The following is a 69,502-nucleotide window of genomic DNA, read 5'->3' as shown; positions in this document are numbered from 1 at the left end:
AGTGAAGATGCTTCAGGCAGCAAGTGAACTAAACGAAGGTCAAACTAAATAGAAGGGGAAAGGAATTTACTGGCTCTTGTAACTAAAAACTCCCTCAAAATATTACAACTTCAGGCATGGCTGGATCCAGGTGCTGTGGGAACCTGTTTCTCTTGGCAGTTCTGATATCCACTGTGAAAGTCAGTATGGGCCTGGGTTTCCCCAGTGCTGGCACAATGGACTTCACTTCTCACACTTCCATCCTACCTGCTCTCCCACCCCAGGGGGAGTGTGTCTTTTCAATGTTTCCCATAAAATTCCTGGAATTGACTCTTTTTTTTATTCAAGTTTTTTTTAACTGAAGTACAGTCAGTTACAATGTATCGATTTCTGATGTACAGCGTAATGTCCCAGTCATGCATATACATACATATATTTATTTTCATATTCTTTTTCAATAAAGGTTATTACAAGATATTGAATATAGTTCCCTGTGCTCTACAGAAGAAATTTGCTTTTTCTCTATTTTCATATATAGTAGTTAACATTTGCAAATCTCAAACTCCCAAATGTATCCCTTCCCACCCTCTTTCCCCTGGTAACTATAAGATTCTATACTATGTCTGCGAGTCTGTTTCTGATTTGTACGTGAGTTCATTAGTGTCCTCTTTTTCCTTTGTCTTTCCTTTCTTTCTTTTTTAGATTTCATTGCATAAATTGGATTCCAGTCTTTTGTGTGCCTTTTCCCAAACTAATCACGTAGCCAGGGGGATGGAATCTGCTCACTGTCCGAATCTGAAGGGTATCACACTCGTGTGGAGCCAGATGTGAGACTGGAATTCCCCACTGGAAAACGTGGGGCTCGTCTTAGCAAGATTCAAGCAGGCTGACCGGCGGCCAACTCCCTTCAAAGCATGGTTGCCCCACGGAGCATGCGTGTTCCATCAGCTCCGTGGTTCCAGTCAACGCCAAGTCACCGTCCTTCCAACGACACCACAGGCTGTGATCCCCTCCACCCCCCCCCAGCCCTCGGCTTCCTGGAGCCCCCTCTCCCACCTGCCATGTGACATTCGGGGGTGGGGCACAGCAGGGGAACAGAGCCCAACCTTCCCGAGGAATTGCGAAGGACATGGCAAACCGTATGGCCCATTAATAGATGCCGGCCCGGCAGCCGCAGGAGTGTTGAAAACCGGGACGTCACGGAAGCTCCCTAGGACCACAGACACCAGCGGAGCTGCCATCTGCTCACTCAGCGGGATGCCGTGCCGCAGGTGTGAGTCTCGCTCTGCACACACAGAGCTGGAATCCACCCTAGCTTTGCCGCCGTGGGGGGCCACCTCCCCGCAGTCTGGGTTGTGTGGTGGTGGTGGTGGCGGCTGCTGAACGAGAGGCACGAATCCTGCCTCTATGAATTGTGAGTTCCTCTGGGACTTGGTTTCTCTCCCCACCGGGGCGCACCTGGCCATCGTCCCCAGGTCACAGCTGAGAAGACAGATGGCTCTTACGGTCGGGTAACGTCCAGCTTCTCAGGCGGCGGGAAGCACACACCAGGCCTGGGCGGGGTGGGCGCTTTCCCAGGTCAGCTGGCAGGAACCCCGCCTTTGCTGGAACTTGGGCCTGAAGCAGGGGACTCACCGCTCCCGCCGGGCTCTGGTCACGTGACTCTTCGCCCCCTCGATGCCACTCCGTGGCGGAAAGGACCTCCCTCTGCACAGCTGTGTGGTCCTATTTTCAGACAGTTTCAGGTAGTTCAGCTTCCAGGACGCTGGTCTTGCTCTTGTCAGACCTCATCACTCAAGACTCCCAGAAGCCTCAGAAACCCTAACCTTCTCCCCATTCTTCCAAGGCTCTGTGATGGGCTCAGCGGTGTCCCCGCGAATTCGTATGTTGCAGTCCTGACCCACAGCAAGTCAGGATGTGACCGTGTTTGGACTTAGAGTCTCCTAAGAGGAAACCAAGATAAAATGAGGTCACTGGGTGTCGGAGCCAGCCGACAATCGATCAGGTCCAGAAACCTGTGCTGCAGGACTGAGAAAAGAAAGACAAGACTAAAAGATGGGGTTGAGAGGGTCTCACTCTAAGCCCGCAAGACGCTAAGCCAAGAATGGACATTGAGTTTATTTTCAGCAGTTAATTTATACAATTTCAACTAGCTATCTTGTGCATTCCTGCACATAGGCATAGGTATTGTTTTAGGGCTCATTATCTCGTATATTGTTCTATAGATTAACATTGTTTATAGTACTCATACACTAAAGTCAATGTTCCCGCATATCAAGATCACTAACTAAGATAATTATTCAAGTAAACTGAGATAACTAACTTGTATGCTGATTGTATCTCTCTGTTCTAAGGTCATCAGTGACTTAATAGCTCTGGATGTTCCTAGAGCTTTAGAACACCTGGTGCATTCTTCTTCAAAGGGGTGGCAGGACAGAGATTGTCTTTGCTAGATCAATCTCAGAGCCTGACGCCAGCACTTTGGGATTTTCCGTCCCGTTCTGTGCTCGGCAGTCCTCAGGTCATGAGTGGCTTCCCACAACTGGGTGGGTCCTTCGTCCCACAGGCCTGGTGTCCTTACAAGAGGAGATCAGGACACAGACACGCAGAGGGACGACCAGGTGAGGACACGGGGAGAAGACGGCCGTCTGCACACCGAGGAGAGAGGCCCTGGGGGAGCCGGCCCCTCCCACGCCCAGACCTCGGACTCCTGGTCTCCAGACGGGGACAGCACATTCCTGCCCAGCCCCCGGTGTTGGTTACAGCCGCCCCGGTAAACTCACATGGGCACCTCCCTCAGTGAATGTACAGCAGGAGCGAAACACACAAATAGGGTTGGCACAAAATGGAGTTTTCACAACGACTTGCCGCCTTCTAACAAGGATCACCGATGTCCGGCCGGGCACTGGGGGACGCTCCCGGCCCACAGCCCACCCAGACCCCACCAGGCACCATCCTACCCAAGGTTTTCTGCATCAGATAGGAATCTTTCAGTTCCACGGGGCAGAACCCACGTCAACGAATGAAGCACACTCCTTCCTCGGGCTTGTTGGCTCCACACTCGAAACGTGCAGGGCAAGGCTGGCTCCAGGCACGGCTGGATCTCGGCGTGGTCAGGAATCTCTCTCTCCTCATCTCTCACCTTTGACTTCCTTTGTGGGCCACTTGTTAGGCCAACTCTAGGTGTGAGGGGAAGCATGGCGGCACTCCCCTAATCCTCTGTTCTCCTGCTAGAACCCAGTTTCCCAAAATCCCAGAGAAATGTGGGCCGGGATTGACCGCAAGACTGACCTCAGCCATCTGCCCGTCCTTGAAACTATGACCTTGAGCCGGAGGTGCAACAGGCTGTGGCTGGCCTGGGACAAATATCAACCCAGGAACCCACCTGAAACACAGAGATAAGGGGAAACCCAGGTGGTCTTCTGAGAAGAAGAGGGGATTCGTGCTGAGCAGGAAAAATAAACTGATTTCCTTATGGTGCCTGGGGTTAACGGGAGCACCATGTTACTGGTACCACATCATCTGAGGTCTCACCTCTTCCATCTCTTCAATCCTCACCCCCTAGCCTTGACCACCACCTGGTGTCGGCATGCTTCCCCCTTCCCGTGCCTGCTGCATCTCCGCAGTGGACCACGACCAGGAGAATTCACACCCACGTAAATGAATGAAGCCTTTAAGATTCTCAGTCATCGGTCAGTGACATCAGGGGACTGAACACTGTTAGTCTCCTGCAGCTGCTATAACTAATAACCACACACTTAGTGGCTTAAAACAACACAAACGTACTATCTTACAGTCGTGGAAGTCGGATGTCTGAAGTGGGTCTTCAGGGCTGAAGTCAAAGGCTGGGCTCCTTCTGGGGGTTCTGGGGGGAAAGCCATTTCCTCACATTTTCTAGCTTCTAGAAGGTGCCACCCACCCTCCTTGGCTCATGGCCCTGCATCACTCTAGCCTCGGCGTCTGTCATCACATCTCCTCTGCCCCCGATCTTCCTGCCTCCTTTTTCTTAGGGCCCTTGTGATTACATTTAGGGCCCAGCCAGACAGCCTCCACCTCACAGCCCTTAATGTGATCACTTCTGCAAAGTCCTTTTCGCCCTGGAGGATGACAGTCACATCTATGGGGACTGGGACTTTGTATTAGTTCCCTAGGGCTGCGATAAGGAAGTTCAACAGACTAGGGGTGATTGAAAACCAGAAATGCACGTCTCACAGCCCTGGAGGCTGGAGGTCTGGGGTCAGAGGTCGGCAAGGCCCAGCTCCCTCTGGAGATGCAGGGAAGCACCTGCTCCAGGCATCTCTCCCAGTTTGCGGTGTTCTGTGGCCTGCAGCTGTATCCTTTCAGTCCTCTACCTTCACACTGTCTGTCTTTCACGTGAATGCATCCAAATCTCCCCCTTTTATAAGGACACTGGTCATGTTGGATCAGGGCCCACCCTAATGACCTCATCCTCACTTGGTTAAATCTGCAAAGACTAGCTCCATATAAGATCACATTCTGAGGTCCTGGGGGTTTGGACTCCAACGTAACTTCTTTCAGAGGACATATGTCAGCCCAGAACAGACATGGACTCTTTGGGGCCATGATTCTGCCTCCTCCATCTGCACCCCACCAAGGACTGGCCATCGTTTAAGGTGGGAGAAGGGCCAGGACCCTGGAGCAGACCACCGGATCGCATCCCAGTGCCCTTCATGGCACTAGCTTCACCACCGATTCTCACAGGAGGTGATGGAACCAAGCAGGTGATGGTCAGACCCAGGGGAAGGCAAGCAAAGGTCGCTCAGCCAAGTTAGACCACTGGCAGAATGGGCACGTGGTCCTGGGGCTCTGGCTCCCAGGTCCTGGTCTCTGCACTCTGGGCCCCTGCCGAGAGGGGACTTCAGAGACCCGGAAATGCCCACCAGCTGGAGCCCCTCACCCCCGCCAGCCCCGGCACGCACCCCAGGCTGCAGCCTGTGATGCTTTCTTTTTTAATTGAAGCATAATCAGTACAATGTGTCAATTTCTGGTGTACAGCACAATGTCCCAGGGTTCGGGGTTCAGCTGTCCCAGACACAGAGACCCCTGCTCTCTTCCTCCAAGTCCCCGAAAATCCCACCCTCCCCCGGACAGGAGACACTGAGGCTGTCACCAGGGCCGCCCATCCCCCTCTGCCTCTGGACTCCACGCACATTTGTACTTTGCCACCTGCTTCTCGAAGATGCAGATTCTGATCCCAGTGACCAGACTTCCAGGAGCACCAAGAGACCGCCCTCAGGCTGGCCCTGCCCGGGGGTCCTGGGCCAAGGGCAGCAGCTGAGACCCCAGGTTCCAGCGTGTGGGTGGGCTGGGTCCCCTCCCCCATAGGACAGGACACTGCAGTCAAAAGCAGGCGAGGGGACTTGGAGTGGGAGCCACAGTCCCAAGTCTGAGGCTGGACTCGGCCACTTACTCTTCCCCGGGTGACTCTGGGCCGCTCCCCTGACTTCTGTCAGCATCCTGCTTCTCTTCTGCCCGTGGGGACAGCCAGCCGCTCACTGCATCCCCGAGGACCAGTTGCCCCATCCAGATCGCCTGCATGTGGGACGTGAGGAACTAAATGCATCCCCCGCCCGGTTATTTCCATCCTGAGGGCACAATAAGCTGCTATTTATTCAAAGGAAAAAATGCAAAGTGGAAAGAACACAACGTTTTTCCTTCATCTCCTTTAATGGAAAAAAAGTAGGTGGAAAAAAAACTGATTAATGAGAAAGAGTGGGGGGGGGAGCTGATTTGGGGCAACATCCCTTTAGTGATTAACTTGTGGGGAAAAAAAAAGGCAACAGAATGCAAAGGGTAAAGTCGAAGAAGCAGGGCCAGCGTGGGGTCGGGTCTGCTCTTCCCTGGTCCAGCTCCGGGGAAATGGCCGTGGACTATACCAACGGGAGCCCCAGCCCCGGGGGCCGCACCCTTGAAGACGATTTGCTCAGTGAACGAGGCCAGATGCAAAGGGCCACATGTACGATTTCATGTGCAGGAAATGTCCAGAGCAGGCAACTCCATGCAGACAGGAAGCAGAGGGACGGGGACTGTTACTGGGTAGGGCTTTCCTTTTGGGGTGATGAAAATGTCCTGGAATCAGACAGTGATGGTTGAATAGCTCTGTGAATTGGCTAAAAACTACGGAACTGTGTGCTTTTAAGGGTGACTTTTATGGTATGTGAATTACAGATCAATTTTTTTGTAAAAACAAGCCTGGGCCCTTCTGAACACAGCGCCCTCTGTGAATGGGTGATTGTACCACCACAGAAGGCCCACCCTGGTGCTGGGGCAGGTGGGGGACACCCACAGCCCTGTCCCCTTACCCAGAATACACCCCAGCTCCTACCATGCTGAGAGCTGGCAGGATCCATTGAGGTGACTTTACCGTCTCAGCCTGTTCTCTCTTCCCCTCCTACCATCCACCATCCGCTGCTCAAACACATCCAGTGCATTTCCCACCGAGAGCTTTTCACTTGCTGTTTTCTCAGCCCAGAACTCAATTCTCCTTGATCTTGGGATAATTGGTTCCACCACATCATTTAGATCTCAGCTTGGACTCCACCGTGGCGAGGGCTTCCCCGCCATGCACTCAGCAGCACTGCCCTGCACACTCCTGTACCGGGCAGCACTCAGCACCTTCTTGTTTCTTTGCTCACTTATTGCCTGGAGCTTTTCCATGGCTGTTTTCCCAGCCCCCAGCTGGCCTCTGTGCCCCCAGGTGAGAGGCAGGGCCCTCTGCCAGGGCTAGGTCACTGCCCAGAGTCCCGGAGCACCGTGAGTGCTTCATAAACATACTGATGAATGAGTGAGTAAATGAATAGCAAACACATGGATATTCCGTATATGATGTAATGAGTATTGAATATCGACTCACATCTAAGCAATGCATTTTAACCCTGGAGCAAACTTGGTTGCATTCGGACTCCCACTTGCTGACCCAGGAAAGACTTAGCTCCGTCAGGAAGATTTTGCAACCACCTTGTTCCAGGTCAGATGGGGTCAAATCCTTTTTGCCTCCCATCTGACAGCCTCAGTCCTCAAGGTTAAGAGGTCCCCAGGGGGATCTTGGCCCCATTTGATTTGTGACCAGCGGGATCCCCGGGGCGTGATCAGAAAAACCTTCTGTTCTACTGTGTTTTTAAAAGTTTGCTTTGAGAAGTCAGTTCTTCCCTAGCTTTGATGAAAGCTGGTCAGGCCCCATGATGTCTCCAGTCAAATGACAAAGTCCTGATTCAGAAACGCGATGGCAAATCCTGTTACAGACCTGGTGGGCAGTCAGGGACTCAGGCACGGACCCCTCTTCGGGTGTAAGCCTCCTCCCTCAGGCCCCCCCTATTCCTGCCTCCTCCTCCATAGCAATTCTGGTTTCAGAGCACTGGGAGGGAGGGGGTTCTGCAAAGTTCTGGCTGGATGGGCACTGTCACCGGTGAGTTCGCCCTCTCTGGGACCGACAAGTGTTCACAACCAACTCCTTCTCTCAGGGACACTCACTGCAGTCCTTGAGAGGCGACCTCTGGGAACTGTGGCCTGTAGCCCATCCACTTAGCAGACCCTGCGTGTCAGGCTCTGTCTTCGGCAGCATGCAGAGGGCAGCCCCTTTGAGCTCACGAAAGCCCTGGGAGGCGAGCACCTGCCACCAGTGAGGAAACTGCAGCAGAGAGTGAGCTGCCCAGGTCCCTCTGGGATGTGTGTTGAGCCGAGTGGGCTGCCCCCACCCTCAAGGGGCCCACGCCTGCTCTTTAGGAAGCACTCCCCATGCTGTGCTGAAAGGCACCCCAATCCCAGCGCTGCCAGCACCCCCATCTGGAGCCCAGCTGGCCTCTGTGCCCCCAGGTGAGAGGCAGGTACCCCGGCCGGGGCCCAGGTCACTGCCCATCAGCCGTCCACCTCCAAGAAATCTTCTTCACCCTTCCTGGGTTTCCAGCCCTAGCCTCCCCAGCAAATCTGCCGACTTCCCCGGCCCCGCAGCTCAGCTCTGCTGCCCCATCTCTTGTCCCTTACAGTCTCTGTCGAAACTTCCTATTACACATAAGGGAACAAACCGAGGTGATAAAAGTTGCCCACAGTCACACAACCCTGGCTGACCTGGCGCTTAATTCGTCTTGAGGTTTCCGGTCTAGAGGCTGCCTTTCCAGTGCCTACTGTGAGTGAGGTGGGAAGCCCCATAAAAAGACCGGCAGGACCCCCAGGCAGGGCCACCACTCTCCTGCCAGCACCATCCGGTTCCCTGGCCCAGAGGCTCTATCTCACTTTTGCCTCTGAAAGGGCTTACTTCTAAGAAAGTGGAACTTACCCCTAAAATTCTATTGGTTCCCTGAGCTAACTCCTGATTGGTCCATTTGCAGTACTTTATTTGCATGGAGCTCACTCCCGATTGATTACTTCTCTCCCTCCTGATTGGTCCATTTCCCTCACTCCCGATTGATTATTTCTCTCCCTCCTGATTGGTCCATTTCTACAAAGCTTGTTCCTAATTAGTCAACTTTTGTTATATCTTATTTGCATATGATGTTCAAAGTGTAAACTGGCAGCGTATAAAAGCCTGTGTAACCCTGCAGGCGGAGTCCAGAGCTTGGAGTGTTAACTCTTCTGAGCCCACTGTAATAAACCTGAGTTTTCCAACTCTCTGAGTGCTGCTTGGTCTCTCGCCCAGATCCAAGTTGCTGTCACAACTGATCTATAACACATTTTTTTTGCAACAGGAGGAGCAACGGAGAACCAGAAGTTTCCATGCACCAGACATTCTGCTGATGCTGGCTTCCCAGCCCCTGGAGGCATCAGTCCCTCTAGGGGCCCCGGAGCTCCCAACAGGAGACCACCGAAAGCCCGGTGGCCCCTGAGCCCTGGGCAAGCTTCCTCTGGGGAGGCCGGGAGAGGGGAAGTGTTACCATCAGTTCTTCTTCTGTCCCCCTTACCCAGCCCTCCCTGCTCACAGCCCCCTGCCCTCCCTTGAGGCCTGGGAGCCAGGGCAGGCCCATTAGGCCGGTGATCCTGCAGGAAGAGGCCTAATGCAGCCGGTCTCATTTTGAGGCCTCCCCACTCCCTCGAGAGCTGAACGCCTCTCTTCTCAGAGGAGGCAGCCTCCGGGGGCGGATCCCAGAGGCAGAGGCAGGCCCCTTCCGGAGCTCAGAGAGCCTCAGGCGCTGGTGCGAGCAGGGCCTGCAGTGGAAGTAGCACAGGGGTCGGGCCAGGGAGCCAAGGCCTCCAGGACGCCAGATCCTCCTCCTGAGCAGACAGTGCAGGTGGGCCAGGTGAGAGGGCCGCTGCTTCAGTCCACGGTCAGAGGCCACCCACACACACACACACACACACACACACAAGCACAACCTTAGCAAGGCCACTTCTGCTTCGCATGCCCACCTTTCGTGGATGGCCCGGGGTCAGCCCAGACCCAAGGCCTGGACAGTTCTAACTCTCCACTTTTGTGGGAAAGACGGGAGACAGCACTGGCAGGTCCAGGTGAGTTTATCCTCCCGCAGGGTGGGTGGTGACGGAAGAGCCTGGTTTCGGGGCTCTTGCTCTGCACAGTCATCTTTTGGGCACCAAGCAGGGCTCCCCCAGGTCAGGAGGTGAACACAGATGGCCCCCTCGGTGCCCCGAGCGTGCTGGGGACAGGAGGGACTCTGGTGGCCTGAGCTGCTCCCCTCGTGGGACAGGTGGCCATTGGAGACCCTCGCCTGCCAGATGCCTAGCTCTGCCGTCCCAGGGAGGGCATCCAGGCCAGGAAGCACTCCAGGGAGCTGAGGCTGGCTGGCCTCCCATCCCCTGACGTCTCTGCCCTACTCGATGACCATGGTGCAAAAGACCCGCATGGCCCTTTCAGCAAATGTGGAGGGGCCTTCAAGGCCAGAGGCAGGGTCACATGACTCCAGGGTGGGCACTGGGACGGGCGGGGACACACACAGGGTGTGTGAGCCAAATGGGAGGCTTGGTGGACGGTGGACAGACCTTGAGACAGCAAAGGGGCGGAAGGAGAGCAGGACTTTTCCAGTGGAAGGCTGTGTGCCCCGGGGGCTGCCCTCTAAGGTCCCTTAACCCCTTCTCAGTCTTTGGAGGTCAGATCCCCCCACACTGTCCCCCACGCACATTTATACAAGGAAAGCAATCTAGTGGAGGGTTCAGAGCCTAAAGCAGAAGATCTCCAACTCTGCGGAGGAGGTGGGAGCCCCTTGGGGTAGGTCCCACCCCCCACCCCCCACCCCCCGCACCCTGGCCCTAGGTGACCAGTTCAATAATAAGCAATGTGATCAGTAATAGGAATACCAGTAATAAACAATACAATCCATTACATCACTAGTAGAGAAAGAAGTGATCATTATAAAATAAAGAAGCAGCGCCTGCCATCAGAGGTGGGGCGCCCCCCACAGGCCGGAGCCACACCCACAGACTTTCCAAGTGAGCATGGACCTCAGGAGACCGCGGCAGTCTGGGCTCCGAGGACGGAGCTGAAACCTGTAAAATGGGTGTGACGACATTGACCTCGGTGGGCGCTGCAGGCTGCTAGAGCAAGTGTACGCAGTGCCCCCAGCCCCAGGCTGCCGAGTGCACCCCAGGTCCCAGCCAGGCCTGACAGACCCTGAGCTTTTCCACCCCCGGGTCTCTGAGCCGTCCGGGCAGGGCATGTTGGGGGCCAGGGGGTTAGATCCAGAAGGCAATTTGCAAAAGGAGTGAAGGAAGCCACGGGGGAGGAGCACTCTGGCCCATCAGAGTGCAGGCCAACGCCAGGCACAGGGGTGTCAGTGGCCGTCAGTCGGGCAGCACAGGTTTGTGGAGATCCCTCCCCAGGCCCAGGACTGCGATCCCGGTGAGCTCTGTGGCAGGGTAGATGGGTGGGCATGAGGGCCTTCCAGGCAGGCTGGGGACCCGGCGGGTAGGGGGCCGCGCTGACCGCAGGACGCCCTCGGGCTCCTGGGAGGAGTCAGGGAGCTTACTGGCTCATTGCCGAAGGTGCGCTATGAGTCCGCTGTGTGCCAAGCATGTCACATGGTACCCTCAGCACGATGGGGTGCAAGGCGCCAGGCCCAGGAATCCCAGCTGGGGAGGGGCAGTGCTCCCCGCCTCCCCCTACCCCCAGGGGCACAGTGTAGTGACCCTGTGCATCCACTCTGCTCATTCATGCTGACTGCTGCAGGGCCCAGAGGTGGGCACCTGGGGGCCCCAAGGGACCAGCGCCCAGCATGGCAGAGGCCAGGCCTGCGCCGAGCCTGGGTGCTGTGCTGGGGGCAGCTGCTCAGGGAGCCTTGCCCCGAGCTTGGCCACCCTCATGGCCAGCAACAGAAATGGGCCTTGGCCTGCCCCAGAGCTGGGAGCAGGTAACCTGAATTAGGCATGAGAGAGTGACCTGGCATGGCCGGCAACAGGTCCAAGGAGTGGCACGTGGTAAATCCAGAGGACATAGATGAGGGTGGAGGCTGTGGAGAATGGTCTGGACCAGGGGCGAAGAGGACCATCAGGGCCAGGAGGGCGGTGGTAAGAAACCCCAACAACATTCCAGAAGGATCCTCAAGCAAGGGGCTGCTCAGAGCACAGAACGTCATTTTTCATCACCTTGTGATCAGAAGAACGAGGTGCAGATGCCAGTCCGCCCCCATCAGTGACTCAGACTCCCCAGCAGGTTCACCGCATGGGAGATCCCCCACCGCTGAGTGGCTGGGCTCAGACACAGGTGATGGAGGAGGCAGCGATGCCCCAGCTCCCTGGGCAGAGGGCTCCAGCGGGCCCTCCATCTCTCTCTGCCTCATTTGCAGGGACGGCGGACGCCCTGCTTAATGGCAGCAGCTCCAGGAGCCGCGGCCTGGGCATTGCCGTCTGGCGGAGGTGCCCACCCACACGGTGCGGGAGGTCCTGAGCGCGCTGGTCTTGTTCGCCTGCGTGGGCGGCATCACGAGCAACAGCCTGGTGGTCTGGCTGCTGGGTGTCTGCGGGCCGAGGGGCACTATGGGCACCTACATCCTCCACCTGGCGGCCGCCGACCTCCTCTTCCTCTTCTGCTTGGCCGTCCTGACCATTCTGAACGCCACCTCCTGGGCAGCCCACATGCACCGTCTGGGCCTCCTGGCCGTGAGTTGCGCCAAGTACCTGGCTTACACGGCGGGCCTGAGCCTGCTGACGGCCGCCAGTGCCCAGCCCTGCCTCTGGCTTCTTCCCTGCCTGAACCAGGTCCACTGGCACCTGCACCTGTCGACCCTGGTGTGCAGTGTGCTCTGGCTTCTGGCCCTCCTGCTGACCGCACTGGCCTTGTATTTCCTTGATGAGTCCCCACCTGCAGTCGGGCTCCACGGTGGACACCATCTTCCACATCCTCACGCTGGTCAGCTTCACGCCCCTCATGGCCCTGTCCAGCACGACGAGCCTCTTCATCCAGGTTCAGAAAAGCCCCCGGCCGCGGCAGTGGCGGCCCACGGGACTCTGACTCTACGTGGTCACCTTGGTCTGCGTCTTTGTACTCCTCGTCTGCACCCTGCCCCTCGGCATCTCCGCGTTCCTCCTCTACTGGCTGGACCCGCCCTAGAAGACAAAGACTGTTCGGCCACTTCGCACACCTCTCCCTGTCTGTAAGCTGCAGTGCCAAGCCTGTCATCTGCTTCCTGGTGGGCAGTCAGTGCAGCCCGAGCCCGTGGGAGGCCCTGGGACCACGCTCCGCCGGGCACTGCAGGAGGAGCCCGAGCTGGATCCAGGGAGGTGCCCTCCATCGGCACCAACCAGGCGGGGATCTGAGAGCCTCCCGCACCCCTGCCCTGTGCTGCCTGTGCCTCCCAGCCATGCACAGCCCTGCCTCCCAGCTCCCAGTCCTGCTCCCACCCTCTCCTGACCCCAGCGTCCAGCAGTCACTTTGTAGGCAAACAGCTAGTGTGGGCCAGGTCCTGGGGATGGAGCGGAATGCAGTGAGGAGGGGGCCAAGCTCCCAGGCCTGGACACGTGAAACCTCTTGACAGCAGTCGGGCTTGAGCACTGAGCTGTTAGATACCCCCAGCCTTGGCGGGTGCCAGCCTGTCAGCTGCTGGATCATCAAGGGAGAGGTTGAGGGGGTTCTGGAGGAGGCTGAGCACCTGGGCCAATGAGGGTGCTCAGGGGGCTTGGCGTAAGGGCAAGTCATCAACCGTACCAGGATGGTTCCAGACTTTATTGGCCTCGGAGGCTGAGCGCCAGCCTGGGTGACAGGACGGGAGGGGCAGCCCATGCACAGCCACGTGGGTGGCACAGACGGCCCTGACAGGGGCCTGGGGTGGGCCGGGGGCAGCGGGCAAGAGGTGTGAATGGAGAGAGGGCCCAGGCGGGCGGTGCGGGCGGGCAGAGGCGTGCAGCCTGGGAAACAGGGCTGGATCTGAGCTTCTAGACCTGGCCAGGGGCGGGGGTGGCCGTGAGGGGAGGGGCACTGGGGGCCACGTGAGACATCAGGGCCACGGGTCTCTGTGCCAGCCCTGTTCACATGGAGGCCTGCAGGCCAGGAACAGACCTGGGTTGGCTCCCCCCCAAGGGATGGCCACCCCCCAGTGGTCAGTGGTCCCCAGGAGACAGAGAGTGGGGCGGTTTCTGCTCAGCCACACCCTATGCCAGTGGGCATGCTGCACAGACCATGCATACAGCAGGCACTTAATACCTGTTTGGTCGAGTGCGAGCCACGCTGCCCTGCTCAGGGCCTGATGTACACAGGGTGCCCACATGTGTGTCCTGGCTTCACTCACCCTCTCCTCTGGGGCCCTTTCCTGCCTCCTTCTGCACAGACCCCTGGCAGCAAGGACTCCCCACCCCACCCCACCCCCCTCTGCCCTCATCTCCTACAACATGGAACACTCACTCCAGCCCACCTCAGGGCCTTTGCACTTGCCAGTCCCTCTGCCTGGAATGCTCCTCCCCACGCTGTGTGAGGCCCTCTCTCCCTCACCTCCTTCAGGTTACTGCTGTAATGTCTCCTCTACCGAAAGGCCTTTCCTGACCACCCCATATAAAATAAAGCAACACCCCCAGCACTGATCATCCCACCTGCTTCACTTCCCCGTGTGCTCACCACTGTCTGATCCGTGTTCACCACCAGGGCAGGGGCTGGGTCCATTTCAGTCACTGCTGTGCTCCAGGCCTAAGATGAGGCCTGGCCCAGGGAGGGGCCCAGGGCATGTCTATGGAGTGCCCCACTTGGCAGGGAGGCCTGGGGGTGGTAACTCAGGTGGCTCAAGTCCACACTCATCTCCAAGAGAGTCCCCTCAAATGACACACCCATGAGGGTCCTCCATACACGGGTGGGAGTGTTGGTGTTTATCTGTTGGATGTATCACTTATAAACAATTCAGAATTGGGTTGAGTTGCAACTTTGAAAATTAAACCCACCACTGCAGTGAGTGGGCCTGTGCGTCCTGACTCCCCCATGCCACCCAAGAGCCACTCCTGAGGGGTTGCACAGGTGAGCAGGTAAGAAGGCCCAGCCCTCACTGAGGGGCCCCAGCAATCAGGGAAAGGACTGGCCCTGGCTTTGAGCCTTGGCTCCTCCACGACCTCCCTGGGTACCTTTGTCCTCTCTGAGCTCATCTGTGATATGGGGACAACCACCTCCCTCTGCTACCAGGCTGCTGTACAGAGGGACATACGGATCCTGCATCCATCCATCAGTGGGCACTGAGATGTGTCATCCCTAAGGTGGAACCCTGGGCCCTCCGGTGAGCGGGCCTGCACTGCATTAGAGGCGTGGGGCACAGCCCAGCCCTGCCTGAGCCATCCCAGGCTCCCTCCATCCTGGGCCCACCAAGGGTTAGAGAAAAGATGTCAACCCCCAAAGTGACTCACAGGATCTCAGAGGTTGAGCTTTCATCCCAAATAAGGCCGGGACTTGCTTGGATCTTACGTAGCCTGTGCTGCATTTTCCAAGGCAGGGCTGTACCCAATTCTTGGCTCAGGAGTTCCACTTCGGACTTGGAGAGCCCAGGGCACACTCATGCCAGAGACATCCAGGGGTAATAAACAGGGCAGTGAGAACGACCAAGGGGGCTGGATGACCAGGAGAGGCCAAGGTGACGCCGTCCTGGCCAGGCAGCCTCCACTCCAGTCTGCTGCAGTCCACTCTGCTGCCAAGGCCTCCTGACCCCCGGAGACTCCTCTCAGCTCCCTTTTGCCAAGGGGAACATTTGCCTTTTCCAGATCTGACTCACTGCGGTCTGACTCAGGGACAGCCAGGAACAGGCAGAAGAGGGAAGCACAAGGAGATAAAGAGAAAATTTCAGTCACCTTCCCAAACCTTCCTCCCTCCCCAAACTCCTGCCTTTTTAAGCAGCAACAGCGGGGTGTGGGAGGAGAGGCCGGAACATCCCCAGTGGGATGTATAAGCCCAAAGCGGCATCCCCTGCTCCCCCAAAGTGGTGCATGGACCAATCCCCAGACAGCGACCGGCTCGCAGAGTGCCTGGACCTCCAAGGCTGCCTCTCCACTGGACCAGGCTGTTCTGTGCGGAAACAAAACGTGGTAACCGGAAAGGAGACAGAATCAGGACCCCGGGCAAGCCTCACCCACCGAGCCCCACCCACCAGGCTCCGCCCAGGCAAGCCCCACCCCTCCATGTCCCTCCCAGATAAGCTCCTCCCCAAGCCCGCCCTGCAGCAGACAAGCCCCGCCTCCAGGCCCCTCCCAGCCCCAAGCCCCACTCTCCACATCCCGAAAGAACTCCCCGAAAGGGCCTGTCCAGCCCACACTGGTGAGGAAGGCCTGGGCCTGGCTGGGGTGGAAGGAGGCATGTAGCAGGGGGCCCTGGAGCTCAAAGGCCAAACTAGAGCCCCACGCCAAGCCGAGGGGCCCCTCTTGCAAACTGCTGCCAGCCTCACGGCCTCACCATGGCTCCCATGGACCCTGAGCCTCTAGTCCCAGGGTACCTGAGACCAGCTTCCCCCAGCCCCAGCCAGGTCAGGGAAGACCGTGTCCTGATGAGGCCCCCCTGCATGAAGACCCACTCAAGGGTGGAGGGTACAGCTCAGTGGTAGAGTGCACGCCTAGCATGCACGAGGCCCTGGTTTAATCCCCAGCACCTCCATTAAAAGGAAAAAAAAAGACCCACTCAAAATGTGATTGTTAACTGGTCATGACTTGGACACAGGCGGCCCTCACTAGGGGCAGGGGCGGAGTCTCAGGCACCATGCAGACAAGCCAGTCAGTCCCCCATCGCGCCGGCAGGTGGTCCCGCGGGCACCCTCCTTTGGCAGCGGAGGTGGTGGGGCACCTAGGGGCTTGTCACAAAGCCGGGAGGCAGCAGGAGTGGACTTTGAGGCCAGGCGTTCCGCTCCAGAGCCTGTGAGCTCAACCCACGTGCCATCCGGCCGGTCAGAGCCAGCACTGACGTGGGAAAGCCAGTCTTCTCCACACTGCGTGCTCCAGCAAACCCGGAGCCCAGCACCGAGACACGCTGGTAAACAGGTGCGGGCGTGAACCCTTGGTGTTCTCCATCCCGAAACAATCCAACCTCAGGTTTGCATCCAGTGACCCAGACAAGACTAAGAGCAGGGACAAGGCTCATTCTGAAAACCGGAGAGAAAGGTGAAGATCCCTGCTGGTCAGGGGGAGCCCCAGCTTCCGGGGCAGAAGGTTGGAGGATTCCTGACTGGGCGTGTTTGTTCCCTGTGGCTGCTGTAAACACACATGACTGCCAACTTCACAGCTGAAAGCAATGCAGTTTCATCATGTTGCAGTTTGGGAGTCTGCAGTCTAACATGGGTCTGCAGGGCTGCATTCCTTCTGGAAGCTCTAGGTGAGTTTCCTTGCCTTTCCCAGTTTCTAGAGGCCACCTACCATCCTTGGCTAGTGGCCCCCTCCTCCACCTTCAAAGCCAGCAGCATGACATCTTCAAAGCCTCTCTATCTCAGCTGCCATCACCACGTCACCTTTTCTGTCTCTCCCAGGCCTGCCTCCCTCTTTCAAGGATGTATTCGGCCCCGCTGGACAGAATAATCTCCCCATCACAAGATCCTTAACTTAGTCACATCTGCAGAGTCCCTTTTGCCATGTAAGGTCACGTTTTCACAGGTCCTGGAGATTAGGACATGAACACTTTCGGAGGACTGTCTACTGCACTGTGGAAGATGGCCTGCCCAGGAGTCAAGACATACAGACAGTATGTAAGTTTTTCCCAAAGTAACCAATGGTCCCCTTCCCATAAAGTGACAGTGAAACCATTAATCAACTCACTCTGCCACTCCCGAACACACACAGAGCTTTCCATCAGCTTAGTGCTGCACTCTTAGATAAAAATAGAGTCCTGGATCTACAGATATTTAAGAAAAGTTTAAACATGGAAGACAAGGCACTAAAACCAGGAGGAGAAAGGAGCTCAGAGGGAACGGGCCCCCCAGGATGCCAAAGGAGCAGGCACGGCAGCAGGATACAGTGGCTTCCAGCTGTGGAGTGAAAATTATCTTCAGCCTGGGATCCACGCCATCAGTCTAAGCATGAGGCTGGATGAAAAGAAAGGGTCTCCGAAAAATCTACCTTCCGTTCACTCTTTCTCAGAAAGTCACCAACAGCAAAAACCAGAAAAAAGGGGTGCTTCAGTTTTGTGAGAGTGTTTGGGGATGAATTCATGAAAGTACATGGATAATTAAGCAAGTGAAAAAAAAAAGGCAATTAATAACTCTACGAGAAACAAAGTTGTATGGGAAAGGAAATGTAATCGGAGTTTGTGGCCCTTCTCTGTTCCGACTTGCCTCCCAGGTGGGCCCATTTAGTCCCATGGCAGGGCCGTGTTGCAACAAAACTTTACTGAGAGACACTGAAAGCTGCTTTTTATAACCAGGGTCATAGGTCACAAAATAGGATTCTTCTTTTGATTTTTCTTCAACCATCAAAAAATGTAAAACTAATTCTTAGCTTGGGGGCTGTACCAAAAAAAGGGCAGCAGGCCAGATTTGGCCTGGAGGCTACAATGCGCCAACCCTCGATTTAAATAACATTAGGGCACAAGTGAACCTACTTACAAAACAGACACAGACTCAGAGACACAGAGAGCAAACCTGTGGTCACCAGCGGGGGAGGGGCAGGGGTAGATTGGCAGTCAGGGATTTGCAGATACTACCACATATAAAATAGATAAACAACGAGGTCCCACTGTTCAGCACAGGGAACTATATTCGATATCTTGTAGTAGCCTGTAATGAAAAAGAATATAAAAAGCAATATATGTTTGTGTACGTAAGACTAAAACGTGCTGTGCAACCGGAAACTGACACAATGCTGTAAACTGACTATACTTCAGCAAAAAAAAATAAGACGAAGTAAGATGTTCATAACTGCTACCAAAATAAATGCAAACAGCAGGCTTACTGAATTTTAAAGAGCTCCATGATGCAGTGCTAGGAGGTGGTTTTATTTCTATTTTTTAACTGAAGTGCAGTCGGTTTACAATGTTGTGCTGGTTTCTGGGCGCACAGCATAGTGGCTCAGTTACACACCCAGACATTCCTTTTCTGTTCTTTTCCATTACAGGCTATTACGAGATATTGAATACAGTTCCCTGTGCTGTACAGTAGGAACTTGTTTATATGAGGTGATTTTAAATAATGGTGACAAGTACCAAAACACACAGGAAATGTTCATGACCCATGAAGCGGAAAAGAGCAGGACGCACGAGGGTCCGGACAGCCTGACGGCATCTGTCAGGAGGATGCAAACACGTGGCGGGCAATCGGCAACCTGTTAAGGCGGCTGTGCTGGGTAAGCCCAGAGGAGGAGTTTTATCATTAGCCTTCACATTTTTCTTCAAGAAGGATCACTGTGATTCTTGGCTCCTGTTGTAAAGTGAGATTCCAGAGGTTGGAAGGGGCAGCAGAGTCAGTGATTAAAATAACTTTCAGCCAGAAATGGATCTGCACCAGCTCTGGTCCTCGCGCCAAGCCTCAGCCCCTCTTCTAGGAAAGCTGCGAGCGGGGAGTGGGGGGTTGTGGGCGGAGCGTCCAGCAGGTGCTCGGCGCGTGGGAACTGTGGACAGAGAGGCCCCTGCCCCTTGCGGGCACCTCCCTCACAACTGTTTCCTGCGTCTCTGTGGTCAGCCAGCGAGCTCTCCCGGGGCCTGCCCAGCCCTCACCAGCTTTCACCCAGCTCCTCCATCAGAGGGAGGTGGCCTCCATCAGAGCAGAGGCTGGAAGCCAGACCGGCTGGTGGTGGCCGATGGGGGGTGGGGGGGCGTCCCCCAGCTCCTCTCGCTGCCCTGCCCTCTGCTTCCTCACCTCAGATGGAGACAACCATCATACCCCACCCCGCACAGAGGACAATGAAGGCCAAAGGAGATGCGAGTTATAAACAGTCTGGCTCAAGGGCAGGCTAGAAGGCTTTTCAAGAAGTCCAGGGGAGGCGGGACAGTATGGCTCAGTGGTAGAGCGTGTGCTTAGCATGCACGAGGTTCTGGGTTCAATCCCCAGCACCTCCACTAAAAAAAATGAAGAAGAAATCCAGGGGACACAGAATGACCATATGACCCGGCACTTCCACTCTAAGAGGAGTGAAAACACTTTCACATGAAAATGTGTTCACCAACGTCCCCAGCCGTGCTGTTCACAACAGCTGGAAAGTGGAAAAAGCCAAATGTGCACCAGCTGAGGGGATGATTATGGATGGAAAAAAAATGTGGTTTACCCATTCCATAAATCAGTGCTCAGCGGTAAGGGGTGAACCCTAACACGTGGATGAAGGTTGAAAACATTCTGCCCAGAGAGAAGCCAGACGCACACAAGGCTACATACTGTATGACTCCATTTATATGAAACACCCAGAACAGGCAAATCCGTAGAGATGGAGGTTCGTGGTTGCCCGGGGCTGGGAAGAGGGAGATGAGGAGGGACCGCTCGTGGGCGTGAGGCTTCCTTCTAGGATGCTGACATGTTTTGGAACCAGATGCAGATGACGGGTGTAACACATTAAGAACGCCACTGGGGGAGAGCAGCAGCTCAGTGGTAGAGCGTGTGCTTAGCCTGCGCGAGGCTCTGGGTTCTACCTCCAGTGCCTCTGAGTTTGAGGTTAACAGACACACGTTACTATATGTAACATAGATAAACAACAAGGACCTACTGTAGAGCACAGGGAACTATATGCAGTTTCTTGTAATGAGCTGTAATGGAAAAAAATCTGAAAAAAAAATAGAGGTATATGTATGTATAACTGAATCACTTTGCTGTACACCTGAAACTAACATTATAAACTGACTACACTTCCATAAAAAGTAAGAATTAAATAAAAGGAATAACCCTGAATTGCTCACTTTAAAATGGTTTAATTTTATGTCATGTGAATTTTACCTAAAAAAGAAGTCCAGGGGGAGCTGGCCAGGGGTGGACACGGCAGCTGGCCAGTGCCAGCGAACAGGAGAGCTGTCACTGCCAGCACATCACACAGACACACACCGCGGGGCTTCCGCCCAGCAGATGCACGCAGGCATCTCCAAGGTCAGCAGAGCACGCAGCCCGCAAACGCCGGTCAGCTACCCGACACGGCCGGGAGATCCAGAATGCCTCTCACTCACACGTTCCCAGGCATGCACAACTTCTGGGCTCTGTGTGTGAGTTAAAAACGAGACAAATACAATTATTATTAAGAACACTTGGACAGAACTTCCTGAGCCATTAAGTCACCCGTCACCCACGCCAGAAAGGAGGACTTCTTCCCTGTCCCTCACCCCACGGTGGGTCAGGCAACAAGTTCTGATGATTTAACCCATGAATGTTCAGTATTGTGCCCCCCCCCCAACCCGATCAGCCCTCCAGACCCCTCCCCGTGGCCCTGCCACCACGATTCCTGTCCACCCCGGACACGTCCTCCACAAGGCTGTCCCCAGAGGGATTTTCCTAGAACACAAATTGGGCCACTCTCCCCGGACGTGAGGCCCACCTCCCCCTCCTCCCACACGTGTGGGACCCAGGCGCACTCCTCCACCCAACCAGGACCGCACAGGCCCAAGACGGAGGAAGCACGTGGCAGACCCCAGACCCAACAGGGATCGTTCTGTTGTGGTTACAAGCCTAGTTCTCACCATCGTGGGAAACTAAACATCCCAAAAGGAGCACATGAAATACCAAGAATCCTACCAAATCCCAAAGGTTGGAGACAGTTACCATTTGACCTTATGATTTTCCATCCTTTTTTATGCACATTGCGGTGTTTTACATAAGCTAAAGCATACTGAATACATCATTTGGTGTCCTGCTTTTATCATTAAACATTAACAAAGTGACTCCACAATGTGATTGTAAAATGATTTTGTTTGATTTTACAAAGACATCTGCAAAAAGACGAATTCCTAATTATTATGGAAGAACTTCTGGGTAAAGAGGGCAGACCAAACTCATACCTCGTCTGGAACTCACCCACGAGTCCAACAGACCGAGTCCACAGAACCACCGAGGCTCGGGAGTCGGGGGCCTTGGATGCTCAGAGAGTGGGGTGCATGGGTGATGAAACAGGGGGCTGGATGAAAGCTTTTTGGAGAAGCAATCACTCAGAGACAGAAAGAACAGAGGTTCCCAGGGGCTGTGGGAGGGAGGCGTGGGGGGTGATTGTTGAATGGGGACAGAGTTTCCTTTTGGGAAGATGAGAAAGTTCTGGAAGTGGACAGTGGTGATAGTTGTACAATATTGTGTAAGTACTTAATGCCACTGAGTCGTACACTTCAAAGTGGTTAAGATGATCAATTCTATGTTAAGCACATTTTAAACAGAATTTGTGGGGAAAAAAAGACACAGTCAAATCTCATATCCTCCCAACCTGAGGGAAGACTCAGTGCGGGTCCCCTCTCTGCGGTGGGTGAGGCGGACACCCCTGCGCTGGGACCCAGGGCACAGTGGGGGCGGGGACTCCACGCGGAGGGACGGGCGGGCGTCCAGCGGCCGGAGCAACGGCTGGGGCTGCGCGCCTGCCCCACCGCCGCCGGGGGTCCGACAAGTCCAGGGGGAAAGGCAGAGGCCGAGCTCCGACCCCCGACCCCCAGCTCCGGGCCGGCAGCTGACTCTTCAGCAGGGCCCGGGGCCGGCGGGCCTGTGGGCGCTCCGATGGTTCAAGCCTCACCAGGTACACGCGGATGATGACCAGGTCACGCGGAGGGCAGACGAGAGCAACGTGACACAAACGCTGCGCGAAGAGGACCGCGTCGGTCAACGCAGCAGCAAACAGCGCCGGAGGGAGGGAGGGAGGGAGGGAGGAGAGCGCGAGGTGGAAAGGAAGGACGAGGGGGGTTCTTACACCGTGACTACGCGATCGCGTGGGCAAATAGAACGGTTGGGCACACAAGGCTGAGAAACAGCTCACAGAAAGAAAGCAAAGGACCGAGAGGCAGAGAATGAGGAGGTGAGAAAATGAGAAAACGGATCCAAGAGCAGCCCCAGGGACAGGGCGGGGAGAAGCCACAAAGAGGGAACTGCTCAGCAAAAGGACCTAAGAAAACCCCTGGGGACAGAGCCACCGAAGAGTGTTTGCACTGGCCGCACTGGCCGCATGGGGAAAGTTCCAGGAGGCGGCCGGGGGCAGACCCACCCCCGGGGAGCTTTATAAACATTTCAAACTGAGCCGCAGGGAAAGAACTGCGTTTCCGTCACCTCTTGGGACACACAAAGCCCTGAGCAAAAGTTTCATCAAACGAGGCGCACGTGGACGGGATTCGTCGCACTCTGATAGCTGCCAGTCTCGTTTATTCTATTCTGTTTCATTGCACTTTGGGTTAAAACCCTGGTCACAACTCACCAGACTGATTTCACAGCCCACTGTTGGGGTGTGACCCACAGTTAAGAAGGACCAGGAGGGAGGGTCGGGGGAGAGAGTCCTGGGTTCAGTCCCCAGGGCTGCCATGTAAATAAATAAATAAACCTACGTCCTCCACCCGCCCCCACCGAGATAAAACGAACTTTAAAAAAAGGAAGGAAGAAGAAAACTGAAACACTAAGCTAGAGGGGGAGGCAGATACTGTAAGGCTGTTGTGATCAAGTCTCATGGGTTCTGCTTTGCTGAGCTTTGAAACTCCCCCATCCCAGAATCCCAGAGCCCGCCCTCCCTCTGACAACAGACTCCCGGCCCCTTGTCTCCAGGCGGCGGAAGCGAGGAGCCGGATGAAGTCCCAAGGACCCCCTGCCCTTGTTGAGAACAGCTGGGGGCACAAGGCTGGAAGCTGGGAAACCAGGGCACCAGTGGGGTCCAGTCAGGAAGGACAGGCAGGAGGCTGGTTCTGGAGACGCCAGAGGGAGCCTGTGAGGGAGGCAGCTGCTGCCGCTGGAGTGACACTGACAGGGACAGGAAAGTAGGGGACCCAGGTCCCTCCTCCATCCCCCAGTCTCCCTCTGGAGCCTGCCACTGGCAGAGCAGGCGGATGAGAATGTGGTTGGCCGGGTGTGGGCCCAGCGCCACAAGGTAGAGGAGAGCGAGTGTGGAGAAGGAAGATGCAGTGTAACAGCCGGTGATCCCTGATCCCGGGTGGAGAGCCCAGCAAACGGGGAGGGGGCTGTGCCGGGATCCAGGGGACAGGGCAGCAGCAGAGGGAGCGGGAGACACCAGAGACAGTCAGAGTCTGAGCGTGTTGTGAAGGCAGAGCAAAGAGGATCTGCTGGCTGGCCGCTGTAGGTATAAGAGAAAGAGGGGCTTGGGTGACTGTGAGATTCAGGGTGCGCGACCTTAGAGCCGGAGCTACAGGTTTAGAAGGTGTGTCAGTGTCCTGGGGCGGCGACGACGAACGACCACACCCCGGGTGGCTTAAAACCACAGAAAAGTATTCGCTCATGGTTCTAGAGGCCTAAATCAAGGTGTCGGCAGGGCCGCGCTCCCTCCCAAGGCTCTGGGGGGGACCCTCCCTGCCTGGCCCGCCTCTGGGGGCTCCGGTGTTCCCGGGACTGTGGCCGCATCCCTCCAGTGTCTGCCCCCGTCTCCACGTGGCCCTCTCCTCTCCTCGAGTGTCTGTCCGCTTCTGTCTCTTCTAAGGACCCCGTCATTGGCTTCAGGGCCCACGGGCCACCAGGACGATGCCCTCTTGAGATCCTTGATTACATCAGCAAAGACCTTTCATGCAAAAACACCTTACTCATAGGTTCTGGGTATTAGGATGTGGGTGTAGCTTTTTCTTTTTGGTTTTTTAAAAGAATTACTTGGGGGGCATATCTTTGGGGGCCACCATTCAGTTCACTACCGAGGGGCAGACCAGGTGCTCAGACTGGGACGTCCTGCGATCGAGATGCCTCTTAAGTATCCAAGTGCAAGTGCGAGTCGGCCTCGGTGTGGAGCCGGGGGAAGATGGCAGAACAGTCCTGGGGAGCCACCCGCAGGTAATGGGAACTGCGAGCCCGGAGTGAGCGGCCCAGGCCCAGACGCAGGGACTCAGGTGCGTGTGGTTTTCGGGGAGAGGACGCCCAGGGGAAGAGTGTGCGGAAGCGGGTGGGCTCAGGGGGGCTAAGCGAGGAGGAGGTCTTGGCGGGAGATAGGCACCTGCCTGACCCACAAAAGCTGGGATGCAGATCTCACCAGGGCCCTCCCGCCCCAGGCCAGGGCCGGCACTTTGAATCTCTGTGTCCTGCTGTGCTTTCCCCAAAGTCCTGCGCCCCAGCCCCCATGAGCATGGTGAATGCTCGTTTTATACCAGAGTTTTGGGTAGATTTGTTATGTGGCCATGGCAACGGGAACCGCCTTTCCCCCTCTGATGAATGGGAAAGCCCTGACAGGCATTTAGCTCAGTGTGACCCTGGCCCCCGCCCCTGGCCCCCCTCAGATTTGGCCCCTTTGTCCCCACTGCCCACAGGAAAAGCACCCCCGCTTCTTGCCAGACCAGGAGCCTAGAAGGCTCGCAGCTCTCGCCCCTCTGACTGCCCTATTTCTGTCTGTTTTCTGGAACACAGGGATGTTTATCTTTGGGGGGTGTGGCTCCTTGTTTTTAAAATTCTTTTTGCATTTTATTAGGACTTCTGGGTGTTGGGTCAGAGGTGGGGGTGAGGAGCTGGGCCCCAAACCTGACAATGTCATCTTGACAGGAAGCCTCAGTTCTGTGCCTCCTGCCCTCCTCCCTCCATGATGGGGGTCAGGGGGGCCCCGTGGGGCCTGCCCCTCCCGTGGCCTCCCCTGGGAGAATAAAGAACGAGATGGTACGACCTCTGTTCGCAAGCTCACTGAGGCAGAGGGTCCTGCCATGGCCTGGAGGATGGCTGCCTGCCCCGAGGGAGCAGGAGACAGGCTCGTTCCCGGCTGAGGCCCCGGTTCAACTGCCTGCTACTTCTGTGCATTAAAGTATTTTCCCTGTACACTCAGAGAGGGGCCAGCAGTCAGGACAGGATGTGAGAGGGCTGAGCCCCCTGGATCTCAGTGCTGGAGGCCGGGAGGGGAGACTTACCAGCAAGCCGCAGTCTCCATCCTCTCACTCCAGGAGAGGGTGTAAAAGACACCAGGACACCCCTCCATTCACTGAAAGGAGCGACCAGACATTCCCTGCCCTGGCTCGGCTGTGGGATCCAGACCTGGCCGCCCCACGCCCACCCACAACCTCTGTGTGTCCAAGGCCACCAGCAGCATCTCTGGGCAAGGTGGGAACAGCAGCCGGTGCACAAGACTTGATAGGCAGGGCGCAGATGGGTTTCAGCCCCAGCTCGCCCCCAGCAAAGCCCAGTCTGCACAGCGCCACGCAGAGGCCTGCTGCCGTCCACCCTGAGGGAGGCGAGCAGGGCCAGCCCAGGGGCAGGACCACTCTGCCGGCTGCAGTTTTCCACGTGGGGCTGAGGGCAAAAGCAAGTAGCATTACAGCCTCAGAATGGTGTGGGCCCCACGTTTCACGGGGAACAGAGGGGCACGAGAAACCCTTCGCTGGGTTTCTGTTTCTCTGGGCCCTGGACTCTCTCACTGCATGAAGAGACTCCAAGCACACCTGCCCCATAGGAAGACTCAACTTCCAGTTTGCCGCAGACCCCAGAACAGGCTTCTGAATGTTTCTGATCATATATTCCCATCAACAACACGTGTAAAAATCACACACTGTGATCGGGTGGGATTTGTCCCAGGAATTCAAGATTGGTTAACATTCGAAAATCAACGAACGTGATCTCCCATATTAACAACGGACAACCCCTCTTGGGGTCATCCCCATGGCACAGAAGAGCATATGACAAAGTCCAAAACCTATTTGTGATTTAAAAATTTAAACATTAATTGGGGTGGGGTATAGCTCAGCGGTAGAGCACACACTTAGCTTGCACAAGGTCCTGGGTTCAATCCCCAGTGCCTCCATTAAAAAATAAATAAACCCAATTACCTCCTCCCCCCCAAAATAAAAAAACCAAAAAAGTGTTAAAGAGTTAATTAAAAATTTATTAGTAAACAATCAAACAAAAACTCTCAGCAAACTAAGGGAACATCCTCCCATGATGCTGCAATCGGGAGGCAGAGAACTTGGCGGGGGTGAAGGAAGGCACAGTCCTGGGCAGTTACTGACATCCGCTGCATTGTGCGCTGGCAATGGGTGAGTTTTATGGTGTGATGATCACGCCTCCACAAAGTCATGCAACAAAGTAGCTTATTGACAGATAAGGGCAGGGGGAGAGGGCTGAACGGGGCTTCTAGCAGAGAAGGGCAGGGGGACCTCTGCTGAGACGGGCAGATAGCCCCAAATGGAGAGACAAGGGAGAGATGAAGAGAAGTCACCAACTGGACGACCCAAGCTGGCAGAGCTGACTCTGCCCACCCAGATGAGGAGTCCGCTCGCTCCACTTTTTCTCCCAGTGAAGAAGTTTCCAGACCAAATAAGGCTGCAGCTTCTGCAATGCTCCTGGCAGGGAACACAGTTCCTTTTAAATGCCAGGTTGTAACTCGGGCCCAAAACATCCCAGAGCAGCCTGGTGCCCATCGGCCCTCTCTGGTCCCCTGGTAACACTCCAAACAAACCAGGGAAACACAGCAGGGCTGGCCCGGCGGCCCGCCGTGGCCCACCGGCAGGGGGCGAGGGTGAGCCCTGTTGGCCGGGAAGAAGTCCGGGTGCCCGGCGAGGCGCAGTGCTCGCCACACCAGCAACGTGGGCTGGCAGCAGACCTGCTCCCAGGCCCCGGGCACTCTGGCCTGGGCCCAGAGCAGGAAATACCATTTGCTGAACCTGTAGGAGGAGCCCCACGTGCCGCCCCGTGTCGCCTTCAGGGCAGCTTTGCAAGACAGTGACAAGAACAGCAGGAGCCTCCTGAGCGCTGAAGTGCCAAGGGCCGTTTCAAGGGCCTTGTGAGTTTAAAGCACTCACTCTTCACGGCAACCCTGTGAGACAGGTCCTCTTACCTCCCCATTTCACAGACGTGGAAACTGAGGCCCGGGGCCGCACAGCCTGCGCATGGTAAATCTGGGCGTGTGCCCCAGGGGCGGCACACTCTGAAGCCAGGGCTCCATCCTGCGCCGTGTTGCCCCCACCTCCAAGGAAGAAAACAGCAGGGCCCCCTCGCTGGTGCCCCCGCAGAGGAGACAGCCCACCTGCATGGAAGGGGCTCCTCAGCGCTGGGCGGCTCCCTCAGGAAGGGTGCCGCCTGCAGATGCCGGCAGACACACCCCTTCGGCTTGGGGTGGTTTTGCCTTTTGGGGGGCTACCCTGTCCTGGCCGAAGTATAGGATATTTTTTAAGCAGCCAACAACGTCTCTCTGGAGTGAGAAATGAAAACTTCTGGGGTTGCAGCCTTCATTCAACTCATGACACTTTAATGACGCGTCAAAACTGGCTTGAGGGAGGTCCGTGGTGGAGGGGTGAAGGCTCCGGGCAGGGCAGGTGGGCACGGCGGCTCGGGCAAACCATGCCGGGCACAGCCGTGGAGCCCGCTAACCCAGCCCGGGCTCTCGCCAGCACACACTGCCCACCACTACTCCGCTGACTTCTCAGCACCGCAGGCAAGGGGGCCGGTTCCAGGCCCCGTGACAGATGAGCAGCTGGGCTCAGAGGGGAGTGACTTGCTGAAGCCATGGGCAGTGGAGCCAGCCTTCAGACATAGGGCCTTTGGCTTCCCACCACTCCACTGCATGGTGCTGCCTGCCTTCCTCTACTCTGAGCTCCTCCTGGCAGGATGGTCCACGGGAAAAGCAGGTGCACGAAGGTACAGGGCCTGCTCTTTCCCTAATGAGGGGAGGTGCACTGACTTGGCCAACACCTCCACGCTGGGACTGGGTAGACCCAATAAGATACACAGACGGGCACAACTGGATCAGCAAGGATCCTTTCTAGCCACGACTGGCAGAAACCCCGGGCAGACTTTCTTCAGCTGGAAAGGGATTTCTTAGTTCAGGACACTGAAAAGAATGGAATGGGGGTCGGGTGTGGCTGGATCCGGGTGCTCACTGTGGCTCTGTTCCTGTGTTGGCCGCCTCCTCTCCTCCAGACAGGCTAGGCTCCCTCTAGGAGGCAGGGAGGGTGGCGGTTGGTCATCCCCAACAGAAGTAGAACCAACATCTCTTTCAGCAACTGTGTGTGGACCCTGGTGAGCCCTGTTTGGCCTTGCGTGGCCATTAGGGTTTCTCTGACAGATCAAGCTGAGGACCCAGAAACTCCTTGTGGCGGGGGATTAGGGCTTATGACCACAAAGACAGGGTGATTGGTGTCCTCAGCAGGAGAAAGAGCTGCCACCATGCCCCTGCACAACCACACACTTCAACCAGACACCTGGTCATCTTGTAATCACGTCCGCGTTTCCCATAAGCCAAGGGCCCCCGAGGGCAGTGGGCACTGTGGGTGACGTCGACACTGCCCTGTACACGGTGTAGCTCTGTGCGGACTGTGTGTGGCTCTTAAATACACAGTGCGATGGGGTTCCCGCTCCTTCCTCTTTCTGAAAACCTCAGTCCCGAAACCACCTGGCAGGAGCAAGCACGGAAGACACCCATACGCGGGGCAGGAGGGGGCCTGGACATGGGGATGGGCCGGTGTCCCCAGGAAGGGTGACACGGAGGGGTGCCAGGCCTGGGGTGGGGGTGGGCCCAGCACTGACAGAGGAGAGGCCAAGTGTGCGGGCCTGGCAGGGAGGATGGGCTCCATCAACGTGCTAGACAAATGGTGTTCAGGGGCCGATGGCACCAGAGCCCCGAGAGACTGAGGCCCGAAGCACAGACCCTGCACTCCAGTCACCGGGACAGCCCCGAGACGGGAATGACAATCAGGGGGAGGGGTCCGGGAGGGAGCCCAAGTCGGGAGGGCGAGAGCAGAGGGGCGAGCCCTCGGGCTGAGCAGGTGACGGGGAAGGCGTCGGGCCCACGGCGGAGGGCGGACCCCCAGGTGCCGGAGAGGCCCCCGCCCCGCTGCCAGGCCCTCCACTCAGCAGCGGCTCGAAGGCAAAGCGCCCTCCTCCCCACTATCTTTCCACCGAGCCTGGCCTTATGTTTCCCTCGTCAGTTTACAACTCCCAACCTGCCAATCTGAAACTTCCATTCCAGTTGGTGTAAAAGTCAAGCAGATCAGCAACGCCTTCTCCCCATCACCTGTGACAGGACCAGAACTTCCCCGGCTGCGGCCAGACACCCACCGTCCCCGGCCATGGAGCATTCAGAGCGAACACTGGCTCACCTGTGCTCTCAGCCACTTCAGAGAAGTGATACTTTGAGCAAAGAGGGGAAGAACGTTCACTTGAGACACAAACATACTGTGAGCCGCGTGCATATATATTTATTTAATTTTTAGATAATTTACATCCCTTTGAAACAAGTAAAACTCTGAGACTAAAATAATACATCCGTCTGAGGTTCTCTCAACAAGGGACCCCGAAGGACACCTCCGAGAGGGCTCTGGACTGCCAAGTGTTACCCCCCAGCCCTCGGGGACGGCTCTCTCCGCAGACCACCACCGGGCATGGCGCCGAGGCCAGGCTCACACCCGCCAGGCCCGACCTCCAGGCTTCCTGGAGCTGGGAACGGCCAGAGCTGTGTCTGCTGCCCTGTGGGGCCAGGGTGGGATCACTGCAGCCACCAGGAAACGGAAGACAGAAGCGGCCTCGGCGAAGTCACAACGCCGATGAAGGGTGAGCTGGCCGCACGGGGACACGCGGGAGAAGGGCTGGGCGTCCTCAGGCGCAGGCTCCCAGGGCACGAACTGAGTGCTCAGGTGCCGCCCTCACCTGACGAGCTGAAAGCTGGCCGGCCCTGGACAGTGGGGTCATCACTTGTACAGAGCCTGAGGCTCAGGCGCCTCTCCAAGGGAACAGAGCCTCCCTGACCCTAGCAGCAGCAGCCCAGGATGCTGAAGGCAGGACCAGGACGCAAGGAAGGGGGACGGTCCAGGGCAGGAGTGAGGAGGGGGCGTGGCACTGCCAGGCTCACCCCAACACTGGCACTGAGAAAGGGCTAAAGGCCCCAGCTGCGTGTCCCCGGGCCTCTCCGCCACCTTCGTCACATCAGAGAGGCTCATGACCGCGTCCGCCCAGGGGAGATGGTGCAGGTCTGGTGGCAACACTGTCGCCAGCAGCAGCTACGAGGAACAGAGCGCAGTGTGTGACACCCAGGCCTCACTTTCCCTTCTCCTTCCTCTTGCTCTTCCTCTGGCCGGTCAGCTCGTCCAGCTTCCTGTCCAGCCTCCTCTGGAGCTGGGCCCTCTTGGCAGGGTCCAGGGACCTGTCCTTGGTCCCACTACCAGCGTAAAGGACTCCTTCCTGGCTGATCCTCTGCCGGGCATGGGTGCGAGCCCTCTCCCCACAGCCGTGGATCTGGGGGGACAGGACAGTCAGCACCAGGCCAGGTAGGGACGAGGCCCCCAGGGCTGCCATCACAGGGCTGGGGACCATGAGCCCCAGCACAGACCTCGGAGGGGCTCCCTACTCTTCCTGCACATGGACCCTCACCTGCAGGCTGGCGGGGGGAGTAGGGAGGGGACCCCACACCCTGGCAGGGCTGGCGGCTGGAGCCCAAAACCCATCCTGCAGCCCTTTCCTTGCCTCAGCCCAGACAGTCCTCCGAGCCGAGGCCAGTGCGGGGCGGGTCCCCACACCTCCCCGGCAGGGCGATGTCATGCCACTTAGGTGGCATTTAAGGTGTCAGCACACTCGGCGGAAACGGCACTGTGCGGGTCAAGTGCCTTTCCACCTGATTAGCTCACGGGCACGTCTCCCAAGGAGGAGCATCGTCAGCTGTGGATTCACACAACCCAAGTGCCAAGTGCTCCACAGCTCACACCAGCTGACTAATCCCCGCTAGGGCGGGTGTCACATGCTGCGCTTCAGTGAAGCTCCAGCCCGACTCCTTCCAGGAGGAGGGAGGAGGGAAGAAGAGCTCACTTGGCTTCTCCAGGTGCCGGCACCACGTCCAGTGCTCAGCACACGTGTTCTGTGATTCCTTCTAGAAAGCAGAGGAGCAGCCTGAACCCACTAAAGCCTGTGCTTCCTCCACTGCCCAAAGGAAGGGTGTTTGCCTTGGAAACCGCGAGGTAGGTCCCAAGTTCAGGCCCAGCAAGATCCCAGGACAGGCAGCTGGTCGGCTCCTCTGGCCCCGTGCAGCTTCCCCGAGCCCCCTGGGCCCGCGCCCCCGCCTGGCACCCGTCCTTCCTCTGCCCCTTCTGGGCACCCTCGCCCGCAGCCCTCAGAGACAGACGTGCAGCGGTACCCCGTCCACGTGGCCCAGGACCCCAAACCCACCGCCTCACGGCAGCACCAAGGAACACAAGCTATGCATGTGACGGGAGCCGGCACCCAAAGCCCTCGCCTGACCATTTCTAAACGTTCCACATAAAAGTCTAACATTCCGTGCACCTTATGAGCAGGCATGACCATGGAGAGGCCATGCCACTGTTGAGGAGGGCCAGCCTCTCACCCCGGGCTTTCTGGGTTCAGAGATGAGCAGAGCCACCCAGTGGGTGGCAGCCACGCCCCCCGACCTGCAGAGGGACTCGCTGGGACAGACCTAACCCCTCCACGACGGCGTCGCCTGCCCCTCCTCCCCCTTCCGAGAGCCCCACTGCCACCCTCCCACCGCCCAAACCAGAAACCCAAGGGCCACTTTGGGTCTCTGACCTCTTCTCATCCTTGACATACCACCAATTTAAGGGGCTCCAAATTCATCCCCATCCCCAGGGAGACCCTTGAGGTCTCTGGCCCACATCCCTGCAGTCACTTCCCGCTGCCTCCTGGCCTCACCTGCAGGGCCACTCAGTCTCCGGCTCACAGCTCTGCTGAACCCCCCACGCTCCCCACTGTCCTCAGGACCAGGCTTGACCCCTCGAGGCAGCTTGTTAGGCCCTCCTGGGCCTGGATTCTCACCCTCACACATGACCCCCAGTGGCCCAAATGCCCTGCAGCCTCTCCCCAGGATTTCCGCACATGCCACCCAGCCCAGTTCCCTGCCTGTCACCTGTCAGGTCTCAGCCCATGTTACTTCCTCCAAGAAGTCCACTCTGATGGGCAGCTTGGCAGCCCCGCTCCGTGCTGCCACCTCTGGGTCCCTCTTTGGAGCACACGATACCATGTGCTAGCCTCTTATCGGCTCCCTGCCAGGCCCTGCACCTCCCAGGGCAGAGATGAAGTCTGCTCTGGCCCCCAGCTCCCCATGTCTGGCAGAGGCCCTTCCCACTCATATGCACTCAAGGAACAAACGAAAATGCAGCCAGGCTGCCAGCCCACTTCAGACCGTGGGCCAGAGGCCCCCTCCCACCTCTGCTAAGTTAACCCACTGATCGGTCCCCAGGACACTGGAATAAAATCTCCTGTGCCTGAGCTCCCGCCAACTCAGCTGTAACTCAGCGCATCTGGTGTTTTACTTGCTTGTGCCCTGATGTGCTCTAAACAAATCATGAGTCAGTGTTGGCTTTGAGACACTGAGAGTTTACAGCCCGCTTCTGTCTCCGTTTGGAGCCCGTCTACGGGGAACAAAGCCCGCCACCCCTGCCTCACCCTGAGCCCGCAGTGGGCTGCGTACCTCGGGCAGGTGGTGGCTGAGGCAGTACCGGCGGCCGCAGTGCTGGCAGAGCTGGCCCAAGGTCGCGACACTGGCTGTGCACTTGGCAAGGCCACAGGTGTTATCAGCCTTGATGGCGGCCGAGACCAGGGCGTCGAAGTCCTCCTCGGCGGGCAGATCCATGGCTGCGAGTCCTGCAGGGAAGGGGCGTCACTCAGATGGGGAAGGACAGAGCAGCAGAGGAGAACAGTCCTGCTGGGCCCGCAGCAGCTTCCTGCCCTCGGGGTCACAGCGAGCGAGCAGCTGGACACTCACTCCAGCGGGGTGTCCGCCCTTCACTGAGCCAAGGACCAGGTGCCCGGCGGTGTGGGCTCGGGCACGGGCTCCTGGAAGGGGCTGGCAGGGCACACAGCGTGCCTCTGAAAAGTGCATCCTCTTATATCCAGAAAAGCACTTAAATAAGATATTCCTTTGTCATTAACTATCAAGACAAAAACCCTAAACAAATGAGGGCGCCACACCGGGGAAATGGTGAATTGTGGCCTGTTCACAGGCCCCGGGGTTAGGACACCATAACGTCTATAACCAGATGCACAGAAATCTCCTAAAGTTGCAGGAAAACGCTCAAGAGTGGAAAAGAGACGCGATTATGTATAGTCATAGTTCTACAACGTACACACACGTGTGACAGACACAGACTCGGAGACGGGATGACACACAGGAAACCATGGGGAGGAGTCTCCCGGCAGCTGACGCGGATCGTCTGGGGAGGAAGAGGCAGGACGAGCTGGCGCAGCACGTTCCCAGCTGTTCTCCATGAAGGGCCCTGAGGCGGCCAGAACATAGGTCCCAGCGGCTGACCTCGGGGGGTGGGGGGCACACGAGGAGAACTGTGATGCCTCCCAGAGCCCCATTCACCTGCAAGTGCCTCGTCCACGGTGGCCGTTTCAGTCCTTCGAGGCAGACACTACTTAGCCACGGTCACCTGTCCGTGGGGACACGCCCCCTACCCCGTGCCACCAGATGGGCTATGAAGCTGATGCTTGGCCACGCCCCTCAGAGCAGTTCCAGGAGGCGGGAGATGGCCCGGGAGGCACCCATGGAAGAGAGTGATCAGGCCACAATCCAAAACAGTCTTGTAAACGTGGTGCTGGCCGCCTGTCCTAGAGGACTCACACCCGCCCAACCCTCCCACGGGACAGGCAGGGCCGCCCGGAGCCCCCGGGCAGGGCCCGTGCAGACGCCGCGGGGCAGCCAGGGGCTGCATTCGGCCGCCCCTTTGCTGGTGGGCCTCCAGCCATGGCCCTGGGGTCTGCTTAGGCTGCGCCCTACTTCTCAGCTGCTGGGACATCGGCACAGAGCTTGGAGACCCCGGACTGCACAGGTCACATACGAGCCTGAGGGGCAGATGGCTTCTGAAGGTGGCTGCTCAAAGAAACGCTTCAAACACCGAGTAGAGCCAGCATCCCTGAGATGGGACAAAATCTCCCCTGGGCGCTCTGTCCTCAAACAACCACGCCTCACACCGTCCTCCGGAAGGCAGGCAGGTCCTCCGCTCACACGCCCGGCTCCCGCCCCCAGGGCGCTCACAGGCCCTCAGCCTGGTTTAAAGAGGAGAGGAGCGTCTCTTTCCCAGCCAGAGCCCCGCTCCTGGAGGGCGAGGTGGTGTCAGACTTGCTCACCAGAACAAAGCCTGGCACGCAGGAGCGCAGGAGCGCTCACTAAATGTCGTAGAGGGAATTCAGACAGGGCCTCGGGCCCTGGGAGGCCGGCTCTGAAACAAGAAGCCTACTTGTGCAGCTCTGCTCAGAGGAATTCAGTGACACGGAGAACGAGACCAGCTCCACGGTCTTGCCGAGAGGGAAATGGCTCTGACGAGAGCTCACAGAAGTTTCCAGAAAATCCAGGCTGTGACCACCAGGTCTTAGAGCTCCGTGCCCACAGATGCTCAATCAAAGTGCAGGCTGAGGGCAGAACAAACGGCCCACGGGCGACCCCGCAGAGAGCCAGCATGGCACAGGATGTGACAGCGGGGCACGCAGCCTGCCTGGGACACTGTGAGAGCCCGTGGAAGGAGGGTTGGGGTCCGTGACCGCCCTCCCATCCGGAGGGCTCCCGTGCCCGCCCCGCCTGCTCCTCTAGGCCCTGGCCCTGCAGCAGAGGCCCTCCAAGTTCTTCCAACCTGCCAGTTCCTGCACGAGGCCACTGCCCTCAGGGAGCTCAGACCACACACAAAACGCAGCATCAGGGCAACGGCACCACCAGGCGGATCGCAAGTGGGGTGGAGCAAACTGCCTGGTTAAGGGGACCCCACAACTGTGTTCTCGCCAGTTGACCGACTCACCTTTTGCTCCTTTCTTCTTCTTTTCTGGTAACTTCCGCAGCCCTGAGCCCGCGGCCTGCGGCACCTCCCTGGTCTGCTGCTCCTGCCGGCCCCTCGCCCTCTGCAGCCTTTCCAGGTGTAGGGCCCTCAGGTCCAGCTGGTCCCGGCTGCCCGGGCCCCTGATGGGGGCCTCCGTCTGCTCCGGGCTGGGGGGCTCCGGACAGAGTGGGGCCTTGCTATCGGTGCCGGCTGGAGGCGGAGGAGCTGCGGGGGTTGGCAGGACTCTCTTGCTCACAGTTATGAACCTCTCCTTCCCTTCACCAGAGCTGTCGTGCCTCAGCCCCAATTCCTCTGCTATCTGATGGACCCTCATCCTGTCGTGCGAATTCAGGGACGCAGGAAACTCCAATTGCGTTTCCTCACTCGCCACAAACTCCGCTATCACAGCCCTGAAGTGGTCTGCGCCATCTCTTCGGGCTCCCTCGGGGCCACCTCCATTGACGCTGGGCTGAGCACGGGCCTCGGAGTCCAAGGGCACCCCGCCCTGCTTCTTCCGCCCTGGCCGGGCCCCCACGGGCTGCTGGCTCCCAGGGGCCTTCCTGGCAGGCGCAGCTGAGCCCTGGGGCTTCTCCCCAGCTGGGCCGTGGACCTGGGGACTCTCGTGGGAGTAGTTTTCAGGGACAATGTCGTCCAGGTACTCAAAGGCCGTGCGCACTTCCCCGTGCTCTGTGAAGTAATCCACCAGGGTCTTCAGGAAGGCGTGGTTACTGACAGTGTGGGAATCGCAGACGACCGCCACATGGCGTCGTGCACGGGTGACGGCAACATTGATGCGTCGGTCCTCAGCAAGGAAACCAACTTCACCTACAAAAGAGCCGGGGTGAGTGGAGGGTAGCAGAGACTAAGGAACAGGAATCAGGCTCTTCCCCCGAGTCAGCAACCATCACCCGAGAAGGCCCATCTTGCCGCTCCGTCAGCCTCCCCGGCACCACACCCCCACCCGAGCCACGGGGCCACGTCCACTCACGCGCCACCACCTCCAGCACGGTGCCACAGTACCTGAGGGGGCTCCTCTCCAGTTAGTACAAATGCCTCTCCCTACGCCCTGGCCTGGGAGACAGCCCCAGGGACGGGCTGTGGCTGAGACACGAGGGCAGTGCAAGGGGCGTTCCAGTACCTTCCTTCTCATCTGCTTCCAACCTCATACTGCACACGAGTGACAAAGCCCCTGAACCAACAACTGTTCCTGGGGACAATCTTCTCACCAAATGGAGCAGGCACCAGCCCTGACAGCATGAAGCCATGCCCTGAGGCTAAGTGCACCCTGAGGCCAAAGGACGAGCTCTGGGTTTAGGGCCGCACCTCCGCAGCGGGGAGCCCAGGCCCCCCCAGCATGCCGAGCTCCCAGCCCACCGCCCTCTCTGGTCTCTAGGCCCCCACGCTGTCCCGCCTGCTGGAACACCTCTCCCCACCCGCCAACATTGCTCATCCTGCCGCGCTGCGCTCAGGTCACCTCCTAGGACCACTTCTGCCACACTGGGCGCTGGTCCCGAGCGGGTAACCACAGGGGCCCTCGGCACACCGCTCTCACCGCCGGCTGTCCCGTCGCTCTCCCGCCTGACGCTGAGCTCGGAGGACAGAGACCGCGCTCCACCGCCACACGTGCAGCAGCAGAAATCCTTCCTTTTGTGCTCCCCTGGAGGACCCTGACAAGCGCTACGCACCTTTCCTGTTGGATCTGACAAAGGACAGTATCACGGCCTCCTTCTCCCGGCCCTGGAAGCCATCGACGGACTTAATTTCAAGCTCGGGGTGTCTGTGCGCCAGGCTCTGTCTGAGCAGGTCCACCTGAAAACAAAGCAAGGCCGTGGCCTCCTCACAGCCCAGGTCAGGAGGCTTGGACACCCGGCCCTTCAACTCAGCGGAGGCCTCACACAGCAGAGCTGCCAAGTCCCTGGGGAAGCCCAGCAGGAGCCTCGGGGGTGACGGCTTCCAAGATCCGCCCTTCTCCCAGGTGCACGTGAACCGACAAAATAACACATGGAACGGGTCAGATGTGACCCCACACCCCGACACTGATGTTTCACCACATCTTTGGCTCATGACAACCATCCCCTCACACAGCCCTACATAAGATGCCTCTAAACCAGGATGCCAGCATCCACCAGCCTCATAGTCCTTTGAAGCAGGTGCATTTTTCCTACCAAAGGAGATAGGCTTTGCTTCATAAGCACACAGACACTAAGAGGAAAATGTGAGAAAACCCAAGAAAAGGGTGATGCCTGTTGCTTCTGCTGGCCCACCACCTGCACCCTTCTCCAGGCGACAGCGGCACCCAACTCTCCTTAAGTGCTATGCTCAGCCCTACGGTGTTCCACAAGCTGGGAGGGGCAAGACCCGGCTTTCAGCCACATGACGTGCTCCAGGGTGGGACAACCTGAGCCAGACCAGGAAAATTCAAAGCTGAGACTCCTGTGGGAAACCACGTAAAAAGATAGGCTGCCCCCCAGGACTGCCTGTCAGGACAACGTCAGCCTGAGGCTGCCCAGCCACCCGGGAGAGCAGGCTGACAACGAAGCCAACGTGGGGAGCCGGGCGAGGGCTCAAGACGGGGCAGGACAGGTCAGACAGAGGCTCCTGCTGATGTCATCTGAGCCCTGGATCCAGTCCTGATGTGTCAATCCCAGCCTGGAGTTCTTGGTCACAAGAGCCCAGAAATCACTCTTTTTCTTTAAGCCCCCCAGGGCGGCTAAGTGGCACAGACACGTGCAGAGACGGTAGTGGGGAGGGGTGTGCTCTCGCACCTGCAGGTTGTATGGAGTGATGACAGCAATGTCGCCCGCTCGGACGCCAGCGTCCACCAGGGCCTGGACGTGCAGGCTGACGAGGCGCGCTTCGCCTGGGGAGTGAACAGTCTTCAGTACGAGGGCCGTGTGAGCTGACACCCATCACCCTATCATCAACGCTGAACCTCCTAGGCGCTGTGCTGTCTGTTCCAATGACCTTGCCCTGTGCCTGAGGCAGCTTCCCAGGAGCTAGTACCCTGAGGCAGGGGCTGCTAGATGGAGTACAGGATGCAGGAGGCCCAGCTGAAGTGTGCCTCCTTTCTGACGGAAGCTGGACCAAGCATCCTGTTTCCCTGGCAGGCCTGTGAGCGAGGGTCTCATCCCAAGGCCGAGCCAGGCAGTGCTAGGCCGCTTGGTCCACAGCGAGAATACACGATGCTGCCCGGGCTGACCTGCTCTCTTGAACCGGTCCTGCCTGTCCATTTAGGAGAAGACTGATCATGCCCAACCTCTGCGGGCGTCTGGCTCAGGACCCCTGCCGGCTCCCCCGCCACATGCCCCCACCTCCTCTCCCCCTCCCTTCACTCAGCTCCTCCCCGAAGTGGGCAACTAGAGGGGCTTCTGTTTTTAAAGAGGAACTCAGGTCTATTTAAACAAAACAGCTAACCCTTTCCAAACAAGCTCACCAGGGTTCCCTTTAGACTGATCATCCTCCTCTTCCAGTTCAAACAGCCCGCAGCCGGCCGTGTCCACCAGCAGCAGAGGAAGGCCCGTCTCCTCCGTGGCAGCCACTCCCGGGAGATCTCTGCACACGGCCGGAGACAGAACATGTGAGGCCACGGCGATAATGCAGCTCTGGGGTCCAAGAAACAGAGCCCGCACTTCCCTTCCTCCCCGCGGCACAGGCCCTCCCACAGGAGAGCGGGGTGCACAACCAGCACGAGGAGCCACAGGTGGAGCAGCCCAGCCCAGCACCCAGCATGACAGACACTGCGTCACTCACCGCAGGAGGTGCCCGGCCACAGAAGGGTGGGCTGTGAGCTGCCCGCGGTACAGGGCCTGCGAGGCCCACTGCATGATGGCTCCGTGCATGCGGTACTGCACCGTCAGTGTCCGCACCGTGCTCCCGCCGTGCTCCTCCGCGAGGCGCTCCATCAGGCTGAGGGACAGCCCCGCCAGCGCAGCCCTGTGCCCGGGGAGGAGAGAACAGGGCAGGAAGGCCTGAGCCCCCGAGTCCAGCTTGAAACTGGGGACGATGGAGGAAAGCAGCCCCCAAACCTCAGACGCAACTTGTCCCCACTTCTGATCTGGTCCTAATCCTGGGACCTGAGAACGTGTGACTTTATGTGGCCCCCACCGAGGGAACTTCAATTCAACAAGTAGGGGCTGAGTGTGCACCAGGTTCTGAGGCCACAAGCACCACACCACCCAACCCTGGCCTCCAGGAGCCCACAGGCTGGCAGAGCTTATGCCTGGACAAGGAAGGGTAGTGAGCCGGGCAGGGGATGCAAGCAGGAGAGGCACCGAGGTCGGCACAGCCAGCGTGACCAGAAACACCGCCCTGCCCCACTGGGCTGCTGCCCCAGCACCGCACAGCCCGAGCACCTGCTCACACCGCAGGCCGGACGTTCGCAGAAGGACTTGAACTCAGGATTCCTTCTAAAACCGCCACTTAGAGTGCAGCCCCGGGCACGTTTGTGACCTCCGGCCCCACCACCTACAAGCCATCGGTCAGCTGCCTGCTGCCCACGCCCTGCTCGCTGGTGACCTGGGGCAGATGGCTGCCCCTCCCTACTCGGAGAGCCCCATTTCTGGAATAGGTTCTTCTGTGTGGGTGGACTGAACTGTGCCTTCAGCCAAAACATCCCCAGGGTTTTCCCTTCCCCAGAGCGGGAGCTCAGACACCCAGGCAGCTGCCTGCCCAGCACATACCCCTAACTAAATACACCAGCTCTGGCTTCCCAACACAAGCTAGAGCTCCAGTAAGCCCAGGGCTTCCTGCTGGACTTGGGAGGACAGGAAAGGGGGGGGGGCAGAGAAAGGCACTCCAGGCAGAGGGGTCTTACTTGTGAGAGGCTGTGGTGGGGGGCAGCTGCTTGTGGTCTCCGGCCAGGATGCACTTTCTGGCCTGCAGCAGGGGGATCCAGCAGCTGGCTTCCAGGGCCTGGGCACACTCATCGACGACCACGATGTCGAAGTGGCCGTCAGGCAGCAACTTCAGAGGGCCGTCCAAAGAGGCACCTGATGGAAAGCAGAACTGTAAGCCTCTACAGAGGGCGATGGCTGTGTCGTAACAGCTGTCGTCATGCTGACAGAGACACGCAACAAGCTGCAGTTTCACGATCTAGCCTCGCGCTAAGGCCGCGGGGAGTATGTCTGCATCTCGGGACAAAACTTGGGAAGGACATTCAGAAGCTCGTGGTGCCAGCCCACCTGTGTTTAAGGGTAAAGTGGCGTGTCCCTAGCCACGGGCCACTCCAGCGTTCAGTCACCAAAATCAATCACCCCTCTGGGTGACTGGAAGGCTGTCTTAATTCTAAATATTGTCTCTGTATCATTTTCTAAATTTAGAATTTAATTCTCTTCTCAGGTATTTTCTTGGACACACAGAACGTTAACCGCTGAGCATTCACCCAGGGAAAAACCCCCACGTGTCTGACAACACGAGACCACCACCCCGACTGCTCTGACGTGGAACACAGAGCGGGACAGGGGAACGAGGTCAGGTGTGAGCGAGACCCGGCCCCACCCCACACCAACTCTCGCAAACAGTGGTGGGGACTTGAGCAAGCCAGCCAGCCCTGGGGCCTCATCTGCCAAAGTGGGCAACGCCTGTATCTCGCAGGGCTGTTAGGATGGCACATGCTAACACAGCACACAGGTGCCCTGTAACACACACACGATGTTTAAGTACATATACAAAAATGCAGCTTGTGTATTACATATCACGTGTGAAGTGCCTGCCACAAGAAGGTGGGCTTTAGTAAATGCTAAAAACATTAGCTCTTGCCCTTTTCCCTAGGTTACTGACACTGAGATACACACACACACACATGTAAATATAAATGCATATATATTGCTTTATGACTAAAATCTATATGCTGATAAATGTCCTGAGGTTGGCTTTTCAGAGACGGTCAGGGAGAGTGCCTGTAGAGGAAGCAGAATGTGGACCGGGCTCTGGATAACAAAGAGATGTGTTTAGATTATGGATGTGACTTCAGGTGCAAAGGGAAGCATTTCTAGGAAACTCATTCTGGTTTCCCGGTCCAACCAGGAGGGACCTAAAAGGCCACATGCTAACCTTTTCAGCAAGGGAGGGGGGCTGTGATTTCCAGCCAGGGCTGCATTTAACGTCAGTCAGAGAGCTACGTGTAGAAGAATGAAATTAGAACATTCTCCAACACCATACACAAAATACATTCAAAATGGACTAAAGGCCTAAAGGGAGGACCGGATGCTATGAAACTCCTAGAGGAAAACACAAGCGGGACACTCTGACATAAATTGCAGCAATGTTTTTGAATCCGTCTCCTAGAGTAACAGAAACAAAAGCAAAAATAAACAAATGGGACCTGATTTAACTTAAAAGCTTTTGCAGAGCAAAAGAAACCATAAACAAAACAAAACGACACCCTGCAGACTGAGAGAAAATACTTGCAAACAACGTGACTGATGGGGCTTAATTTCTAAAATATACAGACAGCTCATACGGCTCAATAACAGAAAATTAAACAACCCAATCAAAAAACAGGCAGCAGATCTAAATAGACATTTCTGCAAAGAAGATATCCAGATGGCCAACAGGTGCATAAAAAGATGCTCCACATAGCTAATTATTAGAGAAATGCAAAACTACAATGAGGTATCACCTCACACCAGTCAGAACGGCCATCATTTCTAAGCCCGTGTAAGTGCTTACATATAAGTATATAATTGTATAAATATTTCAAAATATATTTATATAATAACAATTTAAAAAAAAAAAGAATGGCCTATCATTAAAAAGTCTACAAGCAATAAATGCTGGAGAGGGTGTGGAGAAAAGGCAACCCTTCTACACTGTTGGTGGGAATGTAAATTGGTGCAGTCACTATGGAGGACAGTATGGAGATTCCTTCAAAACCTAAAAATAGAGTTACCACACGATCCAGCAATACCACTCCTGGGCATATATCCAGAGAAAACTCTTAATTCAAAAAGACACGTGCACACTAATGTTCATAGCAGCACTACTTACAATAGTCAAGACGTGGAAGCAACCTAAATGTCCATTGGCAGATGACTGCATAAAGAAGATGTAGTCTATATATACAGTGGAATATCACTCAGCCATAAAAAAGAATGAAATAATGCCATTTGCAGCAACATGGATAGACCCAGAGATTGTCATACTAAGTGAACGCAGACAAAAAAAGACAAATATCATGGTATCACTTACATGTGGAATCTAAAATATGATACAAATGAGTTTATTTACAAAACAGAAACAGATACACAGACACAGAAAACAAACTTATGGTTACCAAAGAGGGAAGGGAGGGAGGGATAAATTAGGAGTCTGGGGTTAGCAAATACAAGCTACTATATAAAAAAATAGATAAACAACAAGGTTACTGTAGAGCACAGGAAACTATACTCAATATCTTGTAATGAACTATAATGAGAAAGAATCTGAAAAAGAATACGTACGTGTGTCTATGTATGTATTGTGTATGTATGTATAACTGAATCACTGTGCTGTACACCAGAAACTAACCACAACGTTGTAAATCAACGATACTTCAACAAAAAATTTTTTAAAAAGTCAGAGAAGGATGTCAGCAGAAACAGCTGAGTAAGGACCTCTAAAAATCCTCCCCTCCACTAAAGCAACGAGAACACTGACAAAACTATCAGAACCAACCTTCTCAGAACTCTAGAAATTAACCAAAGGCTTGCAGCAACCCAGGAGCATCTAGTCCAAAAAATGGCTAACCCTGGGCAGGACGAGTGGGCTCCGTGGTCCCTACGCCCAGGCACTGCTCCCTGGCTCCTTGGTGGCCTGGAAACAAATGGCCTGTGATCACAGTGGCAATCAGCAGCCTGACTCGTGGGGGGACAGAACTCCTTCCAAGCCCCATCCCCAAAGAACTGCCACCATCACAGCCGTCTGCTGGTTCCCTGGAAGGTCCCACTGGCAGGACCGTCTTTATCTGACCTGACTTGGAGCTTGGCCACTGCAAACAGCCCTCTCCCCGGGGCTGCTGGTGGAAAGCAACCAGAGGCCAGTGCTGCACACCAGTGCTCTGGGAGGCAGTGGATAACAGCTGGAGCAGAAGGCCACACTCATGAAGGGCTGTGTGCTGCTCGGGGAAGACCCAAGGAGGCCTTGAGCGCTCACACCTGGCTCACCCTGCAGCTCTGTGCCAACAGAAAATGAAGGCTGGGTCAGAAGTCGCCTGGCTGAGCGCTACAGTGCTCCCCAACACACACAGAACTCTCGACAAAGACCAGCAGACTTACTGGTCCCAGGACTTCAAGGGCGTCTATCTAACCATTGCCTGACCACAAAGCCAAGTGAGCAGGGGCTGCAGCGGCCACTCGGGACGCAGAGCACAGACTTCACAGAACCAGCTCAGGAAAACCACTAGACAAGCACCAACAACAAGGAGCAGCAACAACCCTGGGGAGGGAAGAGAACCTCACCTCCAGAGCTACCACGCTGTTCTTCAAAATACTCAGTCTCCAACAAAGAAATCACATACAAGGAAACAAAGTAAGGCCCAGATACAGACAAAAGGAAACTGATGGAAACCGTCCCTGAGAAAGCCCAGTGCTGGCTTACCAAGCAAAGACTCTAATACCAGTGACTTTAAATATGATCAGAGCAAAAGGAAGTCATAGCTGATGAAATAAAAGAATATGTAAGGATAACGTCTCACCAAATAGACTCTCCATAAAGGGCCAGGATTTTTTTTTAAGCCCTGCAGCTGAAAAGCACAGTAACTGAAATTCACTGGACAGGCTACACAGCAGATCTGAACAGGAAGACCCAGCGAACTTGAGGACAGGCCAACTGAATTATTCAGTCTGAGAAACGGAAAGAAGAACGAACGAAGGGAAACGCGCAGCGCCTCAGAGACCCTGGCGCGCCGTCACACACATTGACACACACGCAACAGGGGTCCCAGAGGGAGAGCAGAGAGCGAGGGGCCGAGAGAACATCTGAAAATAAATGACTGAAAACTTCCCAAATCTGATGAAAAACAATGCTCACATCTAAGAGACTCAACACACTCCGAGTGGTTCCCTCAGAGGCAGCTGCACCGAGGCTCACAGTCAAACGGCCAAAAGGCAGAGAAAGGAGCGAGAGAGAGGCAACCTGTCCCTACGGGGGTCCTCGGGGCGATGAACGCCGCCTTCCCGCCAGAAACCGCGCAGGCAGGAGGCAGCGGGGACATGTTCACAGCCCAAAAGAAGGAGGCTGTCAGCCGAGAATTCTGCCTCCAACAGACAGTCACTCAAACACAGACAGGAAAAAAGACACCCCAGAGAGGAGCCGAGGCCCGCCCTTCAAGAAATGCTGAAGGGCGTCCTTCAGGGGGAGATGAAGGACGCCAGACAGTAACTCCAGTCCACAGGAAGCAGCGAAGAGGCCGCCAGGGGCAACGACGCAGGGAGACACAGAAGGCGGCAGCACAGTATTTCTGTAGCTCTTTTCTTGTCCTGTCTGACTTAAAAGACAACTGGGCAAAGCAATGATCACAAAGCGAAGCAGAACCCGGACTCTGTTCCTTAGCGCAGGTCCCACGAGAGGCTGCGGCAGACAGACCCCAAGGCGACCCCCGTGCCCCCGGCCTCCTGGTACTCACACCAGCTATGACCCCCAGTGCCTGGCTTCTAGCCCACAAGACCTGGCAAAGGTGATGGGGTGTCACGTCGTGATAACATTACACAAGGTTATAACCCGGCTGGCTAGAAGACTGTTGCTTGCTAGCTTTTAAGAACCAAGTGGCCGCATTAGAAAGGTTGAAAGCAGCTAAAAGTTGTCTCCAGCTTAAGCGGCTACTTTTAGACCAGACACAGTAGATTTCAAAGAACATGACTAGGGATAAAGAAAGTCGTTCCACAATGAAAAACTGACTGACTAATAAAGAGAACAACATTTACGCCCCTGATAAAAGAGCGACCGAGGACATGGAGCAAACACTGACAGAACTTCACGGAGAGACAGACAAACCAAATAGTCGCAGGTGATTTCGACACCCCTCTCTCAACAAGCGACAGGACACGTACACAGAAATCGGAGAGGACGCAGATGCGCCGTCAGCCATGACGACGCTCCAGCAAGACCGGAGAGCACACTCTTCACTCACAAAGCCCATATTCTGGACCGTAAAGTAGGTCTCAAGGAAATGACCCAAGTTGCACACAGTATGTCCTCCGCCCACAAGGAGCTAAATCAGAAACCAGTGAGAGGAAGATGGCCGGAAAATCCCCAAACATTTGGGAAGAAAATAACACACTTCTAAACAATCATGGGTCCAAAAAAATTAAAAGGGAAATGAGACAGTGTTTCACAATGAATGAAAACGAAAACACATCAGGATTTACGAGATGCTGTGAACGCAAACACGTGGGAACCCGTACAGCACTAAATGCCCACAGTGTGAAAGACAGCAGGTCCCAAGTCAGCATAAGCCAATGCCCTCAGCTCCCACCTGAAGACAACAGAAATCGAGAAGCGAATTAAAACCAAGTAAGCAGAAAGGGACACAGTAAAAATCAACGCTGAAATCAACAAAACACAAAACGGGAAAACAACAGAGAAAAACCAGTGAAGCCAAAAGCTGGTTCTCTGAGATCAATAAAATTAAGAGACCTCTTGCCAGCACACGTCAGGAAAAAAGAAAAGGACACAAAGCACCGATATCGGAAACAAAAGCAGTGACGTCGCTACAGATGCCACGGACGCCTTCAAAATCACAGGGGGACCCTACAGACAACTTTGTGCCTATAAATTTAACAATTTAGATTAAATGGACAAATTCCTTGAAAGACACAGGCTGGCTCACTCAAGAAGAAACACACTGAATATTTCATTTCAATTAAAGAAATGGAATTTGCAGTTGAAAACCTGCCCACACAGAAAACTCGAGGCCCAGAAGAGCCCCACTGGCACGTTCTACCCAGTTTCAAAGACAATTCCACAAACGGGTCCCAGAAGACCCAGGAGGGGGGCACGCCCGCCGGCTGCGCCTCACCTGTGTTTGTGGCCAGGACCACGCAGGCGGCCGTCAGGCTCTGCAGGGTAGCCGCCTCCTCACGCTCCTTCAGCTCTTTCCTCAACAGCCTGATCTCATTTCGAAAATCACTCCTCTCTCTCTTGTCCTGGGTCTTCTTGTTTTTCAACTACAATGAAAAGCAGAGGGCACATCAGAATTTTGATACAACCTCAGACTTACTTAGCTCTTTTTAATTTGCAAAGGGCTTTTTTTTATGGTCACTTGCTCCACTTCCATGAGTCCCTTAAAAGGCGCTAAAAGGTCAAAAATCTTTCCTGAAGGAGCAACAGATCCACGCAGTGGCGTCCTGACCTCAGCACCACTGTCACCTGCACAGCGGAGGGAGAAAGGGAGACTGAGGTCCACGAAGCAGACGGCGTTCTCAACTGGGACCTGAGCGAAGACCAGCGGTCGGACCCCAGCCCCAGTCCCACCCTGAAGAGAGTCATCAGATCTGCTCTCGGGGAAGAAACAGCACCTGCCCACGCCAGGATTTGGGTTTTAGCAGCTTTTACACAAAGAGAGGCCGAGCTTCTCTCAGTATCCATCACCTGTCAAGAGATTAAAGTATTTTCTTCAACCCAAAAAGTGTTTCCCTGGACCCTGCCTTACTTCCACACTCAAAGACACGCAGCCCTCTCCTCATCTGTGGCGTCTGCCTGGAGCACGGAGTCCGGCAGGGGTGACAGGAGGGGTGCCTAACTTCCAGAGAAGAAAATTCCAAAAAGAACTGACTGAAAAAGGAACAAGAAGCGGAATTACTCACATCTGTGAGAGCACAAATCCCATCACCGCGTATTCCTACAGCACCTTTAACCCCGAGTGACACGCGTGTATCCTGGTTTCTGCCCCTGGTGCTTCCGCTACTAACAGGCCCACGGGAACGCCTGCCTCTCCGCACCAGGCCTGTGAGGCCAGGTCGCCGAGGAGAGGAACGTGAGGCAGTGAGACCAGCGGACGGTGAACAAACACCTAAGGGGATGGGGGGACGTGTAAACCAGAGGACCCATGAGCTCAGAAGTACTAAACTGCCCGAGGAAACTCCGTCTCAAACTGGCTTGTCACCTACCTTGTTCTCTTTAGGAGGATCATGTAAAATGGACCCAAAAATTAGGGGCGATACATATTTTCCGAATCTTCATTTTCAGTCTGCCTTTTTTTGTTTGTCAATATTATCCAGCCAACAGGATCAGTACTCACAGAGGGAGCGAAGGGTGGGGGGTGTGGGGGGAGGCTGTTCAGGACCCTGAAGAGGAATGTTTCCCGTAAGACACCTGCTCTCCTCTTCATGAAACTACCTGAAGACAGGTGAGTCCCTGTTAAGAGCCGAGCACAGGTCTCTGTCAAACGTGGGCGTCCCGACGTTTGAAAGGATTAAGTGACTCGCCAAAGGCCAGAGAACGGCGAGAGGAACACAGGCAGACGCCCCGCGCTGCGGGACCGACGGCAGAGGCACACGCTGCACGCAGCGCGGACACAGCGGGGACGCACTCACAGAGACCTGGTCGATGTCCCTCCGGATGTCGGCCACGATCTGGGCGCCATCGCTGCGTGCTAACACCGCATCCAGGGAGTGCCGCTGAATGGACTCCAGGAGCCGTGCGGGGTGCCCCAGGCGCACGATCCTCTGCTTCCACCGGGCCAGACGCTCCACCAGGTTGTCCACGGCGATGTTAGAGGGGGCGCAGCACAGAACCTGCGGAGCACAGCTCAAACTCAGACTCGTGATTTCTTTTTTAATGAAATCACTTAAGTTTACATTAAAGCAAACAGAAAGTCTTCAAGAGAGGTGGGTGGAGCGTGCAACAGTGGGGAAGTGGAAGTGGAAACGCACAGCGGAGAGGGCGGGCGAAGGCAGCCTGGAGGCGCACGTCGCTGCAAGCCGACATGATTTCCAGGCAACCAGGCCTCAGTCTCAGGAGCCTGTGAGCCTTACAAGCCCAGGAAAGTTGACTTGCAACGGGAAGGAATGTGCCCGGAGACAATCAGGGTGGGACATCCGTCTCACCCCTAGTCAAACCGTTTTATCATCTGACAAAGTGGAACCTTTCTGAATGGGCTCAATCCTGCTCCCAAAACTGCAGTCCCACTCTTAGGTGGGGTGGGGCTGGCAGAGGAGGCGGAGGGGGCAGTCCCTACCCACGCCCACCCCTAGAACAGGCAGCCACGGCCAGCCCTCCCAGCACCCTGGCTCCGCCTCCACCCAACCCAGGTGGCCTGGGCACATCTGCGCCACGGCGGGCACACAGGTGCCACAGAAGCACCCAATTAAACCCCCAAATCTGCTTCCTGCCAGTAAGTCATCTTTTACAAGTTTTCAAACATCTGTGCCAAGACACTCTGTGGGAAAGCACTGGACGTGGCTTTGTAACCAAGTGACACACTTCCCTGCAGCTCTAAGGGCCGCAGCTCTGCCCGCAGAGAGGCGAGGCTCAGAGCAAGGGCTCTGGGAGAGGGTCAGCCCAGGTTCAGTCCTGGCTCTGCCACTCACTGCTGAGTGACAGCACACACGACCTTGCTTCTCAGTTTCCTCTATAAATGGGGCCACACAGTCCCTGCACCAGGTCAAAGGAGCAGCACAAGGGAAAGCTTAGGATGATGCCTGGTCTGTAAGAAACACCCAGTGTCACCCTAAAAGTCAGTAGCCAACGTTTATGAACCAGAAATTTTTTTAAAAAGCTTTCCATGTGCTCAGAACCCGTGATGACTCGTGTTGACGCAGATGAGGATAAAAGATCCTTTCTCAACCATTAAAAATATAAGCGAACAATAATGTTATTGTTCACATCTATTATATATGTGGATGTTATATTCCACATCTCAGAAACCAGTGGTATCAATTAACCGGACCATCTGATTAACTGAAACACGTCTGTCCCCCTTGACCTGCCACAGGGCCTCCTCCTGCAGGGCACAGACAGGCTCTGACCGCCCTCATGCCCACAGCATACCCAGCATGCCAGGCAGGGCCTGGACACAGAGCACGGGTCCTGGATGGTGGCCTGGTCTACAGTAACCCAGACCTCAATACCCCAGGCAGACATTCCCAAGCGTGATCCCAGAAGTCGAAAGGGCCCGGCCCAATGCTCAGTCAGAAAACACTCAGGATCGCTCTGGACAAAGCCCACCCGAGCCCAGGCCGGGGCCCCACTGAGCACCTGTGAGCTGCAGCCCAGGGCAATGGGTGCTGATGGGGACCCAGCGCCCACTGCCCACCTTTGAGCCCTGTTTCACAGCTTGAAGAATGATTTCGACCACTGTGGTGGTCTTCCCAGTTCCAGGAGGCCCATGGATGATGGCGAGTTCTTTCTGGGATAGCGCGAACAGAACTGCCTCCTTCTGGGAGGCGTCCAGGGAGGCGTTGCAGAAGGTCAGTGGGGCTGCGGGAGAAGCAGCAGTCAGGACCGGCTCCCCACCACCACCACCACCACCACCACCCGGTGTTTCCTCCCTACACCTGCACAGATGGAGGCGAGCGAGGCACCAAAGACAGAGCTGGACAGCCCAGAGCTCAGCCGGTCAACACAAAACCTGCTTTGTTTCCACGAGCTCTCTCCTGGAACTGGATGCTGCAGCCCGGGGACCACAGGCCTGCTTCCCGAGTCAGGTCTGACTGGAATGCAGCCCCACCCGCCCACTCACACACTGTCCCTGGCTGCTTGCTGATATTTCAGCCCAAAAAACCAAAAATATTTACCATCTGTCCCTTTATTGAAAAAGTCTGCCAAACCCTGCTCCAGAATAACAGATTTTTCTGCAGTAAATATTTCTCAGAACATGTTCATTTCTACCACATTATCCCTTTTTATTTACCCATGAAATGACAAAAACAAAGGACAAAAAAGAATTACTAGTAAATCCAGGGCCTGTGTCTGCTCTGAATCTTCCGAGACCAAGAGTAATTATCTGCTATTAACTACTATATATAAAAATACATATTTCAATTTTAAAAACATGCTAGAAAATAAATACATTTTAAAAAAGGTTAAAAAACAAATTTCTTCCGTATAGCGCAAAGAACTGTATTCAATATCTTATAATAAATTTTAATGAAAAAGAATATGAAAATGAATATATGTATATATGTGCATGAATGGGACATAGTGCTGCACACCAGAAATTGACACGTTGTAACTGACTATACTTAAATTTTAAAAAAACAGTTATCTGCTTTGTATGTGCTGTGCTTCAAAAGCAGACACCGTTGTCCCAGCCTCGAGCCCGCAGCCCCACCACGCAGTGCTGGCCGCACAGAGGTGAGCATGCTGGACCCGTGAGCACCTGGTGCTGACCCAGACAAGTAAGACCGAAACTAACTTGGAAAAAGGAATAGAGCATCCAACCCAAAGTTCCAGCCTGTGTCCCACTCTGCGTCCCTTCTCCCCTAGACAAGACGTTAGCAACAACCAGGACACATCGTGTCCCTTAAAACACAGCAAATAAAGCGCTAATTCTGTGTCCAGCTCACAGCAGCCTCTCAGTAGACATTTGGCAGAAACAGAACATTACTGTAACATGAGTGCTTCTGGGATGTGAGGAAGTACAAAGCAGCCCTGAGCCGAAAGCCGTCACATGGCCAGTGTATTAGCACAGGTGTGACGGGAAGAGGGTGCAGGGTGGCCTTGCTGTTAGAGTGACTGAGGCTATGCTGTAAAAATCGGCAAAGCCCAACATCTAGACGACTGTTAAATTCCGGGCAGCTGCTTAATGAGATGATAAACTCTCAACATGAGGCTCTTCAAGACACTGAAGGAGATGAGAGTGCAGAGGACACACTGTGTATGTGTGTGTGTGTGTGTACACGGATGTGGAGAAACAACCAGAAGAATACACACACACCCGTGAGGCTAACCCTAAACGGCAGGTTTCTGAGTGATTTGTTTCCCTCGTTGATACGCCTCTTTATTTCCAAAGTTCTACGACGAACACATACCACTCTTACAACTAGAAATAAGCTGTCTTCAATTTGAAGGATGCTGAGAAAATAATTAAATGCATTTGGAACTGAGACTTCACATACACACAAAAAAATGCCATCAAGCGTAAAGTACAATCAGCTAGCCTCCGTTTTCACAGGGCACTGAGCTGGAAAAGTCCTGACATTTCAAAATAAAATATTTAGACATATTAGAAAAAAAACCATTTTAAAAAACCAGTGAAATGAGCTACTTCTTTGACATTGAAGGACAGAGTTAGTTCAAGCAAGTCACACAAAGAAACTTATAAGGAGACACGAAGATAGATTTCCTCTCACTGCACATCCTCAAACCCCTGCTAAAACAGCCCACGGTCACAGCATTCTCGATACTGTCCACAGTGATTTCAATCCGAAGAGGAAAACCACGGCTCTTACGTATTTCACTGGCGGGACTGGGGGCTGCTCCCCCGAGAAGGACCTCTATGAGTGAGGATGCAGGGCCAGAATGATACTTCTTTAGGGTAATCAGAGCCCTGCCAGGGGAGAAAATGAAAATTAGGAGCTTAGTGAGAACCAGCAATGAACTCAGAGCCAAGTCCCCGCCCAGTGCGGCCACCCGCAGCCCACCGTCTCATGCGAGGGGTGCGCGGCCGACCCCAGTCCAGACATGCCTGCTTGCTTTCGTCCAGCAGGAGTGAGATGTGTTTAGGGAAAACGTTACTTGTGATTGCCAGTCACACACACTTACTTTTTCAGTCGCTTATAAGTGATGTCATTGGCAAGTTTTAACAGTCTGTAGGAATTCTCTCGGTCCAGACTCAACTGGAGATCATGGGACTCATCAAAGGCCACCGTGACCAGCTTTGGGGTGATCCGGGTCAGGATCCCCGTGGCCAGCTGACCACTTTCGTCATATAGACCCACTATATCGCCTGCAGACACAAAGGCCAGTTACACAGAACAAAGTTCAATGTGAATACCTCATATAGTAAATTTCAGCACATTTCAAATACCGCATCTGTTAGTTTCATTAGAAATGCAATCAGCAGCAGTAAGAAAAGACATTTTTAACTAACATCACACATGAAAATTTACTTGAGCTCAATAAACTATTGAAAACAAACATAACAGTCAATAAAATATTTAAAGTGCCTACTCTGTGCGAGGCACTGTTCTAGGCACTGGTCTGTATTAAGAAAAAAACATGGACCCTGCCCTCACGTCAGGGAGGAGAGGAATAAACACAAAAAACCTCTCAGGTGTCAGTGCCGAGCACCTCAGGAAAGATGAAGCCCTGGGTCGAGGAGACGAGGGTGCCATTTTCGAGTGTGGGAAGGGCCTCTCTGAGGGGTGACAGGTCAGCAGGTGGGCCCTCAGTGAAGCACATGTGGGGGAGAACATTCCAGGGGGAAACAGCGCTGGTGGCGGGGGGCCAGTGGTGGTTTGCTGCCCCCTCAGCTGGACCTCTCACTCCTGTGATAACTGTTCGGGGACTCGCCCATCGCCAGGTGAGTCTGAGGGGCCCCCCCAATGCCAGGGACAGAGCACACCATTCACACCTGAGCCCATCAGGGCTCCACATACCCCCTGGCCAGTGACTGGCTCAGGGATGGACACAGGTCTAGACGACCAAAAGCCTCGTGATGGCTAAGCTGAGAACTCCCTACTGTCATGCTTTCCTCTCCAATTGATCACACGTAACCCGGTCTCCACAATCCACACCTCAAGACAGCAATACTCAGCGCATGCCCATGTCGAAAACGCACAGCGGGGGAGGCGCAGCACAGCGGCAGAGTGCTCGATCAGCACGCAGGAGGCCATGGACTCCGTCTCCAGGACCTCCGTCAAACAAACAGCAATAAGCTAATTACCTCCCCTCACAAAACGAAACAAAATGCACAGACCAGAAGTAAAGCCGTTACTGGGAAGCACAGCGGCAGACGCGCACTTCCTGGGCTCAAAGGCGACCAGCAGCCGTCCGTACAGCCCGGTCCGCTGGCTTGACACCTGCAGCTTCAGCAGACAAACGCCTCGGCTCTGGAGTTCTTTCAGAGACACGTTTTCCTGCCAGGACCTGGGAGACACCCAATGTGGAGACTTCAGTATTTGTACTTTTCCAGTTTTGACTTCCAACCAGGCAGCAGGAAGGCAAAAGGGAGGAAAAAAACAGCTGGAGATCTGTGCATAGGCTCTAAATCTGACCAGGGAAATTCTGAATCAGCCCTCCTCAAACCTGCTCCTCCAAGAGCCCCAGTGCACCCTGGTGCACCCTGAGACAGACCCTTCACTCTCCCTTATCTTTTCTCCTCTCATCCCCACATCCTGGGTCCCACACGTCCCTGAGTCCGACCAGGTCCCTCCCATGTATACCCTGAATCCACTTCTGCCTCTCCCTTGCTGCCACAGCTCTGGCTCAAGCCCACATCACTGATCGTCCAGACTAAACTGAGCCTTCTAACTGCCTTACCTCTGGGTCCTCCCCTTCCAGTCTCCAGAGGCAGCCTAAATGCAAAGCGATTCACTTCCCTGACCTGCTCAACTGCACTGAGGGCCGTCCTCTGCACAAGAATATAACACAAGCTTCTCTGCAAGGCCTTTCTCAAACCGACCCCTGTCCATGTCCCCACAGGTGCTGACTCTGCACTCGGCCCCAGGCTGAGCACTTCACTTAGAAGTCACTGTATTCCCGCCTCACTGGTTTGCAGTGAGAATGCTCCCGTTTTACAGACAGGATAACTAGGGCTGCCAAGTCACACAGCCACACATAATGGGGGATTCGACTAAGGTCGGTATGACTGCAAATGCTCTTAACCTCTGTAATCGAAAACCTTTAAAACAAATCCTCTCAACTTCTGTAGTGCAACAGTTGAATGCAAGCTCTGGAATCAGCCTGCCTGACCTCACATCCTGACCCGACCTGTGTTACCTTGGGCAAGTTACTTAGGCTCTTTATGTCTCAAGCCTCCTTAGACATAAAAGGAGAATTACAGTAACATACTTCACAGGGGTGGCATGAGCTTCAAAGGAATTAACGTACCTCAAGTGCTTTTACAGCCCTGTCTCAGCTCTCAATGTTTCAGTAGTTCAGAAACAAGCCCAACTCTCCAGGGCTCCCGACTTCGCTAGAAGGGCTGCCCTTGGTCCCCACATCTCTTCCAGAAATGCTCCGCCCCCGCATCCACCTTAAATCCCATTGTTCTGCAAGCGCAGCTCGGGGACCACCTCCTCCAGCAAGCCACCCTCAACTTAATGCTCCCCAGGATCAGATGTTCCTCCTCCACGCTCCCACCGCACTGTCTCCACACATACACACACACAGCGTTAGCATGTCACGCTGGAAGGGAACTGTTTACGCTTCCATCTGCCCCTTCTGCTCACACCCAGCCTCTAGGTGACCGTATCCATGACTCTGCCTCACTCGGGGCCTGGCACAGAACAGCAACAAACATTTATCGGGTGGACGAGTAAGGAAGAGGGCTGAGAACACGCTGGGGATCGAACTGGGGAGAGAGACAGAATCTACGAGTCAAAGTTCAGAAGGGGACTTCAGGCGGGGAACAGAAAGGGCTTCCCAAGGGTCCCCAAAACGTAACAGGCTGCCCTGGGGGTGAAGAGGCTTCCATCCCCGGAGGCGGCCGAGCCTCCTCACAGCCGCGGTCGGGACTCGAGGGGCCAGGAGAGCAAATCCCTGCCCCTGGGCGGTCAGGCCGAGCTCCACAGAGGCTCCGCCCGGGGTCTGAGCTGCGGGCTGGGGAAACCGCCGGACCGACCCCGAGAGGCCCGGGCCGGCGGCCGTACCTGCGCTCCTCAACCTCCGCGTCTCTCTCGAGTTCCAGCAGGTCCAAGTGCTTGGTCACGAAGCTCTCCACAGCCGCCGAGGCCATGGCCGCCGCCCGGTCCGGGCCTGGAGCCGCGGAGGTCCGTTTGCCGCAAGGGGCGGTGCTTCCGGCCGGGCCCGGTGCGTCGACGCACCGGGTTCGCGCCACTTCCGCTTCCGTTCTCGGCTCTGAGGCTGTGGGAAGATGGCTGCGGCCGTGGTGGCCTCGGCGTTGCCGGTCACCTTCTGGCGGCTGGTGTCTACGTGCGGCCGCAGCGTCCTGAGAGCGTCGGGGCCCGAAGCGGGTGAGACCCGGGCTGCGGGGTGAAGGGACGAACCGGGGCGAGCAGTGCGCCCCGCCGTCCCGCCACGTGTGTCTCTGTCCGACCTGATGCTTTGGTGTTGATTGCTTTTTCCGGTGCGGTGAATATAGCGCGCGGGCTCTGGAGTCGGGGGAAACCCGGGTTCAGAGCCTGGTTATTAGCTTAGTACCTTAAATACTGTAGCTTAAATACTGACAGTATTTAAGTAGCTTCAATACTGACAGTACCTCTCCAGCGTCTACATGGGCTCTATTTAACCGGAGGAGCAAATTGAGATTCAGACTAGTTAGGTAACTTGCCCATGGTCACACAGCAGGGACGTGGAGAGGACTGAATCAGACAACTTGGTCTGGCTCCAAAGCCTGTACTTTAACCTCTGCCCCCAGGCTGCGAACCACTCAAAGCCTCGTTGCCCTCATCTGGAAAATGGAGATGGATGTCCTAATCTTAACCAGAATGTCTATTTGATGATTAAAAAAAAAAAAAGAATCGTTTCCCTTTTCAGGTGTGATAGTGATGTTGTGGTTGTATTTTTTAAAAGAAGGCTTGTCTTGTCACAGAAGGTTTGGGCCAGAGGCCGTTGTAAATGAGCCAAGCTTGGCCTTGAGCTGGTAACTTTGAATCTGGGGGGAGACACTTTAGGACTCGCTGTTTCTGTTCTCTTCACTCTGGTGTGCTTGCCACTGTCCTTGGTAAAACTCGGGTTTAAGCAGGTAGGGGTGTTTCTACAGAAGCTGTGGGACTTAATCTAATCCATTATGCTGACGTGAAACCACCTCCAGAATGCTGCATTCTAGACCCACCGTTTTAAGAGAGAAACATGGATGCAGTGAACTGAGTACAGAGAAGGGACCAAAATGGTGAACGGGCAGGACCTTGAAGAGTGAATGAAGGAAACGAGAGGGAAAGATGCTGTCACCATCTAGAGATCTAAAGGATCTGGTCCCCTGCGAAGGGCGGGAGCACATTGGTTACCTGTGGGGTCTAGGGCTAAGCTAAGACCATAGGTAAGAATTTCAGGGAAGCAGATCAGGTGCTGAAACTTTCTAACTGAGCTTTCAACAGCAGGATGGCTCTCAGGAGAGGTGCTGAGTTCCCAAACATGGAGTATCCCAGCAGGGGCTTCATTTGACGGCTCCGCAGAGTAGATTTCATTCATTCGTTCATTCATTTATTCACTATTTAATGAGCACCTGTTACGCGTCAAACACTCATCCAAGTATGGCAAATACATCAGTTATAAACATAAAACAATAATCCCTGCTTTTATGGACCTATCTTTCTGAGGGAGAGGGATGTGCCAAGAGACAGTCAATGTTTAAGAAGAAGCAAGTTCCATAGTATATTAGAAGTTGATAAGTCTTAATGGAGAAAAATAAAGCATGAGTTGGGACGAAAGTGTTCCTTTTTAAACAGGATGGTGGGAAGGCCTCTCTGCTGAGATGGTATTTGAGTGGAGGCCCAGAGAAAATAGGGAATTAGCCTGGCAGATACCTGGGGCGGGGGTATCCAAGGAAGAGCAGTCAAGGCTTAGGCTCTGGTACCTGGCCTGTTCCAGAAACAGCCAGGAAGCCAGAGTGGCAGATGTGCAGTGACTAAGGGGAAGCTCGTGACATCCGTGGGCTCAGGGAGGCAGAGGGGAGCACACAGCCCACCACCCTGTCAGCCTCTGTGGGGACTTCGGCTTTTTCTCTGAACAAAATGGGACACTCTTGGAGAGTTTCCCCAAATAGTGACATGACCTGACCTAAGTTTTAACAGGACCACTTGAGCCACTGTACAAAGAGGGAGGCAAGATGGAGGGCAGGGTGTTAGCCATGATCCAGGTGGAAGGTGGGGCGGCATGGGGGGATTTAGGTGGTTAGAGCTGGATCTCTTGGAGAGCAACCAGGGGGTTTGCCAATAGGTTGGCTGAGGGGTGGGAGAGAAGAGTCATAGGTGACTGAGATTTGTGGCCTGAGCACCTGGAAGGAGGCAATTGTGTGAGATGCAGGGGGCATGGGAGAAGCAGGCATGAGGGCAAGACCAAGAGCCTCTCTTAGGTTTCAAGGTACCTGTTTGACACACAGGTGATGACGGCAGATAGACAGGTGGTTGTCATAGCCAAGCTCAGGCTGCAGGTGTGAACTTGGGAGTCATCAGTGGTGTTGAGAGCCTTTCTGCTCGAGCCAATCACCAGAGGAATGGCCATAGGTAAAGAGGAGGTTAGGTCCAAGGTCTAAACCCCAAGCACACCAATGGCAGAGGGAGGGGAAACCAGCCCAGGAGATCAAGAATTGGGAACAGCTGCTAATGAGTGAGCTTTAAAGGGGTGCATTTTATGGTATGTAAATTAGAGCTCAATTTTTTTTTAAGTGGTTATTGAGAAATGCGCCTTCTGTTTTTGCACTAACGCACTGTGCGCTTTCCTGTTGAGCCCTCTCGAGAGACTCTGAACGCCTCTGTCCCTTGATGGGTTCCTCATCTGCTGCTGAGTACCAAATCACCCCAAAACTTCACAGCTTAACATAACTAGCGTTTATGACGTCCCACCACTTCTGACAGGAATGCCGGAGCAGCCCAGCCGGGCGCTTCTGGCTCCAGGTCGCTCATTTGCGTCAAGTGAGGGCTGTCAGCTGGGGCCGCCAAATCTGCTTCCAAGACCCCTCCCTTGGGGCTGGCAGGAGGCCTCCGAGCTCACAGCGTGCTGGCCCTACAGCCGAGATGAGAGAGGGCCTTCAAGACAGCAGTACTCTCCTAGAACTTTCTCTCGGAAGTGCCATCCTGTCAGAGCTCCATGTGGGGGACAACACAGGGGTGCGAACACCAGGAGGCATGTTCATCGGGCCATCCTGGGGTCTGCTTCTGCATTTGGATACCAAACAGAGCCTGAACTCAGTGGGCACTTAGTGGTCAAGAAATGGGTTAGTGGGTAGGTGATTCAGCTTCAGGCCCTTTTGGATGGTGTGACGAATGCATCTTGACGCTTGCAGTAACAACCAGTAACTCTAAGTGATGTTCATGGAGTTGTGTTGGCCTAGATTCTTCCGCAGACGCATTGTGAGGTGGTGGTTTAAATCCGGTACCAGCGACAGTCACAGCACTCGCGCCCGTAGCATCATGAGGGGCAGTCTGCACACAGTAACACCCGTGTTTCTCTTCTTCCCTCAGCTTCCCTGTGGTCTGCTTCTCGAAGTTTCAGTTCACAGAGCGCTTCATTTCCACAAGGGTAATATCAAAATGTGGGTTTTGATGACTCTTTTTTCTATGTCTTTCCAAAGTCAAAACTTCATATGTTTGGGTTTTCAAAAATATTTGCATTTTCTTTCAACTCTTTTGATGATATTTTTCTTAGGTCCTTGACATATAGAAATACAGGTAGAACCTCAAGAGTCCAAGGACAGACGTGTTCTCGGCCTCGCATAGCTGTGTCTTTTTAACGAAAATCTTAACTTCTAATTGGAGATTTCTAACTGGGAAGGTCAAATCACAGAAAGGTTGTATCAGAATCTCTAGGAGAAACTTATGTAACTTGGAAGGGCATATTCATTGGTAAAATTTTGTCCTTATTTAAAAAAAAAACCATAAAACTAGTACAAACCAAGGAAGGTAAATCTGACAGAATCACACTCAATGGGAATGTACAGGAGTGATACTGGGAGTGGTTCTGCCCCCGGGAAGCCGCCCTGGTCCCAGCCCAGCCCCGCCCTGGTCCCTGAGCCAGAGTTAAGGTTGTGTGCCCCCCCCCCAAAGCTTTGTTTCCTCTTCGGCAAAATGGAAGCAATGTTAGCAGCTCTCTATGGGTTTCCGTGAGCCTCGAGTGAATCCCTACCTTTCAGGAGCTGAGCGCAGCTCCTGGCACGTGGTGAGCTGCGCACCCGAGATTCTCAGCAGTGGGAGACCCAGGGCTCTGTTGTTTCTCTAAAGGGGAAAGGGAAACCCTGAATTAAGACGGAGGCAGCAGACCTAGTGGGTGTTTCTGTGAACTTGGCTGAGTTTTCCTGTTGCCGCTGTAAGATCTTGGTAGCAGGTGCTCCGACACAGCGTGGCGGGGGGGAGGGGATTTAATGTAGAGGCCAGGTGACACCAAAACAGCCAGCGAGCCCCCGTGAGGAGGGGGCCCGCTCACTTCGCGGGCCTGGGCTCCGCACCAGCCATGACCATGACCGAGGCGCCTGGCCCTGGGGTGGGGTATTCCCTGTTTTTGTCCTGACCCAGCCCTGGAGTAGAAGGACCAGCCCTTTGCTTTCAGCAACAACAGCTTCAAAGTGGTTCTGAATAATTTGATTTGAGCCCCACCGACCTCTCCCTTCTTTGTAGACTCCAGGAATTTGTGTCCAAAACAGGTCAGGGAGTTAGGGAGACCCACCCCCTTCTGTGTCCAGGCCCCCCTTCTTCTCCCACCCCTGCACCCACTCCGATCACATCAGTACATGGGGTGGGCAGACTGTTGATGATGGTGGGCCTCCTCTCCCCGACTCTGCCGCTGGGCCCCCTGCAGCCCCAGGGGGTTTTACTCCCACTTTCTCGAAGAATCCAGGATGCAGTGTAGTTAAATCCCTGCCAAAGCCATGTGACTGGTCAGTGGCAGAGCTGGGGTGCAGACCTCGGCCTGCCTGCCTCCCCTGGGGCCTGAAGGAAGAGTTGGCCCCTCCATGGTGGGAGTTGGAGGCAGGGGTGACCAGGTGGGGAAGAACATGGGAAGGGGTCCCACTGGGCGAGAGGGAGGGGAAGGTATCAGTGCCCCGCTTTCTGGGCCCCTGGGTGCCAGGCGAGCGGGGAGAGCTTCTTGCTCTTGTGTTGAGGGTCGTGTAAGGAAGCGAGAGAGGGGTGGGGCGTCACAGCCCGGGCCTTGGGAGGAAGTGTGCCCCGAGGACACCGGGAGCCCAAGCCTTGTGGGCTGGGGCACAGCCTGGGATCCTCAGCTACTCCAGGGAGGGGCTCTTCTGGAACAGAATGCTTAGAATGCCTGTTTTGATTACTGGGTGATTAGCCTTTGTCGCACAGTATGCGTGGCCCTCCTAAGCGGATGCGTGGGAGCCTGTCCTCAGGATTACACCAAAGGCGGGGTCTGTGCTAGATAGTCATAGCCACCCAGGGGGCGAGCGTGACACTTCCCCGCCTGCATCTGGGCCTCCTGCACGTCTTCCTCACCATGACTGTCAGAGAGAAGAAACTTTCCTCGGCCTTTCTAGGATCTTCTGGCTAATCTAAGAGTTGAGCTGACAGGAGACAGGTTAACAGCAACACGCACACACGGGGGAGACCCAGGGAGAGACGAGTATCCCGTCAAAGTGCCCGCAGCCCTCGCCTTGAGCAGCGTCTCCAGCTAAAGACAGAGGATGTTGACGGCAGTGCTTTGGGACTTCAAGGGGAAGGCAGTTCACCTGGAGATGGAAAAGCAAACGCTTGGTAAATAAGTGTTTGCTGGGCCGCGCTGACGCGGGTCTCAGAGAGGCCTCCGTTCTTGGCAGCTGTCTGTGGTGATGCTGTGTTGCGGAGCAGGCCCTCCATCTCAGCCCTTTCAGGTGGTTGGGTGCAGACCCAGGCCGGCCTGCCTCCCGTTGGTCAGGATTTCTTTCTGAGTCTTTCGGGCCTTGATTGTTTTCCACTGGAAGTAACCCACTTGCCACAGAGACAGCTGGGGCAGCAGATTCTGCTCCCCTGCCGACCACAAGGGCAGCAGCCCCACCAGCAACGTGAGCACCCGGGACACACTGGGCCCTCGTCCCCGCTAGTGTCCTGGGCACGGCCCTTGCTCAGGGATTTCGCACTGTCTCTTCACATGAGTGACCTGCATGCACCAAATATTTTTACAGATACGTTCCTAAAACATCACTGAGTTCTCCACCTTGGCCAGAGGTGGTTCTGCCTGACCCTGTTGAGGAGACCAGGCACCATGCAGGTAAGAGAGGCAGAAACTAGGGGGTGACACCCCTCCTCCCGCCACGGAGGTGGCCCCCTGGCCACACAACAAGGATCGCACTTTCTGGGTGCCCGAGACACGGCACGGTGTGAGCACTCAGGTTCACTAACCCAGCACTAGAATTCAAACCTACGCTCATTGAGCAAATCCTCCAAGAGCAGCAGCCGTGTTGCGGGCAGGTGATGCGGGCGGGGGGGGGGGGCTGGGCCCAGCTCTGTCTTCCTGCCGCTGGTGAAAACGTGGGTTCAGGGAAGAGGAACAGCATACAGTCGTCAGTGGACCAGCCCTGTCCACGTGCTGGGCAGAGGGTGTGTCAGATGGAGCTCGTGTCATGGGGAGGGTGGTGTAGCTGCCATATCCAGTGTCTCCAAGAGGGAGTGTGAGATCCTTAGCTTCCAAAAGCTGCAAATCCATAGTAATTTGTCCAGTCTTCCAGTTTGAGGTTTTTGGTTGGTTTTGTTTTTTGTTTTTTTTTTTTAATGGAAGTACTGAGGATTGAACCCAGGACCTTGTGCATAGTAAGCACATGCTCCACCACTATCTGTCTGCCACCACCCCCACCCCAGTTTTTTACAATACTGATTTGGATTCTGTGCGAGATAAATAAAGCTTCGGGCCAGACTCCTCCCTGTTGACCCGGTGCAGCTGGGGTCTTACCTGTTTCCAGGGCGGAACTGTGTCCTGTTGTCTCCACACGGCTGCCCCAGGCACGGCTGGGCAGGCTGGGACCTGAGGGGAGGCGGGGAGAGCAGAGCGGGGATCCCTAGTGGGCGGAGGCATGCAGGTGGACTCTCCCACCACGAGGTGGAATCCTAGGTTTTCCTTGTTTGCACAAAGGCCTCTCCTCTCGCTTCACCAGACCCCTGGCTCCTTATTAGTAATAACTGGGAACCAAACATGGTGAAGGCTTCTTCACCGCAGAGCAGAGAAACAGGGTCAGGCGTGCCAGTGCTCAGGCCGGAGGACCACAGGGGGCCACGTCTGGGGGCCTCCATCTGTAAGAGCCCCACGTGCCGAGGTGCCAGCCCTACTGGGGACAGTGGGCTCACCCTGTGTCGTGCACCAGGCCCACCCCGGGAGGGTGAGGAGGAGCCCCACACATGCCCTGCTGCCGCCCATTCCATGGCACTCGGAGTCGTGCGGCTGCAGGGAGCGGAGGGCACCGGGAGTGGGGACGTCGCTGCCGCCTTCTGGTTGTGACCCTGACCGTCCTTCTCCCCACAGAGGTCGTGGGGAGGGTGAACGAGCTGATCACCACGGGCCGGTACGGCAGGCTCTTTGCTGTAGTGCACTTTGCCGGCCACCAGTGGAAGGTGACCTCTGAGGACCTGATTTTAATTGAAAACGAGTTAGACGTTGCTTGTGGAGAGAGGATTCGGCTGGAGAAGGTGAGACTGTCTGTTTCTTGTGTATTCGGGGACTTAGTCCCTGCTCTGCAGGGTCACCTCTGGGAAGATTTCCTCAAGGCGGAGGTGAAGGTGGCATCGTTCCCCAGGCTGCGGCGGGTGGCCCAGCGGGCGCGGGCAGGGCCAGGCGGTTGGGCAGAGCTGCACCACAGCCCCGAGGGCGGCCCTGACTGGGATGGCCCTCCTTCCAGGGAGACACCAGCACACCTCCCATCTGTGGCTTTGTCTCACGTCTCCTTAGCACATCCTTACAGGAGAATAACTGATCACAGATATTGAAAATCCCAGTTAAGGTTGTAAAGAGTTCTCACGCCCATATTTACAAGGAGAAAATGTTCAGTTTCAGCTGGAACCTCCCTCTGACGCTAGGTTTCTTTGACGGCTGCTGCTGGTTCTGAACAGAAAGTACTGGTTCAGAGGCTTGTCCCCGGGCGCTGGTCCCCTTACTGACTTTGGAGCTGCCTGGTCTGTCCTGCATACTTAGCTAAGTGTGTCTGCCCCCCAGTTTGCTGTGTTTATGGGTCCATTTGGTTTTTGCCTGTTGTTCTTCTGTTTATAAAATTATAGATAAAAGTGGAGGAGGGTATAGCTCAGTGGTAGAGTGTGTGCTTAGCATGCACGAGGTCCTGGGTTCAGTCCCCAGTACCTCCATTAATTAATTAATCAATTAATTGAACCTAATTACTCCCCCCCCCAAAAAAAATAAAAAAAATAAAAAGCACAATAAAATGTTTTAAGAAACTATTAAGAAAATGCAAGATCTCTACACTGGATCATTTTTCTGGGACATATTTAACTGTTGATATAAGGTAATGTAACATTTGGTTTTCCTTATAATTTAAAACTCCCCCTTGCTTTGTGATCATGGAGTCTTCACACATTTCCATCCAGGGGAGTGTCAGCTTCTTACTTCTTAGGTGACCTCACGGTCTGTGACCCAAGCACAACCACTTGGCCCAGCCGCCAGCACAGCCATCCCCTTCCGGGCAACCCCAGTGGCTCCACCATGAGCTCCTGGACAAAAGCACATTTACTTTTTCCTCTAAAATAAACCAGAGACTCCTGGAGTGTATTTGTGAGATTTCTAAAAATATCTTATTTTGAAACATCTCAATGCTAGCAAAAGCACGGGAAGCCCCACCCAAGGCAGATGGTGTTTCAGAACCTGGGGGACCAGCTGTGGAGAACGCGCCCTGCTGAGAGCCGCCGCACCGGTGTTTCATCACTGGTCGTCGCCCAGCAGGCACAGTGCACACGTGCTGTGGTAAAACAGGCTTTGTCTTTGGTTATTCAAGTTTAGTACAGTCGAATTCTTTTCTGATCGGTAAAATTTCAGTCTCCCAGCGTGTCACAGAGCACTACCGCGCTTGGAGCGCAGAGCTGTCCGCATCGAGGCCACGCTCAGCATCAGTTTCCCGGCAGCGGGAGTGGCTGCTTGGCCGTGTGGGATTTTCAGTTACTGAAAATACACTTGAACCTAAATCTCTGCAGTGTCAGGAGGACTGTGAACTGCTTCAAAAAACACCACAGTCTGATTTGCACATTTTTCCCCTGTACGTATTATTACGTATTCAGATAATAAAAGGTTTTTTAACAAAGCCACCGCTTCCATAGGAGGTTCCCCGCTTACCTGGAGGCGTGGTGGAGTCACACGCATCCTGGTCTGACAGCGCAGGTGTTTCCACAGGCAGCCCGGCGCCCCCACGCACCGCCGTGTCATCGGCCGGTGTCCCCTCTGTTCCGGGTTAAGGGAGCTGTTAGTTAGATGGCAGGTAACCAGCGCCTGTCTCGCTTCCCAGCGTGTTCAAGTCACTGCCTGTCCTAGCGGCTGTGGGCCGTTTGTTGGTAACGAGCCTGTTTGATTCCAGGTCCTGCTGGTTGGGGCCGACGACTTCACGCTGCTCGGCACGCCGCTCCTCGGGTAACGGGCTCTCGGCTGCTGGGCCGGGGGGGGCGGTGGGCACTGGGGAGGCCGGGTGGAGGGGCTCCCACCACGCTCGCTGCCAACCCCAACTCATGGTGCTTACACTTCCTAATGGGGGTGCTTGGTGTCCCGAGTGGAGCGCACGGGTCTGTGACTGGCTCACTGTGGTTTGGCCCGCTTGAGATCTGCCGGGAGACCACACTGTTCTTTACTGTGCTTTTCTGTAGTTTTCACAGTGTTTGCAGGGAGGGCGTGTCGCCTTGATAACCAGCAGAAAAGAAAGTAAATCTTGATTCAGGAATTCTTACATAAAGCATTAGTAAAACTGAAAAGTAATCAAGACGGTGCATCGCTGTTCACCTTCCTCCCTCCTAGAAAGGATCTTGTTCGAGTAGAAGCCACGGTCATTGAAAAGACAGAGTCGTGGCCAAAAATCAGTATGAAGTTTAAGAAAAGGAAAAACTACAGAAAGAGAAGAAGTAAGTTGGAAAAAGCGTAGCTGGCTGCGTTCGGGTCCTGTCGGGGTGGCACCCCCACGTCCTGCACTGGGCCAGGCCAGGTCTGCCCTCTGCCTGGTGCTGCCAGGGGTTCGGGGCCACAGAGACCGGTCAGGGTGCTGCCCGTCTCCCGGCTCTGGTGGGGAGGGGCAGGCGGGGTCATCCTTAACCGCCCCAGCGTTTGTGGGGCCTCAGACAGGCTGCCAGGGGACCACTCGCCCCACAGGAACACACCACGTGGTAGCTTGGTCCATGCTGGAAAACCCAGCGGCACCGCACACGTCCGCCTCGGGAAGTGGACGGACACGTGGGAGATTCTCTCTCAGTGAGACAGTCTAGCAGGGCAGTGATGGCCACCCTTCTCCGAGGCGCAAGTGAATCTTCGGTTACACACAGCCTGATGCCATGTTACACGACCTAAAGGTGGACAGAGCTTGGCCCTACACGGCCAGGCACGTGCCCGTGTCCACACACGCGTGCATGGTGCACGTCTCTTAAGGGAATAGTGATACACGCAGAATCCTGGGTGTGCCCCTCTGGGGAGGAGGGGCAGCAGGAGGAGGAAGGGATCGCGGGGTTCTTGTGCCAAGTTCACCTCCCTGTGGTGCTTCAGGCCTTTGTGTTTGTCCCTGAAGTAGAGGCGGGTGGGGCCAGTGCCCTTGGAAGGTGATTAAAGGGAAGAGATGGTGGCAGGAAGGGTGAGAGGTCAGGACTGTGCTGGGAGACACAGGCAGGGCTGATTTGTTTTAAGTTGTGAAAGAGGCTTTCAGAGGATGGAGGTAGGCTCCCCTGGAGCCTGAAGGAGGGGATCCCAGCAGAGGATGGCAGTCTGGACCCGCCTCCAGGGAGGCTGGGCAGAGGTGAGGCCTAAAGTCCAGTGGCCCCTGGAGGGTGTGGTTGTCAGGGCGTCTGGCTGGCAGGACAGCGAGGAGGGTGGTCTCCAGCCCAGGGAGTGAAAAGCCTGGGACGGGAGGCCCCTCCATCCTGTCTCCGAGCTGAAGGGGCATGCGGTGCTGGTGGTTTAAAGAGCTGGTGACGGGCTTCACAGGTGGGGCTGCTGGGAAGGGAGAGGGGATGGAAGCAGGAAGGTGTGGGGTCAGAGGGCAGAGAGGTGAAGGGACAGAGCCCCTGTGTGGACCAGAGCAAGCTGCGTGATACTGGTTCTAGTGGTGGGGGTCACAGAACCGAAGCCACGGCAGGGGGCTGCAGGAGGGGCTGGCAGTGCCAGGAGGTGGAGCTGCAGGAGCAGTGAGTCTGAGGGGCGACTTCAGGGCAGAGGGAGTGCACGAGGGAGCAGAGGGGCCAGGTCAGTGGGAAGTGGATGGAGAGGGTGAGTTGGTCCACGCCGCAGAGGGGGCATGGTGGAAGGAGGTGGCTCGGGCGGGGACCAGAGGGGAGCGAGTGTCCTGAGTTGGGGCGGGAGACCCAGTGTCCCTGCCCAGCCTTGCGGGGTGGGCGCCAGGACCAGGGCGGGGGGTACCTGGGGTCAGGGGAAGCCAGCAGCTCTCGGTCTGGCCATCACTGCCCCCTTCCCGCTATCCTGTCCTGGAGGGAGTGCCTGGCTGCTCCGGGCCTGCGTCTCCCCGTTCTCCTCGACCCTGGGTGACCTTTTGTTCCCATCTAGGTGGGAACACAGGATGGAACAGAGCTGTCCCTGCGGGGGCTCCACTGGAAGTCACCGCCCCACAAAGTAGGGGCTCCCAGACCAGGACCTCACCAACTGTAGACTCCTATCTTGAGAAATGTGTACTTGGTTCTCTGTATCCCCACATTTCCTATCTGGAGTCAACCAACCGTAGGTCGAAAGTTTTTAGGAAAAAAAATTCCAGAGAGTTCCAAAAAGCAAAGCAAAACATGCTGTGCTAGCAGCCACTTACATAGAATTCACATTGTACGTGCAGCTGTTCACACAGCTTTACAGAGTGTGAGGTGCTGCACGGCATCTAGAGCTGGGTTGCAGTGCACGGGAGGGTGTGTGCGCGCTGTGTGCGAACATACACCGTTTTATGGGAGGGACTTGAGCATCCTTGGATTGTGGTGCCCTCGGGGGTCCTGGAACCAGCCCCCTGCACGTGCTGAGGGACAGCTGACAGCGCTCACAGTCCTTGGCGGTAAACGTGAAGTGCACCAGAGACAGTCGCGTCGGCTGGCCCAGAATCGGGTCAGCAGGGAGCCTCCCTCACCCTCCGCCGCCTCCACTGGCCTCCAGGTAGCCAGGTGGGGTGTCCCCGCCACACAGTGCGGGGGTCCCTGGGCAGGCGGGGGAGGCAAAGCTGGGGGCCGCAGTGAGGGGCCCCTGGCCTCCAGGCCCCCGGTGTTGCAGCTCCTGCTGGGGCCCCCGCAGTGAGCAGCCAGGCGGCCAGCCATCGCCGCAAAGCATTTGCGGCACGTGCGACGTGGCTGGGGGCCGGTGCGAGGCAGAGCCCTCGTGGAAAGAGCGGCGGGTGACGGTCTCGCTGCAGCCCGTTCACAGCGCCAGACCCCGTGTTCACGCCGTCACCGTGTTCCCTCTCTCTCGCAGTTACTGTGAACCCCCAGACCGTCCTCCGGATAAACAGCGTTGAGGTCGCTGCACGTTTGTGTTGACGCCCTGCTGACACTGACAGAAGTGTAAAAATAAACTCGTTTTCTGAGGAGACCGAGCTTCCGTGTTCTGCTGCAGGAAGGGCTGACGTAAAAAGCTCGGCCCTGTTACAGATGCAGTAGATTGAGCGCGCGGCCGTGAGCTCGTGGTTAGTGAGCAACAGCCTCCCTGATCCAGAGGAGCCGGGAATTGGGGCGGAATTACAGGCCTGGCCCTCCCAGGGCCGGAGCCCGGGTGCTTGCGTAAGAGCCAGGCCGCCCTCCAGCCCGCACCGCGGGCGGCAGGACCTCGGGGGCATGCTGCGGGGACGCAGCTGGGACCCGGGCGCTGATGCCGGGAGAGACGACCTAGATTCCACTTCCAGGAGAGATGGACAAACACATGGGCAAATTCCATGCCCAGTCATCCGGGGTACCTGTTTCTAGTGACTTGCTTTTCTAAGAAGCTGGGATTCAAACCAGGCATTCTGGGCGCAGAGCCTTTGGTTTGCTCCACCGGCTCCGGCAGGGACGGAGGGTCATGGTGCTGGCCGGGGGCTTTCTGATCGTGGGTGGCCAGGGTGGGGCCCTGGGGCCTGAGAGCCAGGGCAGCCTGGCACATTCTGGGAACTGAGTGTGAGAGTACGGGAGCAGAGACACACCAGAGGGGCGAGGGGAGTTTCGAACTTAATCCTGAAAGCAGCCTCCTGTCCCAGAGGGGTTTGGGGTGGGTCAGGCAGGCAGCTAACACATGTGAAGGTGGTGCATGCTTAGCACGCTCTAGGTCCTAGGCTCAATCCCCAGTACCTCCACTGAAAAAACTTTTTTTTGTTTAATAAACCTAATTACCTCCCCTTCCCCCCCAAAAAAAATAAATAAATAAATAAATTTTTAAAGAAGAGAGGGAGGGATCCTAGACCCAGACTGGCCAGGGGTGGCAGGCAAATGGAAGGACTTGGTGGGTGAGTGTGGGGAGGAGGGGGCTCCCAGGCGGCCCAGGCTCCCCGTTCTGTGTCCTTCACAGAGGCCGGGCCTTCCTCCAGGAGTAATTAGGGCTTTCAAGTGACACAATGAAACTTTTTATCAAACCATAGTTAATACTTCCTTCTGCAAGATTCCTCCCAGAGTCCCATGAGGGGTGGTCCCTGTGATGTGTAAATGAGAACGGCAGATGGACCTGCACCAGGCGGCCTCCCCCTCTCCTGCAGTGCCCTCTGTGTACAGCAGGGGGCAGCAGTCCTCGACCAGGAGATCCTGGCTTCCGGCCTTGTTGGTTACTGGCTGCGAGGACCCCGGGTGGGCCGGAGGGTGGTGGGCTGACCTCAGAGGGTGGAGTGCCCTCCCTGACGCTGCCACGCTGGGGATCTGTGATAACGGTCCACACACTGTAGCTTGTGCAGACCGCTCTATCTGAGAGTCCAGGCTCTGGATCCCAGGGCCTGACTCCCGGTTCTTTCGGCCAGCTTGGCATCTTCTCCTGTGGTCTTTTCCACGTGCAGGTAGTAAAACATTCAAGACAGGAATCACCTTCCACATTCTTCAACTTATGCACATCCATATGCTTGAAATACAGCAGATTCTGAAATCGTCTGCTACAGGCAGGCAGTACAGCTTAGTGACATGGGCAGGGGGTGGCTAGCTCTGGATCCAGACAGACCTGGGTATGAACCCCAGACCCACCCCCAGGAGACCCATGTGATCTTGGCCAAGTTACCCAGTCCCTCCACCTCAACATCCTCACCCCTCAAGTGGGGCCAATACTAGTACCCACCCCCCTGGTCCACTGTGAGGACTCTGGACAACAGTGTGTGCTTGGCCCATAGTCACCATCTGTGTTCCTACAAAGAGGCAAAGCCACTGCTCTGGGAATGGGTGGCATGTCTACAAAGCATTAACATCAGTGTTGAACTGGTGAAAGTTCACTCTTTTTCAGAACTGGACTGGGCATCATTCACAGTGGCCAAAAGGCAGAAATAACTCGTGTCCCTCCAGA

The 69,502-nt window shown here is 55.6% G+C and overlaps 2 protein-coding genes across 5 annotated transcripts; one reads left to right on the top strand and one right to left on the bottom strand.

Moving 5' to 3' along the window:
- Window positions 1-29,544: 29,544 nt before the first annotated feature.
- Window positions 29,545-55,013, bottom strand: IGHMBP2 (immunoglobulin mu DNA binding protein 2). 4 transcript variants are annotated; one of them, XM_072970484.1, is made up of 15 exons: window positions 54,874-55,013; window positions 52,980-53,149; window positions 51,824-52,007; window positions 51,511-51,608; window positions 49,374-49,537; window positions 47,653-47,853; window positions 46,137-46,284; window positions 39,957-40,131; window positions 38,894-39,076; window positions 38,577-38,695; window positions 37,909-38,003; window positions 36,829-36,952; window positions 35,126-35,968; window positions 32,803-32,975; window positions 29,545-30,367 (listed from the first exon to the last, which is right to left on the bottom strand). In XM_072970484.1, exons 1-15 carry the CDS (start codon window positions 54,957-54,959, stop codon window positions 30,059-30,061), a joined length of 3,072 nt encoding a protein of 1,023 aa, XP_072826585.1. In that variant the 5' UTR covers window positions 54,960-55,013; the 3' UTR covers window positions 29,545-30,058. The 4 variants fall into 4 exon arrangements, with proteins under 4 accessions (XP_072826585.1, XP_072826586.1, XP_072826587.1 ...); XM_072970485.1 differs by having other exon boundaries at window positions 47,659-47,853; XM_072970486.1 differs by having other exon boundaries at window positions 30,225-30,602.
- Window positions 55,014-55,062: 49 nt separating this feature from the next.
- On the top strand, window positions 55,063-67,585 carry MRPL21 (mitochondrial ribosomal protein L21). Its single transcript, XM_006210725.4, has 7 exons — window positions 55,063-55,197; window positions 58,366-58,423; window positions 61,014-61,099; window positions 62,345-62,508; window positions 64,395-64,447; window positions 64,826-64,929; window positions 67,469-67,585. Exons 1-7 carry the CDS (start codon window positions 55,098-55,100, stop codon window positions 67,531-67,533), a joined length of 630 nt encoding a protein of 209 aa, XP_006210787.2. The 5' UTR covers window positions 55,063-55,097; the 3' UTR covers window positions 67,534-67,585.
- Window positions 67,586-69,502: the final 1,917 nt, after the last annotated feature.

The sequence above is a fragment of the Vicugna pacos genome, chromosome 10 (assembly GCF_048564905.1).
Source record: "Vicugna pacos chromosome 10, VicPac4, whole genome shotgun sequence".
In the NCBI taxonomy this organism is placed as follows: Eukaryota; Metazoa; Chordata; class Mammalia; order Artiodactyla; family Camelidae; genus Vicugna; species Vicugna pacos.
This window is presented reverse-complemented; position numbering and strand designations above follow the sequence as displayed.

What these genes read in the sequence shown, in the direction of transcription:
- IGHMBP2 (XM_072970484.1), bottom strand. Translation starts at nt 54,959, where the DNA reads ATGGCCTCGGCGGCTGTGGAGAGCTTCGTGACCAAGCACTTGGACCTG. An exon ending in TCACTCCATACAACCTGCAG is followed by an intron (nt 36,953 to 37,908) that starts GTGCGAGAGCAC and finishes CTTTGTTTTCAG; the next exon opens with GTGGACCTGCTCAGACAGAG. An exon ending in TGTCAGATCCAACAGGAAAG is followed by an intron (nt 35,969 to 36,828) that starts GTGCGTAGCGCT and finishes GCTCTTTTGTAG; the next exon opens with GTGAAGTTGGTTTCCTTGCT.
- MRPL21 (XM_006210725.4), top strand. Translation starts at nt 55,098, where the DNA reads ATGGCTGCGGCCGTGGTGGCCTCGGCGTTGCCGGTCACCTTCTGGCGG. An exon ending in AGCGTCGGGGCCCGAAGCGG is followed by an intron (nt 55,198 to 58,365) that starts GTGAGACCCGGG and finishes TTCTTCCCTCAG; the next exon opens with CTTCCCTGTGGTCTGCTTCT. An exon ending in AAACTACAGAAAGAGAAGAA is followed by an intron (nt 64,930 to 67,468) that starts GTAAGTTGGAAA and finishes TCTCTCTCGCAG; the next exon opens with TTACTGTGAACCCCCAGACC.